Here is a 63,211-nt window from a genome sequence, read left to right on the forward strand (position 1 = left end):
GTTTTAATTTATTATATTAAATTCTTACTTCATAAATTTTTTAAACTGCATATTTGAATATTATTTTAATCAATTAATATATTTAATTTTTTAAAAAATTACTAAATAAGTATATTTACATAATTAAAAATTAAAAATGCAAGTAAAAAAAAGTAAAAAGTGTCTGCATTAATTTTTTTTTGAGTAATTTAATAATTTTTGGACAATACTTATATTTAAAGAGAGATATTTTGATTCAATATATATGATTTAATAATCAATTAACGGTTGGATGAATATAAATAAAATTTTAAAAATAAAAAATATTTATATTTTATAACTATTATAGATTTTAAAAATAAAAAGATGATATAAAAAAAAACAAAGAAGAAGCGCAGAGTGCTTTACTCTAAAATAATTCATCTGATGAAAGCAAATAACATCAACACCATTAATTATGCCATAATATATTTTGCGGTGATACGGCACATGCATTACGCGCGTTGGCAATAGCTTTGAATTTTATTAATTTGCTTATTTCAAACAAGTCAGTGAATACTAATTTTAATTTTAATTTGCTTTAAAATTTTAATACAGACAATTCTTAAAAATGTTTGTTGCATTCGAACTTAACCCAAAATCTCATATTTATTAAGCTATTATAATTGCTTTCGCTAGGACTAACATATAGGGGGTTTAGATTAATTTCAACGAGAAATAATAATACTTTCAGAATTTTAAGATACAGGCCGAGAGATAGAATAATAATTAAAAAAGGTTTAACATGCACATCGCCTCTATTAACATATTTATATTAATTTAAATTATATATTTCTTACATTCATGTCTTTCGATATTTTAAAATTAGGTCTATTTTTATATATTATATAAATTTTGATAATTAAACCACATTATCCATACATACCCCATAAAACAATTTTTGTAATATATTTAAGGCAATTAACTTCTTCAATATATTTATTTATGGCTAAACATTAGAATATTATTATATCATTGTTAAGTACTTGTTGACAGGGTTTTATTACCAAGGTGATTCTATCCAGCTTATAAGTTCATGAACAATGAATAATTGTATAAAAAAGGTATTATTACGTCACTATGGTCTTCATAAACAAAGACAAATCCAACTCATCATCACGTAATTAATTAATTTTGGCTAAACATTAGAATATTCTTGTTGTCAGGTTTGTAGTGATACATTAATGAATGAATTAATTAAATTACGTTCTTTTATTAAAAAAAATAGAAATTGATGCATCCGACGACGACGATTTTTCCTCCGGTGAAACATCTGATGACGACTTTAGAAATATAAAATTTTGCTGAGAAATATACAATTAATTAATTTTTAAGTCAGATCATATCATTTATTTATTCTTTCATTCTCATCATTATAAATTTATAAAATATTTAGTCGATCATTTGAAAAATAATAATCAAGTTAAAAATTATCAATTTAATCCGTAGAGACTTATCAAACATGCACTAAGAAAGTCCAAAAGTATGAAAGAAACATGTAAAGTGTGGTTGTAAGTATTCATTTTGTATGGAAGTTCATATATTCAAACTTCTTAATTACTTTTTTTTTGTTAAAAAATATAAGGTATTTTTAATTGAATTTCACCCTCCAATAAAGTTATTACCTACTTTTTAACTAATCCTATCTTTATATATTTATCCCAATTAAACACTCTATAATAAATGTAAAGTCATTTTTAATAGGGGTACTTTAAAAAAAAGTAATGATTATACCTTAAAAGACTAAAAATATTTTACATTTCTTAACATTAAATTCTTCAAAAAAAAATGCCTTATATTTTTGAACGAATAGAGTACTAATTAATATTATTTAAAAAAAAAAAAGTTCAACACGTTCTTCTGAGTTCTGATGCTAGCCAATATCCTATGGAGGCTGTTATAATTACGTTTACGCGTGTGCAAAGAAACTTCAGAAAACCTTTTTTGACTAATGGATTAATTAAAGTGATTAACATATAATTAACCAATAATTGTGTTTTCGCCTTGAATTTGTGTTTTACTCTGAAAGGCGTAACAGATGCACACATATGCATGAAGGCTAAGCATGACATAGATTTGTAAGTTGGGTTGGACCTAACTTTCCTAATTTAGATGTAGAATAAATTCAAAATTTTGATTGTTTGTGTGTGTGTTAGCACTTAGAAAAAAAGCTCAAAAAAAAAATGAAACATCAAAGTAACAAATTAAATTTCATTGCTTTTCGGGATTTAATTAATTCATAAATACCCTTCAGTTCTTTTAGGAACTCAGGCGTGTTGGCTTTTAGTACATGAAGATACTCAAGAGTAAGTTTAAAATAATCATTATAACTTACGCTTAATTAGGGTTTTTGAGATATGGAGACGAGGGACTCTTAATTAAAATAATTTTATATTTTATTATCCTTGTGATAATATTATTAAATTTCTAAATTGTCTTTGACCCTCCCCTCTCCAATCCCCATTGCTTGGTTGAGCCAAGCACAAGGAAGACTGAATATGGTGACATAGCTACTCCAAAATGATTGCCACTAATTATGGTGAAATTTGTCAATGTTAACTAATACATTGAAAATATTCAACATAGTAACGATTGTATGTTCAAGGCATCTCTACAATATTTCCTACTCATGCTTCATCGCACACACATTTATATATCAGCCTATCTTTCTAGTTAAAAAAGGATAAAGAAAATTGCAAAAAATAAGACAGATATTAAGGGCTTATTTAGTAACCTGTTCTAAAAACAGTTTTCTGTTCTTCAGAACAAAAAAATTTATTTAATAACATATTTTTAAAAAGTATTTTTCTAAAACAAAAAAAATATTATTTTAAAAAATGAAAAAATAAAAATAACTTTTAGATGTTCTAGAGAATAAGGGAGAATGAAAAATTTTATTATTTTTTTGTTTTCAAAACATATTTTATAAAACATCAGCTCTCAAAATAATAAAATAAAAATAATTTCAAATAAGGTCTGAATTTGCACCTTTAGTAGTTCGGATTTTGTGTGGTCATAAAAATAATTTCATATATCATCAGTGGTTGCTTGGTTAGTCAAGTCTTGAAGGCACTCAATTTATATAGTTCATTTTTTTAGTTTTATATGGTAAATGGATCTCATTATTTGGTTTTTTTATAATTATAACAAGTAAGTATATAGGTATAAAGGATGTAAAATGATTTTTTTTTCCTTTTTTGATAACAAGGATTTTTTTTTTTTATAACAAGGGGGCAGACAAAGCTACTTACATAAGAACCATATTAGCCAGAAACAACCAATCATGCTCTAAGATATCCTAAAGGTCATTCGAAGGTTGGAAGATAGCATGAAGCTCAGGAGTTACAGCCATTCCAGGCTTAGCAAGAAAATCTGCAGCCATATTGCACTCACAACACACATGATATGAAGATGAATAATCCCAAAGATCTTTATGCGGGCGATGTTGCCTGAATTGTAAACTTTGAGCTTTATATCCCAAAGAAAAAGTTGTACAATATATATATGTGTGTGTGTGTATCCTATGAATTGAAACTCACTCTTTGATTGATCAGTTTTTGCCTTTTTGGCACATGACTGTCACAAGGCACAAAACCTTTTACCAAGTTTCTCAAACTATTATTAAGACTCGAACTTTCATCATATTTTTTTGTAGTAAACTATCTGGTAGCTGAAATTAAAGATCTGACTAATTTAGATTAAGTTGGGTTGAGATTCTTTTGAGTGGAAGCTCTACTTCAAATCTTCCTATATTTTTAGAACTCAAATTTAAGATCATTAGTTGGACTGATACAACTCTTTTGGCAACTGAATCAAATGGGTAACTTTTGTCATATTTAAATAGGAAGAGTCTCTTTACCAAAAACCAAAAACATAAAGGTTCTCTCAAAGATTCATTTTGTGCATCAGGAATAAGGCCAGCCCATGTTAATTTTGTTTTGACCAGCCCAGCCCAAGTCATTAGTCTCCTATTCCATTAGTCTTTTGTCTTAGGGAAACCAACGACCTGATTCTTTTCCCAGAAAAAAAAAAACAAAAACAAAAACAAAAACCAGTGTAGCCACATTGAAAGTGGAAAACCATTAGAGCAAGCATTTAGGGTATCAGTGGTTGAGTTCAAAATTTGGGCCATATAATTAGGCCTGATTTAAATGAACTCTGAAAGCAATTGGGTTGTGTATTATAAATTAGTGGGTCCTATAGTGTCCATAAAGGAGAACAATCATCTTTTGAAATAAAATCAAGCACGAGCAACTTAATTGCCATTTGCTTACTCAGCATTTTTCAAAAATAACTTGTTTAGTGCTTTTTTTGTGAAATTAGAACCATTGATTTATTTTATATACTATTATCAACTTATATTTCTCTTTTAGAGTAAATTACGCAAGTTTTCTATTCGTTTGACTAATGACATCTATTTTTAAATTTTAAAATATACATTTCAAGGGAAGGTCATATTTTTTACTGTACATTCAAGAAGGATGTCTTATAAAAAATTAAAATCAAATTAAAATATGGGACAACCTTTTGGATCAGAAAAAGCAAACGCCCACTTATCCACACTGATGCGGCACTAGAACTAAAAATAGCACTTATTTTTTTGGAAGGACTGTAGAAAATAAGAAATAGAATTAATTTGAGTTAAATAGATATATTTAGTTTAATAATTTAAGTGTCATTTATTTTGTAAGTTCTGTCGTTATAACAGAACTATAAATACTCTGCAGTTGCCTTTGATGAAGTTAGTTGAAGATTACTCATGTCATTGGATTTACAGCTAAATCTTTTCTCAATGATAGATTCCATATGAATCATATTCAGCAACTTAACAAGGACAAAACTGGGTCCATATATATTTTTAATGGAGGTCTAATTTCCAATCAAATCTTGCCATATGTGATTCTATTATGAATATTGTATTGCAGAATTCAGAAATCTTATCTGCGTGAATTTTATCATTAAAAAAAAAATCCTTGTGCTTAGTTTGATTGGAAAATTGGACCTCATGGATAGACATAAATTGTCCTTTTTTTGAAAATGCAAGAATACAATTTAAAAAAGGGAGAATATCACTGAATGAGCCCAAAAGTACTTTTTTTTCATAAACAGATCAATGCAATCTGAAATATCATGAAAAGACCGAAGGGCTGAATTACAAATTCACAATTTAAATTTATGGCCAATCACCATAATGCCCTTCACTTATTCGAACAACAAATGTAATTAAAGAAGATATAAACTTCGCGACAGGTCGTCGTCTCGTCTTTCTGGTAATTTGAGAGCAGAAGATGACGACGACGAGTTAGCACATCGGGAGATCAGCCGGAGGAGGAGGCACGCTGGTTTCCGGCGTGGGTCCGTTCTCCACCTCAAATGCTGTCGCTAGCCCCCACGGCAAGTGAGCATCTATGTGGCAGTGCATAAACCATATACCTGCAAAGGCATCGATCACCACCATTGCCATCATTTTATCAATCATTCACAATCTAACTAGCCTTCATTTTCGTTTAAATTGAGTCTCAAGAAATGAAAATCACCTGGATTGTTCGCTTTGAATCTGATCACAGCCCAACCTCCCGTCGGCACGGCGATCGTGTTACGCCTTTGAGGATTCACGACATTGAACTTTCCGCTATCTCTCATCGCATTGAACACCCCAAAACCTTGAGCCAGTACGTAGAAATCGAACCCATGAATGTGCATTGGGTGGTTCTCTATCCCCAGAAATGCTGTGTTTTGAAGCACAATCTCCACCGTCGAATCGAACTTTAACGTCTTCACCTTTGTTGATTTCGGCGCGAATATCTTCGACAGGTCAAAGCTTATGTTTGGGCTGACGAAGTCAAAAAATACTGGAGGAAAGTCAGGGAAATCTCTTGTGTACACTTCTTCTGGCTTGTTTCTGAAGAATGCTTCCAACATGGACAATCCCTTGTTGCTCGGAGTCACGAACGACTCGTTGTTCATGCTCGAAGAGAATCTAAACCCTAGTGGGCCCGCACACGTGGCGTTGTTTGAGCAAAAGTCTAAGTTCAGCCCCAAAGTTATGAACATGTGTTCGTCCACTTGGAGTGGACAATCGACCCATTGAGGCCCACCGGCGAGCCCAGTGAGATTTGTGTAGAACCTGTGGGCTGTGGTGGTGTCGTTGAAGGCGGGTAATGCCGGCATCAGAGGAGGGCTTGCACGGGAGGCCCCCTTGTAAACGACAAGCCCTCTGGTTGTCGTATTGTCGAACGCTATCACTACAGTGGTCACGTACGCGGAAGATGCCATGTAGTAAGAACCAACCGGCTGGTCAGCTGTCAGGAGGACGTCGGTGGTTTGGCCGGGGGCGATGACGACGACATCAGTGACATAGGGAGTCGTGTATCCGGCATCCACCGCGACAACTGTGAACTTGTGATTGGCTAACTTGAAGAACATTTGATTGATGAGATTAGCATTGATTATGCGTAACAAGTATGTCTTCCCTTGCTTCACCTTCAACTTGAAAGTAGCTGTATTACATGAGCATGCATGTGTATTCACGTAAGAAACTATATATAGTGAGACAGCAGACTGAAAACTTGGAAATTAATGAATCTGTTAGAAATGAGAAATGACTGCCCAGTGTTTTCCAAAGCTTAAGTTTATTATTTTGTGTTAGGTATTAACCCAATTTTATTTAATATAGGACTTCTTATATCAGTTCAAGTTTACTTACACTTAAACATTTTACTAGAATCAAAAGATAAAAAGATGTTGGTAATTAAGGAAGATGACGTACGATCTTGAGGGCAATTATAGAGATCACCAGGCATGCCGTTGATGGTGAAAGCATCGGAAATAGGAACAAGGTCACCGGTAACTTGAATTTCGTCAAAAATTCTGTTAATGTCAGATTTCCACCACTCGCCTGAAATTACCAAAGGTATTTTTTATTTCTTTTGTAAAAAATGCCTGCACTTGTATTAAAAAAGAAAATAAATCAAAGAGATAATACAGTAAAAAAATACCTAACAGAATGGGGACTTCCTTGTAAGGTTTAGGAAAAGGATAAAGGCAACCAATTCGAGGTCGAATGATAAGAGCACCATAAGCATAAGTACGAAGAAAAGCAGCATGAGCATGCCACCACAGAGTACCTTCTTGTCCTATGATTGTGAACTTATAAGTATACCATTGACCTGGTCGAATAGGACACTGTGTTATATATTCGGGACCATCTGCCCATTGGCTGCTTATTTGAAAAACCCCATGCCTGCATTTACATTTACATATAATCCAGTTATACTTCATTAGTAAACAAATACTGACCATTTGTATTTTGAAAAAAATGGTTGTCACTTGTCATATTCAATCAATTTAATTAATCTTTATTTTTTATATAATTATATTCCAGCTTGGAGGATTCACGCGTTTTAGAAGAGAAAATTTATGGAAATACTATTTGTCAATGTAAACACAAGCTCTTGTTTGCTTTCGAATCTGGCAAAAAATAGTTGTGAATTGTTCAACAAATCTTTATTGGTCTCTTGACGACACAAATGGACATTGCATGATATGCGTGGCCAACGACCAATTATATATATGATTTATAATTATTCGATGAGCTCAACAATTTTGTCGGTTTTTGTTAGATAAATAACTAAATTGCTAGTACGTATTATATAATATATTGTTAAAAAACTATTTAATTTAAAGTATTGAAATGAAATCACTTGATGAATAAAAAATTACCAATGAAGAGTGATGTTGTGAGGAGAACCGTTGAATACGTGAACGACCAGAGTGTCATTCTCTCGTACGCCAATTGTGGGTCCAGGAACCATTCCATTAACTGCAGTTATAATTTGTGTATTGCACAGACGAGTCACGTTGAAATCCCTCACCTGCAATCATATCAAACCTAAGTATACAATAATTATATAGAACAATATAACTTTAGATCCTAATCTTTCTATAAATTATCGATTTATTAGTCCCTGATTTTTGGCACAGTTATTGCGGTATAATTGATTTAAAGAATCATAGTGACTGAGTTGTATGGAACAAGAATCTACATTGACTAAGTTGTTCCAAGTTAAGAAATCAGGAACTGCATTTATAATTGAGAAAAAGTTCAAGATAAAAAATTGTGTTTTCCCCAATTATATGGATAATAAGATTCAAAATTTCACTCCCAAATGCTTTTCAGATATCTTACAGCACAAAAGATGATAACAACAGTATAACTTACAATGAAGGAATGTTCCACTATAGCAGCAGTTGCGAAGGAGGAAGCTAGCAGGGCAAAAAGTGAAAACACCAGAAAAGCTTTCATCTTTGAGGATGATCGAGAAGATATTAAAGACAAGAAAAACCTTGCATGAATCTGAGACTATATGTGTGTCTGTGTGTGAGAAAAAAAGCTAAGAGTGCATATATTCGAAAGAACAAATATCTGAATCTGTGTTTGTGTTCTCTCCAGAGGCAAGGACGCAGGATTTATGGATTGATACATCCAGTTATATATAGTCAGAGAGTTTGGTAGCTTTAATCTCCATATGATTGCGTGTATTTAGAATATATTATTAATAGTTGAATAAATATTTGATCCAATGGGCTTTCCAGAAGCATTCTGAAAGATAAAGATTAACGTTTGTCCGTCTGCAAAACAAAATAACGAGTCAAAAATATTATTTTAATCCCAGCGATTTGAACCCATATAATATATATATGGGATTAATTAGTTAATTACTTAATGTGTTTGTCCTAGCTAGTATCGCTTTCGAACTCGGAATTTTCTGCTGCTTACCCCTTCAAGATTAGTTAAATTAAACGTACATTTGGATAGCTTGTAGTTGTTGATGACTCTCATAATAATTAAGTGTTAATTGAATCAATTTAGAAACACAGCAGAGATCAAGACTCATTCTAGGGTTTATAAGTTTATTTTACCAGGCTATCTGTATATTTCATGACATGAAGATCAGAATTGAAGCTCCATCAATTATCATACCCTTTAACATACAACATTTAAAAAGTTAAACAAGTTAATTTAATGCTTTATATTATGGTCAACCATATTTCAATTTTTACCTCAATCAATTGCTTAATGCTTTATATTATGGTCAATCATATTTCAATTTTTACCTCAATCAATCACCAAATTACTGCTACTGTTGCTACTGCTGCAACGACGACAACGACCACCACCACCACTCAACAATTTTTATTATTTTTTAAAATACAAATACAAGTTATTTTTTTATCTTTATAATTACATTTTAATTCCATTTTTTACTCCCTCCATTCAAATATAAGACATTTTTTGAGAGGTTGTATGCTAAAAAATATAAGGCACTATTTATAGTAGTTTAAAGTGTAATTAATTTGTGTTTTCTCCAAAAGTGCTCATAATAAATAAATTATTTTATATATATTTTTAAAGTAAAATACCTTATTAAATATAAGTAAATATGAAAAGATGATACTAATTTGAAGATGATTAATTGCTTTATTGGGAGATAAAATTTAATTAAAAATTATGGCATACATTTTTAAATTGAGGGAGCATTTGATTAGATGTCATTTTATGTGCTAAATTGCTAAAAAAACTATGAATCTAGGAACACATTCTGCAGGTGCAGTACGTTTAAATTTTACAGTTAATTAAAAATGCTGTCAAGAAAAAAAAAATTAGAATAACCTACCATTAGGTGATATAGAAATTCGAAAAGGCAAAGTTAATTTGAACAAAATATTTGTGTGTCTACATAGAAAATTAGAAATATACTCCATTTAGCATATCCTTCAATCTCTCTCTTCAGCATAATTATATGGTACAGAAAATTTCATAAGTGTATATAGATTGCTTGTTTGTCATGCTAATCTCTGATTTGGAAGGAAACTCGAGGGTGAAGGAGAAGCAAAAATTAAATATTATTTTTTTGTTTATTAAAATATAACACGCATTAAAGTTTTAATGTAACGTGCACATCTTTGTCAGAATAATTATTCAGCTTATTCTGATATGATCGAGCTAGCAAATTCAGCGAAATCTCTTCAAGGAATAAAAGGAATATTAAATAAACTAAAATCCGAAAACGCCGTGTTTGTTAATTTGTACACCTAACAAGTTCATCATGATTTACACTAAGCTGTTAGCTTTGCGGGAATTGCTCACAGCGCGCGCGCGCGCCCACACACACATATATATATATATATGACACATGGGATTACTTGGTCCTTTTAAATATTTACTTATTTCACTTAGTGTGTGTGTATTTTTACACTGGTTAAAATTGACATTCCATGCTAGTTTGAGAACGGGCATATAACCTATTGAAAAATACTTAAATAGATCAAATGCGTCACATCTTTTATAATTTGTCCAATTAAAATAATTTAAATAAAATCTTGTGTGATATTTTTTTTAATTAATTTTATTCCTATAATAAAATACATATTTAATTTTTTACATTTTCTCTTTCTACTATTATTAATATTATAATTAAATTTTATTTAATATTTATTATATTTTTATTAAATAAATTATAAATGAGAGGGTGCTCGTGGATTACTTAAAAATTTCTCTAAAGGGCGACATTTATAGCGTGATTTTTTTATCTTCAATATTTATATTAAAATTTTAAAACATATTGAATCTTTTTTCTTGTTTTTTTCCATTTTATATCACAAACAAATATGTTGTGTCAATATTTGTTTTGGTCATCATCCATTTTTTAGCCGCTGACTTTTTTTTTCTTTTTTAGTTTATCTGATATCGCTTTGAATTTTTCATCACTGACAGAAGGTTATGACTTGCCTTTGCTAAAGCAAAAAGGCCACTGCTTTGGTCGGGGACTAAAATAATTCGTCTGCATGAAATTTTGACAACTTTTTTCAGGAAAAAATGACAATTGTAGATTTTTAATAAATATTAATCCTAACTTCAGGCCTCGAATAATTGAGATCCCATTAAGGGACCTTGGTCATTATTTGTAATTAAAAATGTACGAGGTAACAAAAGTACTCTTATGAACAAATGGGAAAAAAAAAGGCTAATTAAACATTTAAGTCATCTGTGAAATTTTGAAAAGTCACTAGAAATTCATTGGAGAATCAGTTGTGTAAATATATGACGCTCAGTTATGAATCTTAAATTAATCATTTGTAAATATTGACAACAAAAAATTACAAGTAATTTGTTTGAAATTCACTACTTACTGTCATATATTCATAGCTATCTCTCCATCGATTCCAAATGGCTTTGTAAAATTTTACAAATGAGTATATATATGTACTGACTCGTCAATCCTAAAATTTACTAAACAAAATTTACAACAAACTTTAATAAATTTTTAACTTATTTTTCTAAGAATCACACGTTGCTTCCCTTAATTTATCAGATGATTTATTTGTATATTGATAAGTGTAAAAATTTACAATTAATTGACTTATAATTTATAACTGATTCTCCAACAAATCTCAAGTGACTTTGCAAAATTTCACAACTGAATTCGATGTTCAATCAGCTATTTTATGCATTTGCTTGTGAGAGCAATTTTGTAAATTAATATACATTTTAATTGCAATTAAGGACCATTGTCACTTAATTGAATTCTAATTATTGAGGGTCTACAATTGTCATTAATGTTTTTGTGGGTTCTCTAATTATCATTTCCTCATTTTTATGTCTGTGAGATGATATCTACATTTAATTTACGTCACAACAAACAAATCCACAACTAATTAATTAAAAAAAATTTAAGCTGCTGATTCTATCTCTTGATAACATTTTTACATTTTTCACCTGAATGTCGCTGCAACTTAGCCTCTTTGAAAGAGCAAAGGATCGGATCAGTTGGTTAATGGGATTTCATCTTCTTTGCTTTTTTGGGTTTGATGTTTAATTTAGTTGTGCTATCATTAATAATTGAGTGTTTTATTTTTGGGATAAAGTATATATAGTTGGCTATTAATTGGATAAAGTCATGTCAAATTTTATTATCAACAATTTAAAACTACCGTGGTCTAATTCAATTTATTATCAAATCCAAAAGCACGCATCAAAGGAAAGTCAGCTCCTCTATAAAATTAAAATCAAATGCAAATCTTTTACTATAAATTTTTGACAAAATCAATTTTCAAAGTTTTTCATTCTAAAATCCCTAGTTTTGATTATTTTCACTGGGATTATAATCACTAGTGAATGATAAGTTTGTGCGACTGCGAACAAAGACAAAAGACTAATAAATTATATTTGAGCTTTAATCAGATGATTTAATATGCTTACATGAGACACTCAAAATTAAGCTTGGAGTCCAAGGTTGTTTTAGTCCAGATCTTACTAATTCAAACGTTGACGGCTTCTTCCCACGTTGAAAATTAATTAAAGAAAATTTTCATGTAAATTGACATCTTTTTTATGGTTACTTGATCTCTCCCACAAGTATATAAAATTGTAGTAATATATTATTTAGAATATTTTAAATGTCAAACCCACAAGAAGGCTTAGCTTTACTAATCTAATTAAATTTAGTCCAAACACAATATGAAAATTGAATGAAAATAACAATTTTATAAAAAAAACTAATAATAAAATAAACAAATGTTGATCCAATCAAAAAAGAGTGCTGGGAATTGAATTTCACCTACTTGAATTATTAAATTTCAATTTTTGAGTTGAGTCTTTGCAATTATAGTGACAATTATTATTAAAGCATCCTAATTATCTCTCAACTAATTAGTCCTAATTTAATTAAGGTTGAATTCACCCTCGTGCAACCCAAAATATAAATTAGAGTAAAATACATCAAGCACCCTTATATTATGATTTAATTACACAAACATCCCCTCTATCTTGAAAACCAATATAAATCTCCCTTAAAATTAAAATATGTTACATAATTTGAGATTTCATTTCCATTTATCTAACTATTAGTTTACCATAAAGTTTGACTTTTAAACTTTTAATTTGACTAAAATGCCTCTCTTTAACATAATAATTTTCTAAAAATCTATATTTTTCAAAAAAATAAATAATATAATAAACACAATTCAAATTTTTATTATAAAATTTATTAATTTTTATCATATTATAAAATTTTATTATTTTAAGTTTTATCAAATTTATAGAAAATTATTTATTTATTTTTTTAAAAATTGCTAAAAAATATATTTTTGTTCATCACATAATATAAAATGATATGAGTTTAAGAGATTATATAAATAATTTAAATTTAAAATTTAAAATTTTTAAACATGTTTTTATATCAAAATAATATAATTTAGGATTTATTAGGGTGATGGGTAGATTAGTAGACAAAATTTGTTTTGATATAAATTTTAATTTTAAAATAAGTTCTTAGAATCTTTTTATAATATTGTTAACAAATTTAATGGATTGAACTAAATTATATTTTTTTAAAAAGATGAGAGATCTGTGTAATTAAGGTAAAATAAAATGATAGTCAAAAGGTACTAAAAAAGATCCATAAATTCAATCCCATATGAGCTACATCATACTTAGTTGGGACTTTAGCAACACATAAGAATAAAAATTGAAATAGAACTGAAATCCGAAATCATAGAAAGATAGAATGAATCTTGCTCGACTACTTCAGATTGCCTTTAAAAGATTCTAAAATCTCCCGAAGTTGAGTATTAGCCTACTGGCCAGCCAAGGGGCCTTGACCCCAGCTGTGGTAAATATCGGCTTTTGAAAAATATTAAAAACTCTTATTTATAATATCTTGTACACTATATTTCTTAATCCTTTCAAAGTGTCAAAATATTATTTTTCTAGAGATTTGATTTGATTTAAAATCCAATCTTTTATTCCTTCCCCAAACTATATTATGCTCTCTCTTCTGTTATTTATTTTTTTCTTGAAATTGTTGTGTTTCCGCGCCACTTATTTTCTTTCCTCCTTTAATTTCATATAAAAAAAACAAAAAGATATGAATAGATTATGTTTCAAAATCTCTTCTTATCTTTATAATTAAATAATAATTCTTATGATATGACTACTAATAGAGGGAATGATCTACGTAACATGTGGACTATACTCTGAAGGCATATGTTTCGTGTGTATATGCTTTTAATAATTTGATTTATTTTGATGAGACACCAAGAGCAACTTTTGGAGGAGGCAAAAACTAATTTTCTTTGGGCACCAAATTAAAAGCAAAAGACAGGTCTTTATCAATTAGTTTTGTTCGATGCATGCAAGTATATGAACTTCTAACCACCGAAGTTTGGTTAAAAATTCAAGAAATGGATTTGGAGCAAAGAAACCACTCTTAATATAATGTCCTTTGTTTGTTTGTTTGTTTTTTTTTTTTTTTTTTTGCCTGAAGTGTCGGTGTTTTGGGCATGTGACACGGATCAAATTCTAGGAAGATCCCTTTCAGGTGGAAGCTTATACATTGATGCATGTTACTGCATTTTCAAGATTCAAATTTCATATCTTTGATTAGGCTGATATAATATTACTTGTTGAATCAAGTATCCTGTGGTTTTCCTCTTAATGTCTTTGGAAGACCGTTGAAAAGTTCACTTTCATATCGGAAAAACCTTTTTTTTTTTAAATGGGTACAGGACTTTCCCATCTAGATAGATAGTAACTAAGTAAATTATTGTCACTTCCTTTTAAAAGCCATGATATATTTACTTTTTGCCCCAAATGTTTATGTTCAAATATATTCTTATTTTTTCACTCACACGGAACATAAAAATCGATTCCGCAGAAAACTCATTACCGTTGTTCCAAACTTAACCTTATTATTAAGTGATTTGGCAAAAAAAAACTTATTTTAAGTGATTTGGCCAAAAAAAAACCTTATTATTAAGTGATGATGACAAGTCATTCTATTCACGCAAGCCTGAGCTGGTCGTATATATTTTATAATTTATTAAATATTAGTTAATATTTTTGGGCTGATCGCTTAATTAAAGACCGCGGAGGAAAAATTGTCAACTATATATTATTGATTGCCATGCTGTCTCGTATATTTAAATAGCCAAAACATTCTCCATGTTGCCGACACAAGCTTTGCGATGTGAAATGATGGATAACATATATAAACCCTAGGATAACGAATTTATTTGAGATAGTACAAATCTACAAACTTCGTTGAAGGAATCATGATAGCTCATTGGTTTGCTAATTAAAAGTGTACACTTGAAAAATGACTTCACACCAATTAATTCTGACTCTTATATGGGTAGGGGGAAGTTGTGAGTTCATTAATTGTCTAATACTATTTTGATAATGTGCTATATGTGTTGTGAATTCTAATTAGAAACATGCATGTATGTGCGTACGTATGCAGCAGTATTTTTACCTTAATTTCCCATAATAAATATATTAGTCACAGGATATGCTTCCATAGTAATTAAATTATATTATTAAGAACTAATACGACGAGCTCAAAATTGGTTGAGACAGAAGTTTCAAGTTGAAAGGACCAATACATGGAAGCTTCTCTTTGGCCAAATATATATATATATATATATATAGAAGCTTCATGTTCTTTTCGTAAAATATGTGTCAAAAAAGGGCACAAGAATTGAAGTTTCTAATAACTTCATTTTCTTTTCAAAAAAGTCAACGATATATATTATATAACCTGTGAGATTTTTTTTCTTAAAAAAAATAAGCGTGTTTTCTTGAAGGAGATGTTTTGTTTTGATACGATAGAATATACCATATAACAAAACATAAAAGAAGAATGGGAAAACAGAAGGTCATGACTTTTTGCCTTTGCTAAAGCCAAAAAAAAGTCATTGCTTTGGGCGGGGACTAAAATAATTCGTCCGCGTGAAATTTTGACAATTTTTTTTTTTCAGAAAAAAATGACAATTGTAGATTTTTTAAAAATATTCATCACAATTTCAGACCTCGAATAATTGAGATCCCATTAAGGGATCATGGTCATTATCTATAATTAAAAATATATGAGTTTATAAAATTAACCTTATGAACAAATGAAAAAAATAAAAAGCTAATCAAACATTTAAGTCATTTGTGAATTTTTGAAAAGTCGCTAGAAATTTATTGGAGAATCAGTTGTGTGAATATGTGAGTCTCAGTTATGAATCTTAAATTAATCATTTGTGAATATTAACAACGAAAATTTACAAGTAATTTGTTTGAAATTCACTACTTACTGTCATGTATTCATAACTATCTCTCCATCAAATTCCAAATGGCTTTGTAAACTTTCACGAATGAGTATACATATTTAGTGACTACCCAATCCTAAAATTCAGAACTAATTTTAATAAATTTTTAACTTATTTTTCTAAGATTCACATCTTGCTTGTCTTAATTTTTCAAGTGATTTGTCTGTATATTGATAAATGTAAAAATTTACAAGTAATTGACTTAAAATTTACAATTGATTCTCTAACAAATCTCAAGTGACTTTTCAAAATTTCACAACAGACTTTGATGTTCGATCAGCTATTTTATGCATTTGTTTGTGAGAGCAATTTTGTAAATTAATTTACATTTTAATTGCAATTAAGGATATGGCCCCTTAATTGAATTCCAATTATTGAGGATCTAAAATTGTCATTAATGTTTTTATGGGTTTCTCTAATTATCATTTCCTCATTTTTTATATCTGAGATGATATCTACATTTAATTTACGTCACAACAAACAAATCCATAACTAATTAATTAAAAAAAATTAAGCGGCTGATTCTCTGATTGGCTGTGTGCGTACGTAATTTGCTGGAACTTCCTTCTCTTGATAACATTTTTACATTCTTCATCTGAAAATTGTCGCTGCAACGTAACTTAGCCTCTTTGAAAGAGCAAAGGATCGGATCAGTTGTTTAATGGGATTTCATCTTCTTTGCTTTTTTGGGTTTGATGTTTAATTTAGTTGTGCTATCATTAATAATTGACAGTTTTATTTTTGTGAGAAAGTATATATATATATATATATATATAGTTGACAATTAATTAGATAAATTCATGCCAAATTTTATTATCAACAATTTAAAACTACCGTGGTCTATTCAATTTATTATCAAATCCAAAAGCACGCTTCAAAGGAAAGTCAGCTCCTCTATAAAATTAAAATCAAATGCAAATCTTTTACCATAAATTTTTGACGAAATCAATTTTCAAAGCTTTTCATTCTAAAAGCCCTAGTTTTGATTATTTTCATTGGGATTATAATCATTAGTGATTGATAAGTTTCTGCGACTGCGAATAAAGACAAAAGAATAATAAATTATATTTGAGCTTTAATCAGATGATTTAATATGCTTACGCTAGACACTCAAAATTAAGCTTGGAGTCCAAGGTTGCTTTAGTCCAGATCTTACTAATTCAAACGTTGACGGCTTCTTCCCACGTTGAAAATTAATTAAAGAAAATTTTCATTTAAATTGACATTTTTTTTATGGTTACTTGATCGCTACCACAAGTATATTGTTATCTATAATATTCTTCAAATATTTTCTATTATTATTGTGTATATATCTCAATCATTATTAGGAGAGATTATTTAATATTATCATATAATTATTTGTCATTATTGTATTATTTATTTTCCGTATATATATAATGTATCATTCATCTCAATAATAGATATAACATTTTTCAATCATTCTCTAATTTATCTCTGTTCTCTTTGATAGCTTTCATGATACCAGAGCCATATAATATTTTTTCCCACAATAAGTCAGTTTTTGAAGAGCATTAGTTTTCCTTCGCAACAATGTTGTTGTCCTTCGTCAGAGTTCATATCCATCTTAAATCTATTTTCGCATATCCACAGGGTAGTTTTAGTAAATTGACCTTTACGGATTCGTTAATCGTTGGATCGTGCTGAAATTTGGTCAAAAGGTAAAGAACATCCAATGCATCATTTTCAACTATCAAATTATTGATTAGTTTCTTGATGTGAGCGCTATGCCATTTACACTACAGTCTCTAGTTTGGGTTTTTTAATCCATCATTCTCTTTTATAAGCCTTTATTTTCCTTTGAAAGAAACGAAAAACTTAGATGTTACTCAATCTCTATTAGTCACATTGAATGGTTGCAATTACCATCTTTGGTTGGAAAAATGTGATATTGCTCATCCTACTTTCGGATCCTCTCTGATTGAACTTGAAACTTTGTTGCACACATTCATTTTCAGTTCCTCTAGTCCATCTCCTACCTTATCTACTCTCACTGATAAATCCATTTGGTATTTTGACTCTGCTTATTGCAATCATATGACAGGTTAGGAAAATTTCTCCTCCTTTATAACATCTAACTCTATTGTCTATCCTATACACACTATTGATAATTTTCAAATGCTTGTTAGTCATATTGTTACTATCTCTTTACCTTCTGTATCCATTCATGATACATATTTTGTTCCTGCCATTAACTTTAACCTTCTTTCTATTGGACAACTTGTTAATATGGGTTATGACATGTTATTTAATAAACATGGTTGTGGTGTGATGGATTCTTAAACAAGATAGGCTGTCAAAATTGGGCCCAAAATTGGTCACATGTTTGAGTTCACCTCAATGCACCTACATGAGATCACTGTTCCCATATTGTGTGCTGCCTCCACATCCTCTTCTCCTAATTCTTCCCTCAACTTATGATGTCATCATCTTGCTCACCCTTCTTTGAGTAAATTACATCCTTTAATTTCTAATAGTCTTTTAGGTCATGTTCGTAGTCATTTTTTGCAATGCGTTTTTTTGTTAGAATGCTAAACAACCTACTTTGTCTTTTCATAAAAATAATTCTATTGCTGCTTCTCCATTTGATTTGATTCATTCTAATGTTTGGGGTCCTACGTGTACCCCCTCTATGGGAGGATCCCGATATTTTATGATTTTGTTTGATGATTTTTCTCGTTTTACCTAGATTTATATGAGGAAACATCGATATGAGTTATTTAAACTTTATATCAAATTTGCTACCATGATTCACACTCAATATTCTAAAGTTATTAAAAGTTTTCATCGTGATAATGCTTTAGAATATTGTGATTCTAGATTACTCACCTTTCTTAATTCTCAGGGTACTATTTCTTAATATTCTTGTCCTTACATGTCTTAACAGAATGGTCACGCTAAGCATAAACACTGTCATATTATTGATTCTGTTATAGCATTTCTCATTTCCTCTTCTTGTCCTGAATGATTTTAGGGTGAAGCAGCCTTAATCTTTATCTTTTGCTTTAATCGACTCATATCTCTTGTCACCGATAACATTTCTCTTTTTAAGCGTCTCTATGGTTATCCTCCCAATTATAGTCTTTTGAAAGTCTTTGCTTATGCCTGTTTTGTTCTTCTTCCATCTCATGAGACAAATAAACTTCAAACTCTTTCTCGTATTTGTTGTTTTCTTGGTTATGATTCTGAGCATAAGGGTTATTGTTGTTGGGATCCTCTTTCTCACCATATTTGTATTTCTTGGCATGTTGTCTTTTAAAAAAATATCAAGTTTTCATCTCTAACTGATCTCTCATCATTTTCATCTTCTTCGACTCCTATTTTTATAGATATTTCTACTGATCTTGTTCTCAGTGATTTAATTGCAAATTCTTCTATTGAGCTCATTCCACAATCAATGCTGTGGCTGCTCTGAATGTGCTTACTGTCACACCTATTGCTCCTTCAACATAAGTCATGCCTATTGAGCCCATATTGTCCATAAACTCTTGGCCCAATTGTGTAAGAAATTCTCCCTCTTACCTCAATGATTACTATTATTTTCTACCATTCTATAGTTTTAGGAACCCAAATAATTTAAGAAAGCCTCTCATGATCCCCTTTGAAAGTAAGCTATGGATAATGAATTGTAGGCCCTGAATAAAATGCATACTTGGGATCTTGTTGGTCTTCTTCCTGGTAAAACTCTAGTTGGGTGTCGATGGGTCTACAAGAATAACACTCATTCTAATAGCTCTTTGAAACAATGTAAGGCTCACTTGGTGGCCCAAGGATTCTCTTAAGAGTATGGTGTTGATTATGAGGAACTTTTGCACCTGTTGCTTATATGACTTCTATTCATAACCTTCTAGCCTTTTCTACTGTTAAGCACTAGCCTCTTCACGAGATGGATATTAGATTGCCTTTCTAAATATAGATCTAGAAGAAGAAGTATATGTAAAGCCTCTACCCAAGTATTAACATCCATAGGCCAGGTTTGTCATCTTCGTCAAGCTTTATATGGGCTCAAGTAGACTCTACGTGCATGGTTTGCTAAGTTTAGTAACACTATAAGTCAATTAGATTTTTCTTGTAGTTCGCACGACTCAACTCTTTTTGTTTGCTCCACTGCTTATGGTATTGTTCTATTGCTATTGTATATTGATAAGATGATTATCACAGGCAGTAATGATATGAGAGTTCAAGAGCTCAAGACATACTTAGGCTAGTAATTTGAAATGAAGCATCTTGACTTATTGAACTATTTTCTTAGGCTTGAGGTCTACCATGAGAGTGATGGTATATCTCTCTCAAGTTAAATATGCCATTAATTTGATATCTCGAGCTCACCTTTCTAATGAAAAGGTTTAAATCACTCCTATTGAATTGAATGTTCACTATACTTTCACTGATGGCAACTTGTTAGATAATCACACCTATTACCACCAGCTGGTTGGGGGCCTCATCTATCTTGTTGTCACCCATCCTAGCATTACTTATGCAGTTCATGTTATCAGTCAGTTTATTTTTAAGCCTTACACAACTCATTATATAGCAGTTATTCATATCATTCAATATATCAAGGTACTCTGTATCATGAGCTTTACTTCTCTACTAGCTCTACTCTTGTACTATGAGCTTACTCTGATGCTGATTGTAACATCTTGGATTTTAACTATGATAATTTACAATGTTTATAAGGGTATTTTAGTCAAATTAAGTGAATTTTTAGTTAATAATGTTTTAGGGAAAGTAATGTAGCTAATGGATCCTTGGACAACCATAGAAGAGGGCTAGATTGGAGTATAAGCAAGTTATGGCATGGAGACAAGTTCAAAACAAGTGTGGAGTTCTCTATGACATACCACGATGCATGTACAAATTTTTGCATTTATCAAATCACAAAATTAGACGTAAAATGAGGAGTAGGAAAGAGATATCATCAGGAGACGATGGTAAACAACTGGTAGGTGCTAGGGCTCAACCTTTAGACCACATTGGAAGTATTTGGAGCAAGATTTAACTTTGGGTAAGCTTCCTACACTTCTCCTTCTCCCTAGATTCAAACTTTCTAATGATTTAGGGATTTTGGGGCCTTGATTTCATGTTTTCTTAGGTAATGGCTAAACCTATTGCTTTAGTTAAGGTCTTAGAGAGTTAAATTAAGCCTTTAAACCTTTTATAGATTTCATGAAGATTTGGAGTTGTTGGTTAGAGTTTAGATGAAACTTAGGTAGAAATTGGATGATTGAGAGCAATGTAGGTAATGTAATGGTATTGTTTATCTATTGGGATGTTGGAAAAGGTTTATGTAATGTGTTGGAAGGATTGTTGGGGTTAAATTGAGGTTTTGATCATAATGGGTACCCCTAGTTCTACTATTAAATGGGTGATTAGTAAGAGAATTTGATAATTAAGGATTTAATTATGTAGATTAACCTTTGATCTAGCATTTTGGTGCTAGTGATGTGTATGGAGCTATTAGTTGACCATGGTAACCCTTTTAGTGACAAAAGAGTTGAGGTAACCAGATTGTCTAATCTCCCTTTTTATGTGTTTGGAAAGTAGTATGTAGATTTAAAAGTAATGTTTTAGTTTGATACTAGCCTAATAATAATATGAAATTATGATTTTGAAGTTATGAGAAGTGGAATGAAAAGTTGTTTTAAAGTTTTAGTATTTGAAAAGCTAAATGCTATTTTATATATAATTACTTGTGAAATTATATGGTTTAAGTGAAAATGAAAAATTGTGACAAATGATATGTTATAGATATGTATTAGATGTATTAAGCATGTTTGATATGATCATTGTCAGACAGTAGGAGTTCACTCTAGTGTGTTGTCAGGATATTGTTTGAAAATCCATATGGTACACTAGAACTGTGGAGGCCCCGATGTTCAGTATTATATTATTTGAAAGTTTCAGTACTATAAGTGGTAGATTAAGCATCGACACCCTTAGTAATTGTGGACAGGGAGAATCTGTGGTCCATAGCGTGCGAAAGCGCTCTTGGCCGAGGCTACCTCCTACTAATGGTAAGTTTGGGCCTATCAAGTCACATAGACTTGGTCCTATCGAATTGTCAGATCACAGATTCAGTTAAAAGACATAAAGAGGGTATAAAGTGGTGTGTTGATCATGCATATCATGATATAACTTTATGTGTGGATTTATGAGACATGTTATATGATTTACTATGTCACTTCACATACACACAAATTATTCTCACACACGAGTAGTTGATTAAATTATTTAGTTATTGAGTCTTCGACTCACCCAATGGTTATATTTTATAGGTGAAAGCTCTGATTGGAACAAGGGAAAGGAAGGTGCAATTGAGCATCAAGGGGATTAACTCTCAATTGTATAGTCCTTTCATTTATTTTTGGTTTGTAATGAATATTGAATGCATATGCCAACTTAGATATATATATATATATATATATATATGTTTGCTACCATGACAGTGGTCGCCCGTTGTGGCACATTGTCTATCACACCATAGTGCAAGGCATAAAGACAAGCATTTTTCTTTATGCAGTCTACCACAACAGATGATGCATTGCACCGCGGCGTACTGTGCCTATATGACTAAATATTTTGTTGCTTTCATTAGCTTATTTAATTGGTTTTAAACTACAGTTTAAGTTCAAACAATCTTTTGAAAAGGGTTTTCTCGAGATTTCATTTTTTTCAAATACTTAACCCTTGAGTTATGATAACTATTTATGGGATTAAGGTAATCTCAATTATTATAATGTTGTTCCGTATTTGGTGTTCTATGTGTTTGGTAATGTCAAGGATGACGTTACATCAATTGGGATGGTGATCATGATGATTGATAGTCTATGATAGGTTTTTGTATTTTTCTCAGTCATTCCCTTATCTCTTGGAGAAGAAAGAAGTAGATATTAGCCTCTCACTTCAGTATTGAATTGGAATATTATGCACTAGCAGACACTACTGCTGTAATACTTTGGCTTTGTTGGTTATTTGATGAGTTAAAAGCATCTCATAACTCCTCCACAAATATTTATTATGATAATCAAGTTGCAATCTAGATTGCTCACAATGATATGTTTCATAAGTAGACCAAACACATTGAGATTGACTATCATTTTGTTTAGGGCACCATCCGACTTGTTCTAATTTGAACCAGGAATCAACCAGCTGATTTGTTTACAAAGTATTTTCTTCCATGCCACTTTTAATTTCTAGTAGACAAACTCAAGTTTCTCTTTGTTAAGCCATCTTGAGTTTAAAGGGGATATTATCTAGAATATTCTCTAAATATCTTTTATCATTATTGTATATATATCTCAAATATTATTAGGAGATATTACTTAAGATTGTTATATAATTATTAGTTATTATTGTATTATCTATTTTCTTATGTATATAATGTACCATTCATCTCAATAATAGATACGACATTTTTCAATCATTTTTTAATTTATCTCTTTCGTCTTTGATAGCTTTTATTTACAAAATTGTAATGATATATTACTTGGAGTATTTCAAATATCGAACATACAAGAAAGCTTAGCTTTACTACTAATCCAATTAAATTTAGTCCAAACACAATATGATAATTGAATGAAAATAATAATTTTATAAAAAATTAATAATAAAATAAACAAATGGTGATCCAATCAAAAGAGTGCTTGGAATTGAATTCACCTACTTGAGTCTTTGCAATTATAGTGACAAGTATTATTACTAAAGTGTCTTAATTATCTCTCAGCTAATTAGTCCTGAGCTAATTAAGGTTGAATTCACTCTCGTGCAACTCACAATCCTAATCAAATTCTGAAACTACAATTTAAATCACCACAAATTTTTAAATCCATATCTAGTTTAGTTATTTATGTTTATCTTTTTAGATATATATAAGCTCACCCTTCATCTTTCATTCCTTCAAGTTTACCCATAAATTAGGTATTATGTTGATTAGGCATAAAATCCACAAGAATAGCAAGAGAGAGATAAATATAATTTAAAAGAAATACAAATTAGAGTAAAATACATCAACTACTCTTATAACATGATTTAATTATACAGACATCCCCTCTATTTTAAAAACCCATATGAATCTCCCTTAAAATAAAAAATATGTTACATAAACCTCCCTTGTATATTTGAGATTCCATTTCCATCTACTTAATTGTTAGTTGATCGTAAAATTTGACTTTTAAACTTTTAATTTGACTAAAATGTCCCTCTTTGACATAAAAATTTTCTGAAAATCTATATTTTCCAAAAAAATAAAAAATATAGTAAATACATTTTCAAATTTTTATTATAAAATTTATTAATTTTTATCATATTATAAAATTTTATTATTTTAATTTTTATCAATAAAATAACATAAAATGATATGAGTTTAAGAGATTCTATAAATAATTTAAATCTAAATTTTAAAATTTTTAAACATGTTTTTATAATGAAATTATGTAACAGTCAAAGTAATATAATTTAAAATTTATTAGGGTGATGGGTAGATTAGTAAATAAAATTCGTTTTAATGTAAATTTTAATTTTAAAATAAGTTTTTAGAATCTTTTTAAAATATTCTTAACAAGTTGAATGGATTGAACTAAATTGTATTTTTTTTTTAAATAGACGAAATGTCTGTGTAATTAAGGTAAAACAGAATGGTAGTCAAAGCATTTTACTCTATAAATTATATATTCATGAAGCTCAAATTTAAAACAATAGGTACTCAAAAAGATTCATAAATTCAATCCCAGATGGGCTACATCATACTCCTAGACTCTTAGTCGGGAGTTTAGCAACACATAAGAATAAAAATTAAAATAGAACTGAAATCCCAAATCATAAAAAGATAGAATGAATCTTGCTCATGTACTTCAGATTGCTTTTAAAAGATTCTAAAAGCTCCCAAAATTGAGCATTAGCCTATTGGCAGCCAAGGGGCCTTGACCTAGGTGTGGTAAAGATCAGATACTTTTGAATAATATTAAAAACTCTTATTTATAATATCTTGCACTCAATATTTCTTAATCCTTTCAAAATGTCAAAATATTATTTTTCTTGAGATTTGATTTGATTTAAAATCCAATCTTTTATTCCTTCCCCAAACTATATCATTCTTTTTCTTCTTTTTTTGTTATTTATTTTTTTTCTTGAAATTGTTGTGTCTCCACGCCACTTATTTTCTTTCCTCCTTTAATTCTTTTGTTATTTTTCCTTTAATTTAAAAAAATATATGAATAGATTATGTTTCAAAATCTCTTCTTATCTTTATAATTAAATAATAAGAGAAAAATATATAAAAATTAGTTAAATAGATATAAAATGTTAATAAATATAATCAAATATAATTCAAAATATATACGTATTTATCTGTAAAATAGTCTCTTATCACTATTAGTAGAGGGAATGATCTACGTAACATACGGACTATGCTCTGAAGGCATATGTTTCGTGTGTGTATACTTTTAATAATTTGATTTATTTTAATGAGACACCAAGAGCATCTTTTGGAGGAGGCAAAACCTAATTTTCTTTGGGCACCAAATTAAAAGGAAAAGACAGGTCTTTATCAATTAGTTTTGTTCGATGCATGTAAGTATATGAACTTCTAACCACCGATGTTTGGTTAAAAATTCAAGAAATGGATTTGGAGCAAAGAAACCACTCTTAATATAATGTCCTTTGTTTGTTTTTTTTTTTTTTTTTTTTTTGCCTGAAGTGTCGGTGTTTTGGGCATGTAACACGGATCAAATTCGAGGAGGATCCCTTTCAGGTGGAAGGTTTTACATTGATGCATGTTATGCATTTTCAAGATTCAAATTTCATATCTTTGATTAAGCTGATATCATATTACTTGTTGAATCGAGTATCCTGTGGTTTTTCTCTTAACGTCTTTGGAAGACCGTTGAAAAGTTCACTTTCATATCGGAAAAACCTTTTTTTTTTTTAAATGGGTACAGGACTTTCCCATCTAGAAAGATAGCAACTAAGTAAATTATTGTCTCTTCCTTTTGAAAGCCATGATATATTTCAAATGTATTCTTATTTTTTCACTCACACGGAACATAAAAATCGATTCCGCAGATAACTCATTACCGTTGTTCCAAACTTAACCTTATTATTAAGTGATTTGGCCAAAAAAAAAAACCTTATTATTAAGTGATGATGACAAGTCATTCTATTCACACAAGCCTGAGCTGGTCGTACATAATTTATAATTTATTAAATATTAGTTAATATTTTTGGGCTGATCGCTTAATTAAAGACCGCGGAGGAAAAATTGTCAACTATATATTATTGATTGCCATGCTGTCTCGTATATTTAAACAGCCAAAACATTCTCCATGTTGCCGACACAAGCTTTGCGATGTGAAATGATGGATAATATATATAAACCCCTAGGATAACGAATTTATTTGACATAGTACAAATCTACAAACTTCGTTGAAGGAATAATGATAGCTCAATGGTTTGCTAATTAAAATTGTACACTTGAAAAACGACTTCACACCAATTAATTCTGACTCTTATATGGTAGGGGGAAGTTGTGAGTTCATTGTCTAATACTAGTTTGATAATGTGCTATATATGATTTAAAAATAATGTGTGAATTCTAATTAGAAATATGTATGCACGTACGCACGTATATAGCAGTATTTTTACCTTAATTTCCTATATTAAATATATTAGTCACAGGATATGCTTCTATATTAATTAAATTATATTATTAAGAACTAATACGCGCACAAATTGGTTGGGATAGAAGTTTCAAGTTGAAAGGACTAATACATGGAAGCTTCTCTTCGGCCAAAAAAACAAAATAGAAGCTTCATTTTCTTTTCAAAAAAGTCACCGATATATATTAAATAACCTATGAGATTTTTTTAAATAAAAAATTAAGCGTGTTTTCTTGAAGGAGATGTTTGGGTTTGATACAATAGAATATACCATATTAACAAAACATAAAAGTATCATATACAAGTCCCACTTAACATAATTAATTACTCCCAAATTCATTAATAATTGAGTTTAGGAGAATAATAATACACTGTGTTATCATTCTTTTAAGCTCTGTTATTAATGAACTTGAGCTAATTAATTGTGTTGAGTAAAACTTTAAAATAATTTTTTCAAAAACAATCTTCGTTGTCGGAAATACTGCAGAATATGATAATATTAGTTTGATATTCCCTCAAACTTCGTCGTGTTATTTTGATTTGCAAATTTTGGGCTCAGTAGTTTGGGCTTAATATTTGGGCCATGTAATTAGGCCTGATACACAAAATCCTCGAAGCAGTTGGGTGGTGTATTATGAGCCGAAGAGTCCATTAGGAGAATACAATTAAAGTTTAAGAGGGCAGGCATTTCATAGTCAATTGAAGAAACAACAAAAGAAGAAATTCAATGCTAACATGCATACATGTAAATATAAAATTGGTCTCATTGTGGAAAATAATTGCAAGGATGTACCGGTCAAGAGATAAGCCGGAGTTATTACACTTGGGAAGAATCAAAATCAATCCCCCAGTCAAATAAATTTAAATTATGTAAGTAAATCAAGAAATCTGCTAGTAAGTAACAAGAATAAAGTAGAAAATGAATATAATGCAGCAACAACAACAACAACAGTATATATATATATATATATATAATCTAAATCTTGCAAAGGCAAGAACTAGCACTTGGGGAGATCATCAGGTGGTGCAGGCACTGTGGTTTCAGGAGTGGGCCCGTTCTCTATCTCAAACGCCATAGCTAGTCCCCATGGCAAATGTGCATCTATGTGGCAGTGCACCAACCATATACCTGTTATTTCCCCCCAAAAAAAAAAAAAAACATTAACATCTTCACCGTACAAAGGAAAAACTAATCATTCAGTATAACTTTAACTTAATTAAAACTCAATTTTTAAATTTTAACTTAGTTAAAATTCAATTCTTAAACTTTGTTTAATTTTAAAATTTTAACTTTTGCAACTCAATCTTTATAATTTTAATTATTTAAAATATTGATCTTTATATTTTAAAAAATAAAATTATAAAAAAAAATTATTCTCAAAATTGAGTAAAATGTATTGAATTAAAGTCTATAGACTAAGTTTCAATAGTTGAATTAGAAAAAGTAATTTATACTGAGTTAAAATTAAACTATACCTGGATTCTTTGCTTTGAATCTGATGACAGCCCATCCTCCGGTCGGCACCGCAACAGTGTTACGCATCTGAGGATTCACCAGATTGAACTTTCTCCGATCCCTGTTTTGATTGAACGCTCCAAATCCTTGAGCCAATACATAGAAATTCATCCCATGAATATGCATTGGGTGGTTCTCTATCCCCACAAAAGCCGTGTTCTGAAACACAATCTCCACCGTCGAATTGAACTTCAACGTCTTCACCTTCGTTGACTTCGGCGCGAATATCCTTGACAAGTCAAAGCTTATGTTCGGGTTCGTGTAGTCCAACAACACTGGAGGCTTGTCTGGGAAATCTCTTGTGTACACCCCACTCGCATCATTAAAGAATGCTTCCAACATCGACGAGCCTTTGTCACTTGGGATCACAAACGACTCATTGTTCATGCTCGCAGAGTATCGAAACCCCATTGGGCCAAGGCACGTGCCATTCTGTGCACAAAAGTCCAAATTCAGCCCAACAGTAATGAACATACGCTCATCCACTATGCGCGGACAATTGATCCAGTGAGGCCCACCGGCAAGCCCTGTGATATTTGTATAAAATTTGTGGGCCGTTGGGGTGTCGTTGTAAGCTGGCAACACCGGCATCGAAGGAAGGATTGCCTTGGAGGCTCCTTCGTAAACGACAATCCCTCTCGTTGTCGTATTGTCGAATCCTATGACTTGTGTGGTCACGTATGCAGAAGCAGCCATGTAGTAAGAGCCCACTGGCTGGTCGGCTTTCAGGAGGACGTCGGTGGTTTGCCCTGGGGCGATGACAACAACATCGGTGACATACGGAGTCGTGTACCCGGCATCCACCGCGACAACTGTGAACTTGTGATTGGCCACCTTGAAGAACATTTGTGAGATGATATTAGTGTTGACTATGCGTAACAAGTATGTCTTTCCTTGCTTCACCTTGAACTTGAAAGTATCTGCATTATATATATACAGGTTTGAATTAAAAGACTACATATATATATATATATATATATAAAATATTATATAACAATCATATACATGAAACTTCAGGAATGGCACATACGATCTCGAGAGCAATTATACAGATCGCCAGGAAAGCCATTGATTGTGAAAGCATCGGACGGAGGAACTAGGTCGCCGGTAACTTGAATTCGGTTGAATATTTGAATAATATCAGATTTCCACCACTCACCTGCAATTATCAATGGTAATTTATGTTAGGAATGAGGAATGACTATGATATACTAGTCATATTTTTGCCAAATAAAAGGGAAATATGTAAAGAAATACCTAAGAGAATGGGAACTTCCTTGTGAGGTTTAGGGAAAGGATAAGGGCGACCATGTGGGGGACGAATGATAAGAGCGCCGTAGACATAAGTACGAAGAAAAGAAGAGTGAGCATGCCACCAAAGAGTTCCTTCTTGCCCTTTGATTGTGAATTTGTAAGTATACTTTTGACCCGGTCGAATAGGACATTGTGTTATATATTCTGGACCATCTGCCCATTGACTCCCTTTTTGAAATATTCCATGCCTGCATTTACATATTGAATTTCAATTATATCTTGATAGTAAACAACTAATCACCAACTTGTTTATATACACTACTCTATGCATAGTTGTGTATTGTCCTATCAAGTCAATTCTAGTATTTATTTATAGGTTCTTAGTTCCAGCCTGTAAGATTGAGGCTACACTCAAGATCTTGTTTGCTTAAAAGTCTTACCAAAAATTAGAAAAATTGTTCATCCAATCTTAAGTGTGCGAGCGACATAAATGGCCAACACGCATAGCCGCATATGGATGTCCCCTGGTGAACCAACTACGATGTAGTTGTTTGATGAGGTTGGTTTTCGTTATACGGATATAATAAAATATTGTTTAGAAAATTCAACTTTTGAAATCAAATCGCCATATTATAAAGTGACAACATCTGATATATGGCATCAGCATGCATATATATATATATAGCAAGGTGGCTGAAAAAGTCGTTACCAGTGAATAGTAACGTTATGGGGAGAAGCATTGAGCACATGAACAACCAAAGTGTCATTCTCTCGTACCACAATTCTGGGTCCAGGAACCCTGCCATTAACTGCAGTTATCGTTTGTGTATTGCACAGACGAGTCACATTGAGATCCTTCACCTGCAAAATTAATCGCATATATAAAAAGTTTCAAATTTCAGTAATCCGATCCTATGCATGAACAGAAGTGCTTCTTAGATATCTTTATAGCAGAAGCAGCATAAAAACGGAGGGAACAACATTGATTACTTACAGTAAATGAATGCTCCACTATATGAGCAGATGAGAAGGAGGTAGCTAGAAGAGCAAAAAGTGAAAGCACCAGAAAAGCTTCCATTTTGAGAGGAGAAGAAATCTTAGACAATAAGGAGAAAAACTGGGAGCCTGAGGCTATATATGAGAAAGACTAATTAAGAATAGGATTGAACGAACAAATATCTGAGCCTGTGTCTGTGTTCTCTGCAGGCAAGGTCGCAAGATTTGTGGGTCGATCCATACGGATATATATAGTGATCAGAGTGGGATATAGTCAGAGAGATTTTGAAGCTAGCTTCCATAGGATTGCGTGTTTGCTTAATTTAATGTTATTTGAATAAAATAATGATCCAATGGGCCTTCGAGATGGATTCTGAAGGCTCAAGGTTTTATCTCGGCTAACATATAACAAGTCAAAACTCGGAATTTTCTTCTGTTTTTTTAACCTTTTCAAGATTAGTTAAGCTTAGGTTTGTAGTTGTTGATGACCTCTCATAATTAAGTGACTCCTGAAACTAATAAGAACGCGGCCCTCCAAGACTTGCTCAAGGTTTGTGAGTTGACACAACTTTTCAAACCTTTTAACGTACCGCGTTTAATTAATTATTAAAAAGGAGAACAAATAAAAAAACAAGTAAAGTCTTTTATTTTGATGTTACTTCCATTCTGGGTTAATTTAGTTCTTTGGATTGAATCTCTTTTAAACCCATTCAGTAAAATTTGTATAGGGATCGAATAAAAAGAATGAGAGAGAAACGAGTCAAGTTTTTTTTCCCAAAAAAAAAGTCACTTATGGATTTCTATAATTTTCTCGTTATTTGTTCTTCAAATTAATATTCAATATTTTTTAGGCTTTTTTCAAATTTAAGAAAAAGACGAAGACGAAAGTTATTTTTAATCTTTATAATAATTGTTTATTTGATTTATTTCATTCTTTCTCCCAAACAAGTTAAAAAACTATGGATCTTACAAAAAGAGCACATTCTCCATGATATATTTGAGTTTTACAACACATTTAACTATAGATAGAATATATATATATATATATATATAACACTCTAAATATGTAAAAAATTCAAGATGTACTTTAACTTGTAAATAATGTTCCTTTTTATATTTTTTATATGTTATATTAATTAGCATTCATGATACCTTGAAATAATTAGAATTTCCTAGTTTAATATCGAAAAACGGATCAAATTTTTTATAGTTTTAAAATGCACATACTGTCATGCAAATTAAGGGCTTATTTAAAATTATTTTTGTTTTATTATCTTGAGAATTGATATTTTGTAAAATATATTTTAAGAATAAAAAATAATAAAAATAGATATTTTTTTAATTCTGTCTTGTTTTTCAGAACAATAATTCTAGAATACTTAAAAGATGTTTTTGTTTTTTCTATTTTCTATAACAATATTTTTCTTTTTTGTTTTTCAAAACACTTTTTAAAAATACCTTACCAAATAAATTTTTTTTTTGGTTGTGGAGAACTGAAAATTGTTCCCATATTTTTAGAGAGAATTACATTTAGGTCTCACATAAAAAAAATTAATTAATATAAAATCTATTAACAACTGAATTAAAAAAATTAACAACACAATCAATTGTTAATTTTCTTAGTTCAGTTGTCACTGAATCTTGTAGTAATTAATTTATTTATGTGATATTTTAATGTAATTCTCTCTATTTTTTAATTCTCTAACTGGGAAGGAAACTCAAGTGTGGAGGAGAAGCAAAAGTACAAACTTTAACGATTTTTTTTAATTTAAGATTATATATCTGCATTTAATTTACGTTGCAACAAACAAAATCCAGGACTAATTAATTAAACAAGGAGGCATGTCATTATTTAATTTACGTGTTTATTATAAAGTTTTCAATATTATTCTCAGCAAAAAAATATTTAACAACACCACACAAACTCCTTATGAGATAATGCAAAATGTTGAAACTTACGCCCAAATTTGATTGACATTTAAACCAAATTTAAATACTCTAATAGATTTTAATTTTTCTAACAAAAATTATACTCTAATTAGTAGATCTTGATTTCTCATAATTCACCATGAGAAATTTATATACTATATTTTAGGATAAAAGAGAGCAAATTGATCCTTAAATTATAGTTGAACGTCTAAGACTCTTAACTTATTAAATATGTAATATTTTTTTAACTTTTAAAAATAGTACAATTCGACTCCTAATATTAACAATAGTTAGTTTTAACTATTATTTAACTGAAAAATGGCCGTAAAAAATATTTAAAAGGATCACAAAATTACAACAAATGACTTCAAAATTACAGATAATAACTCAAAAAATTACAAAAAAAAACTAAAAAATTATATTGGACAATTATCAGTTAAAATTAACTTTTATTAATATAATAAATGATTAAATTGTATTATTTTTAAAAGTTAAATAAGAAAAATATTGCAGCTCTTGCATGTGTTAATGGGTTTCATCCCATTCTTTTCTCTCAGGATGATTTAGTTTGTGTTATGCAGCAAGACTTGCGTACTGCAACTTAGTTTTCTTTTGTTTTTTCCTTGTTTATCCCACAAAAACCAAAAAAAAAAAACACACAAAAAGAAGAAGACGAAGGGGAACGTTGCACATTTAATAAATTTAAGATCCTAAATATGTCTGGACCTATAATTTAGGTTCTTAAGAATCAATTTTCTCTTTCACACTATATTTCACATACATTCTTATGTCTAACTTTCCCAGCGCTTCAGAGATTTTCATATTTATATAATTTGTACCGCCAAAATAATCCTCATATAAAGTATATGTTTCTTCAGTGACCGTCTCTGAATAATGATTGGCGACTACTATTATTTTTCTGGAGAAATTATAATCAACCATCAATCAATGATAGGCCAAGCCAAATTTTATTATAAAGAGATTAAAGCTACCATATTCTCCTAATCTATCTATTGTGTCAAATCTAGAAGTACGCTTACAGGAAATCAACTCAATATACTCCAATATTCAAATGCAAAAATATTTTAAAATACATTCAAACAAAAAACTTTTACCATACATACACATACATTATATATTTACATTGTACACACACTTGAGAATGTCAAAATATTTCCTTATTTTTTATTATTTATAAATATTTTTTTATTAAAAATAATCATATTTGAGGTACGGTCAGACACTTCTAATATTCCAAATTCATTTTATTGTGAGGACTAGCTTCTTTTATTAGACTATCCAACTCTTAATATTTTATTATTGAAAACATCATTTGTGGCCTTTTAACTCTAATTACCTATTTTTGATTTTTTTTTCTTGGGAATTCAACCATAAATTTGAGCTATAGGTGATAAACATGCTTCAAAGCTTGGAGTCAATTCAAAGGTTGTTTTTCATGTCTTACTAATTCATACATGGACGTTTCTTCTTATTGAAAACAATGAAAGAGATTTTCATCATTTTAAATTGTTGTTTCTCTTTCTGGTGAAGGAATAATATAGAAATTATTCAATTCCCTTCTAGACGCGACACTACATGCTTCGGATCGAAGTCTTAGCAACATAAGTAATACAACTCTTTAAAATAAATTATTCAGATAAATAAATAACTTCTTATTGATCTATCTGGTTAAATTATATTATACGCTTTGCATCCTTTTTATTTCAAAAGTCTCACGCTTTGTATCCTTTTTATTTCAAAAGTCTCACATTTGACCTGTACTGTACAGACATTTTCTTTTATATAATTTCTATCAAAAACAATTTTTTTATTACCGCCTGAGTTAAGCTGCAACCATTGAAAGCAGTTGTTATATCTTATTCTTAATCAATGTGATAATAAAGCTCATGAAATATTTTTATTTTACAAATAAAACGATGTTCATTGATAAATAAAGATAATTAGTCGAGATTTATTTTTAAAACCAAAAAGAAGTCAAGTATATGTTTAAGTTAACCAAAATTTAGTATGACTTGTTTTATAAATAAAAGGGGAAATTTAATTTGCACTCATCCATCTCAATATTTTGAATTGCAGTCCTTGATTGCAAATATTTTTTTTTTAAATACTATGCTTGGCCTGCAAGGGAAAATAGAAAGAGAAAATGAAAAGAAGAAAAAAGTGAAGGGATACAATTTTTTTTCATTGTGCTTGGCAAAGTAAGAGACAACAAAGAAGAGGAAAAAAATTGTTAATTTTATATGAACAATAACAATCTTATTATTTATAAAAATATTTATATATAATGAAATTTAATATTTTAATATATTATATATATAATAATTTCTATCATGTATTATTGATTGAATAAAATTATAATTACAAATTATTTTATTCAATTTATAATTTTATTTATTAAATTATTAAATATGTATTAATTTTGAAATTTTGAAACTACAACCAAATATAATGAACTTAGCTGAAAATTTAAAATTAGCATTTATCTAATTAATCTAAAAATTAAATATATAGCTTATTTAACAAAAGTCTATAATCAAAATATAATCACACTACAAATATAAAATTTAAAAATAAAATTTTTTCTCCAAAATCTTTCCATATTTATAGATATAAAAGTTGAAGTTAAAAACATATAGATCCTATATGTTATTTTTCTCTTACTTTTATTTATCCTCGTGGCCAAATAAGGAATAGTGCTATTTTCCCCCACTTTTCTCTCACTTTTCTCCTTCCTTCACTTTTTTCTTCTGTCAAGCATGACATTAGTGAAGATACCAGTCATTTTACTGAACAATGATGTTATATACGGTAATGAATATTGAGCATAAAGAGACAATAATAACAAAGAATTGGGGTAGCACACTATATATATTTTATATTGGTATTGATAATATTAAAAAATGGAAATTACAAGATCTTGTTCAGTAAGCATCACCTAAAAGATACGAAATGATGGAGGATATGTAAAAAGGAATAAAAATAAAATCCTGCGATAACGAATTTAGTTGAACAACATTTGGTAAAAGAACTTTAAATAGTTGCTCAATCAAAAGTATACATTTTAAGAATCATTACACGCCAATTTTGACGTTTAATACAGAGTGGGTGGGGGGAATAGGTTGTGGCGTTCATAACCATCACTTTAATTAGTTTATTAAGATTATTTTTATTTTTTCTTTGATGCAATAATTAAGATTATCTTTATATACAAATAATATTTGATAACTTGCTGAACATGTTATGATTAAAAATCATAACATGTTTGGAGAGCTTGTCAAGTAGTTCAAGTAGCTAGGGTTTAAGATCTAGCCCAATCAGTTCATAAATTGTGTTGGAGTAGAGGACCCAATTAGCTTTTGTAATGTTGGAAAAATGTTCAACAAGCTAAGATAATCCCCAGAAGAATGAGTGCATCCCATTGTGAAGATATAAAAACGATAGATGGCAAATCTGAATTAAGGCTCAGGTTCTGGTAATGGAGGAAGCAAAAGTTTTTACTCTCTCCTCCATCGGAAGTTTTCTATTAACTGTAATATTTAATAGTGGCCATCTAAGATCTTCCTTCAATTCAATTATTTTATAGTCCAAGGACTCTGATCTAAGGTATTTCTATAGCAGATGACTTGATGGAGGATGATGATTTGTGTTTATGGATTATATATTTATTCTACGTACGGATCTAGCAAATGGCATGCATATTTAGAATTTGAGTATCATGAACAAATATGATCATACAAGTAAAGAAAATGGAGGTAAGTGCTCACAAATACACACATGCAAATACCTACATTGACCGATTGATATAGAACAATAATAGAACGGTATATATCACACAGAGTACATCTTCAAATTCCTCTGACAACAGAAATCCTGTAATATTATTATTTTCTTAACATCTTCACATCATCACAAGTTCACAGCAGAGAATTTGTTTTGTGTTTTAACAGTAGCCTAATTGAAGAAGAGATATTGAACCAATGAGTTCTGGGCCTCATGTATGAAACACAGCTCCTTAACTTTCTTGTCTTGCCACAACCCACTATCTGCAATCCAGCTGCAACTATATATACACATACATACATATACATACATACATACATATCAGCCTCCTGGAAAGAAAAATAGCAGCTGCATTACTGTATAGTTGCAGGTCATATTATTCTAGCTTGTTTACGTACTTCTGCATTTCATTTGTATAATCTTATATATTACTCACTGATCGATACCTTAATTTAATTAATATTGGTTAGAGTTGAACGACTACAGTAGTTCTTCATCAGTATGATACTATAATGAGTTTAGAAATATGGATTTTTCTGTTGATCTAATACACTTGAGCAAGAAAATTATTTTTCATATATAGGAAGTATTTGGCAGACTTGCCACTGTAAATGAGAAACAAGAAGAAAAGAGAGATTTGAGTTTGTAAGAATCAAGTGTAGTAGCTCCTCTGATCTGACTGATGCGGAAATTACGGTTTAGTTGCTCTCATGAGTGTCACTTTTAGTTGATCTCAAGTGAGTTTGTTCCACCTCTTTCGTTTTGATTTGAAAGAGATTCCCAACCATTTCTTAAAAACTACTTCACGTTTAAAGTGGTTTGTTCCTTTTTTTTTTTTTTTAATTGCCTCAATCCATCAGTAAGTGGGGTTTGGAATTCCAAAAAGAGAGAAGCTGTATGATCCGTAGCTTTTCATTTATAAACAACAAAAGAAAGAAAGAAGAAAAAAATATTTCTATATATAAAAAACTATGAGATGCACCTTATCTCGTTTTTTTAAATATATTGTCATATTAATTAAAAAAATATTTTTCTATGTATCCAAGAAAAAAATATTTCTATATATATATATATATATATATAAAATGCACCTTATCTCATTTTTTAAAATAAATTGTCTCATTAATTTAAAAAATATTTTTCTATATATCAAACATTTTATTAATATAGATGAATTCCAAAGGTTTCATTCGCTTCCATCAACGTTTTTTTTTTTTTGGAGGACAATTGAGGATAAAGGATGTGTTTACTTGGAATTAATATGTAATTTGAATTCTAACAATAGGTCTAGAGGCAATTTAAATCCTATACTTGTATTTGTTACATTTTAAATCCTTAACAATTAAATTTAAAATAATTTCTCCTTCACTGTTAATATTAGATGAACTTATGTTATTTTTTAAATAATAGGGCCTCATCACTTGATCATTGTCTCTCTCCTTCTATCTTTCTCTACTCACTCGCTCGCTCTCTCCCTCTACCCCCCGCCTCTCATCTTTACTACAGAGATGATGCCACTAAAAACAGAGCACTATCTGTAAGGTTGCTCTTACCAATCCAACACTTAACCACAATTTCATAATAATTAATCACAAGACTAATCCAAATGAATTATCCAACCATGGTTGACATATTTGAAAACAACATTAAAGATTTTCAAAATCATATAAAATTTTTCAAGATTTATGAACCCAAGTTTTACAACTTTAATATACTTTAATTTAGTTCCAATAAGTTCAAACCATAGAAACAAGTATAAAAGCATGAGATATAATTTTGTAGTCAAAACCCTTGAAAACTAGTTGAAAAACATCAAGTTAGCAAAAACAGAGGGATGTGCCACAACTGCTTCTCTTTGTGCTATACACTACGACGTATTGCATAAAATGCCAAATTTATTGTTGTCAATTTGATAGTAATAGGGGCGAACTTTTGATGTGCTTCATTTCTTTGTCTGACATCCAATTGAAGTACTCTATGTATTTATAAAAAACTCTCTTGGAGCTTTAGCTAATGGTACTAGTTTCACTCACAAATCATTTCTCTATTAAAAATTAGATATCTATTTGCAAATGTTACTACAATTAAGGAGTTCAAAATTACAACCAAGTGCTATAAGCTCACAATTATCACTAGATCACACTTAAGAGACAAAAAGATACTTGTACAATACCACAACATCTCAGTATTACATATATTACCTTTTTAATACTCAACCCACTAATATCAAACATAGAAGGGGGAGTCATTTTCCTCATTAAACCTTATATAAATCATTTCAATCATACATACATTCATTTCCTTACTTGCAGTAGTACTTTGACCCTATCTAAATTCCTTAAATGATTGCATACAACCTAGAGCTCAAAATATAACACTTAACTCAAATCAAACATACAGTATAAGTAATCACAAAGTTTAAGGTTCCTACTTAGCAATATCACATTTAAATACACATCATAAAAGCAAAATAAGGGAGGCATACAATGAGGAACTAATATTCCTAAATCTTTAGAGCTTTCACTCTATTTTAACTCGAGCTAGCTCCTATAAATATTGAAAAGAGATGGATGAGTACAACTACTCAATAATCAAGATTAATCTAGCATATATACAAGCATGTCAATCAATTATATAAATGCAAGTGGTATAAGTAACCAATTCACATATTCACATTATTATAGAAGTCAATTCTCCATCATAATACTATTATCCATGTGATTCATATAACATCTTGAAAATCTAAACCTAATTAATTAAGCTTAATCAAGGTAATTAATTAATTAATGAGATGTGTGGTTAAAAGGATCTAATAAGTGTATTTGATTTTGATTTTAGCCCTAAACGTAGTTTTAAAGTATGGTCAAGTGGCCCAAGCATCAAGCATGGAGAAAAAGTGAAGAAAGTCCTTTGTGCCACATGCTGTAACACGAGCAACGTCTACCACAGTGCATAAAGGAAATCAGCGTGAACTGGAACTCTCTGTACCATGCGCCATGAAAGGAGACTATGTGCTTCACGCCACATGATCAAAAATTTGGTTAAATCAATTCATGTCTACGTGAAAAACTAGAAGAGTAAAGTGGGAGAAAATGAAAGGCATGATTTTAGCTCTACTAGGGCACACTATTAGAGCCATTAAAGATATTTTAAAGCCTTATAATACCCAAGGTAAATGTAATGTACTTCCCTCTTCTCTCTCTACTTTTATCTTGTGAGCAGTTAAGTTAGGGTTTAAGTATTAATGATGATTTTTAGTTTATATGAGCTATGAGTCTAAACTCATTAGTTAAAATATATATAATGAGAGTTGTTTATAGTATTTAAATCCTATAATAATGATTTTGTGAGTGGTTAATAGTTGGGAGCCATAAATATCCAAAATTTAGCATTTATGAGGTGGTTGGGAGTGTGTGTAGATCATTAATGGTGGTTTAATGACTCATTAATGATAATATGGGTTAAGGGACCCTAGTAAACCTATTGGGTATGATTGGGTGTGAGTTCATAATTTTGATAAAAGAGGGATATGTGGAATTTAATGTTAGTAATTGCCCAAAATGGGATAATAATATTGTCCTTCCAAAATGATTGTAGTGTAACTTATTTGGTATTATTCGAGCTTAGAAAGAAGTTTTAGAAGTTGGTATTGTGAAAGATAAATCTTTGACCTCTTAAAAGTTTGAGGTAATCGAAAGAAACCTAATTTGTATTGTTAAATGTTAATTAGATAGTTGTTAAAATTAATGATTTGAAACTTATTTGATGTTAGAAAACTATTGATGGAATTCTGGCAATATGGTGGATTATGTGTGAAATTATTTTGAAATATGGTGAACCTAACTAGTCTTTGACAATGAAATTTTACTGTCATAAATCATACAATGGGTTGCAGCGCATGATGCCTCACACCGTAGTGTATTGATAGTTAGTCGTGGCACATATGCTATTTCTGCACTATTTTCACTTGTTTCAATTTTTATGTAAATGCTTTAATTTTTCTTAATTCTCTAGCTTCTACATTGTTTTAAAACTCTAATTTGAGTTTACTAAGAGTGAGTGAATGTATTTTAAATGTTGAAAATCTTAAGATCCTATTGCAATTGTTTAAAATTGTTTCTTCTACTTGTAATTGTGAAAACTTGGTAATCCTTATTAGGTTCAAACCTTTGATTACATCAAAAATTGATAATTAAGTAAGAAGATCTTACAACTCAAACATCATAATATAATGAGGTTACAATATTAATAACCATATGCTCTTAATAATAGTATGCAAGATCAACTCCACTCTTATACCCTTATTATGGCTCCAACATGAAATCATGAGCTATTTACTTAATAGGGTTCATCCATGTGATGAGACTACCCAAGCCTCAAAGCTGCTTGACCAATGCTACTGTACTCACTTATGATTCTTAGTTTTCCTTAAATCACACATTATGAGGTGTCATGTCCCTAAACTAGCTTCCTCATAGAACAAGTGAAAACTACTTAGATTTGAGTCCTTTGTTAAACAAGTAAAATAGTACCTCATAGAACATTTGGGATGATATATATATATATATATATATAAAGGCAAGTACCATATGGATTTAAAATATCTACTCCCTCCTAAGGCAAATTCTCACCTTATATGATCATACAATACACATATACTTAACATATAGCATGCATATTCTTAATTATCATGATTGGCATGCAATTTCTCAACAACATTTTCTTCACATCATAATTTTCATCTCATATCACTTATTTTACACTTTTAACACGAACTTGCTTTATAGTTCTTTTTAATCTCATTATGGTCTTGCTCACACTATCATCAATCATAAATATCAATATGGGCACATTCCATTTGCCAAAATCATTTAAAAACACATGTTTCATGCCGTACTTGTATTTTTGTACAAATTCAAAAGCATAATCATATTTTTAAAACAAATTTACAAACAACTATAATTAATTAACAAGAAAGACATGAGCCAAATTTTTCCTAATTACTTTAAACTTTTGAGAGGTCAAATGTTATCCCTCAATACAAGTACTTCCAAAGCTTTCTTAAGCTTGAATGATGCCAATAGGTGGTTAATCTACAATTAATCATACCTAACAATCATTAATACCTCTATTAATAAAATTTCAACCCTTTACTTAACACTTTCACTACTCAAAATCCTAATATCTGGTATTTAAGCACACCTATTGGGATTATTAACTTCCTTTAGCTCACATAAACTTTAATAAACTCTTAAAGTATTATTAATGGCTTCTAATATTTCTAACTGCTACATTCATCACAAATTTTTAGCTATTAAACTACCAAGAACACACCATCCACTAACCTTAAATAGCTTGAAGAACTTTTATTAACCCTATTTAAGTTAATAGATTTTGACCCATAACCTTTAAAGTCCAAAAATCACTTCTCCAAACAAGCCCTAACTCAAAAAATCTCAAAAAGGGGAAGGGGAAAGAAAAAGAAAGCTTGGGAAACTTACTGTAGGTGTTAGCAAGCTCCAAAATGTTCCTTAATCTTTAAGGATTGAAGCCTTAGCAAAGCTTCATGTATGCCCTTCATTTTCTCTTTTATTCTCTTACTTAAATCTCTTTTCTCTCTTTATTTCTCAAGCTGAATCACGTTCTTATTTCTATTAGATTTCAACTATGTGCCTATAAAGAGCATCCCTTCATGTTTATTAGATTCATGCACCATGGCAAACATTACATGTGCCGCGAAACATGGTATAAAGACATACCCTCCAAGTTTTCTTTCTCTTTCAGGGCTTAAGTGGTCCAACTCCGTTTTAAACCCAATCCTTAAGCTATAATCACAACCCAATAAGCCCAGTAGTTCTCTCTAACCATTCATATGCCCAATACATACTTAAATTTGCTTAATTACCTTTGATTAGTTTAATTAACTAGGGAGTTAATTTTCAGGATGTTACATCATCACCACCATCTCTCTTCCACTCTCTCACTTTCTCTCCTACATGATTAAGAATATGAAGTCTCTCTTGTTCTCTCTTTTGCTTTCTCTCGCTCTCAGTAAGCTCTAGCATGCAAGTCATAGTTAAGAAGATGGAGGCTGATCTTACTACTGTGGACCAAGCTCTCAATCTTTCAAATTAAAAGTTCTAGTTGTTGTATCTGTATGAGTTTATTAGAATAAATAAACTAGATCTCTCATTAGCTTGAGTTTAAGTTATTTCAAATGTTGTTGATGCATATGTCAATTGTCTGATGATTAGAGATCTCAAAGTTCATAGTTACAAAGCTCAAAGTTCTTAGACCCTTTATGCTCACATCAATTTTGGTCTTTTCATGAATGGGCCATCTTCTCGTGGCTTTCACTATCTTAAATAGACTATACATAGCATTGGGAATAAGGAGGAAGGAAGTGATTATGGAGTACTGAGACAACGTTGCCTTCACCCTTGGCATAGAAGGTGGGGATGATAAGGGAGGTGTTGCATCCATCAATGAAGCAATTGTGGAAGAAGAGGTAGAGGATGACAGTGATAACAACAGTCTACTTAAGAGAGAGAGATCTCTCATCACTGGGAGTAAGAGAAAGAGAGTGGAGGAGAGAGCAGGAGAGGGAGTGAGAGAGCAGAAGAGAGCAGAGAGACAATTATGATGGGCTCTATAATTTTAAAAGTAACAAATGTTACTCTCATAGTAATGGTAAGTGAAAATTGTTTTAAGTTTAATTGTTCAAAATTTAAAATGTACTCCCTCCATTAAAAAATATAAAGCATTTTTTAAGGAGTTGTATGTTAAAAAATGTAAAATATTTTTAGTCATTCGAGATGTAATCGTTACCTTTTTTTTTCTAAAAGTGTCTCTATTAATAATGACTTTATATTAATTATGGGGTGTTTAATAATGGTAAATATAAAAAGATAATGTTAGGTTAAAAATAAGTAACTACTTTATTGAGAGGTGAGATTCGATTAAAAATACCTTATATTTTTTAACGGAGGAAGTATCAAATACCAGTTTATAGTTTAAATCACTCATGAGCCTATAGTTCAAGGTTCAAATTATATATTAATCTGTTTACTTTTATTCATGATAATTTTTCTTTGTTGAAAATGTGATTAAGGATGCAGCAAAAATTAAATGACCAAATCTCACATTTATGAAATTCAGTTCTATTAATTTATAATTCTTATGAAATTCAGTGCTAAAAGTGTATAAAAAAATAACAAGATATCAATTATATTATCCATCTGTTCTATGCTTCAATTTCTGCCATCTCATTTATGAATTTTGATACTTTAAATTTCCCTCTGTTTTTTCATTTTTTAATAAATTCAAGTCGCAGTTTTATTTAGCGAATTATCAGGAGACTTTTTTTGTCTCTACAACAACTAATACTCAATTGCAATTAAAAGTAAACTATAATTACTAACAGGAAATTAATCTAGCTAGTGAGAGGAGCTCGCCCAATCATATTTTGAATGGAATTAACTTCAATAGAAAGACATATATGTGCATAATGAAAAAAAAAAAGGAAGCAAACTAAAATCAACAATTGACAAAAAAGAAAAAATAAAAATAAAATTCAAACTTGTATCAGTCTGTCATGTATTTCTGGAGGGGGGAAAAGGCAGTTAATTATTAACTCAAACTTGAAGCGTGTGTTGTAAGTTGGAAAATGACATAGCCTGTGCATTGGACAAAAGAAACAGAACAAAATCAAAGAGTGTGAGGCATGTAAAAGAAAAGCAGACCAAGGTGTGAAAAAGTGTGAGTCCCATGGTAGTTAATTTCATAAGCTTTGCTTAAGATGTTGAATCTTCTTTTTTAATGTCATATCTTCTTTTGACTAAATCCCTTCAACACATGCTTCACGTTCAAGCTATCTTCTTTTCATTGCTAATTAAAATCATATTTACTTGCTTGACCTCCGACAAGACTTCACCGAGAATGACTTATATATATATATATATATATTTCCTCAACGTATTATGAGACTTTTATAGATTTTCAAGCTCTAATTCGTGGAAGTTACTTTCCAATTTCAATCTCGTTCGCTCAGAAATCACATGAAGTCACCTAGCTAGAATTTTATTACGAGAGTTCACTTGGAAAATCTCGTGAAATTTACAGTGACTTTTCATATAACTTTTAAATTATAAAGGGGAAGTGGAGAGCATATCATATGCCCCTTCCTCCATTAAATAAAAAAAAGAGAAAGAGAGAGAGAGTATCATATATCATATCATATATATTAATAAATTGCCGTCTGACAGAAGTTACGAAGGAACTACACTGAAAGGCAACCCAACCATTTTTAAACTTTGATTAAAAAAATACTAATTTTATTTTTTAAAAAAAATAAATTGTAATAATTCTTCCCTTAAATTAATAAAATCTACTCCCATATAATCTTGGTTAACATATATTAGTATCACACATAAAAAAGTATTATTCATCCCATCATTTTTTTAAAAGAGAATTACATTAAATTCCCTTTTAAAAAAATTTATCATAAATAAAAAATAATAATAAATTTTATTTAAAAAAATAAGTCATATTTTTATTTCAAAAACAATCCATTCACCTTAATTCTCATTTGTGATTAATTTTTTTTGAAAGGGATTAGTTGTGATTTTATTTTTAAGGGTCAATTACTCATCTCTCAATTTGAACTCATTATTGATTTCTTTTTTTTTTTTTTTGGTCCCAGATAAATTGAAAATATATACACACAGACACATATATTTCCAATTTCGAATGCTTCTGCAATCTCAACCGTAGATTCTGCATCAACGTCTCAAACTAAGCTGAAGCTCCAACATCGACACGCATCGACGGACAGAATCAATATAGCCCAGCGATTATTCTGCTCTATTATTATTCTTCGAATTATTTGTAAGCTTCTTCCAGGTCTGTGTCCCACTCCTTTATCAGCGAAGAAATCTCAGAGACCGTATGTGCATCACTGGACATTTCTTTCCTCCTACGCAGACCGCAGGGTCAATGTCGATGTCTTCTACAAGAGCACGAGTCTGTGTCTCGTAGACCATTCTTTGCCTCCTTAATACTCCTCTCCCCACCACTTCTCTGTTTAAAGTGAGCATTCTCGATCTTCGAGCCTCAAATCATTCCCAACTCCTTAATTTTTTCCGAGCAAGCATTATTGGAGTGGAAGGATCACCTAATCCAATTCCGATTTCTTTAATCCTTTTCTCTCTTTCCCTCGCCTTTCTTCTTCTATAAGACGTCGAGAATGAAGTGAAGGAGCATTTCTTTCATACTCTGTCCTGTTGGGTCTCTGAAAATGTCGAGCATACAGATGCCCCATGTAGATTTAGAGCAAGGAGGTCACCATCGTTCGGTTGTCGCGAGTGACGTCAGCGCTGACGGGAGTGTATGCTTCTCTGACGCCGATGATGGGTCCTGCTATTCTCATTTCTACTCGACCTACGGTGGTTCATACGACGATTGTAGTTTCGCGTGCGTTTCTGATTCTGAGGTTAGATGTGTTGCTGATTCTAGGAGAACTTCTTCTGTGACTGATTGTTCGGTGGAAGTGGAAATTGAAAGTGAGGTTCCTGAAATTAAGGTGCATTTGGCCAAAGTAGAGAGAGATTGTAGGATTTGTCACTTGGGTTTGGAGAGTGATAGCAATGATGAGTCTGGGATTCCCATTGAATTGGGATGCTCTTGTAAGGATGATTTAGCTGCTGCTCACAAACACTGTGCTGAGGCCTGGTTCAAGATCAAAGGGAATAGGTGAGTAAACCTAATTTGTTTTTATTTCTGTTGTAATGCCGAAACTTGTAGCACCAGGGCTTGTAACAACCCTCTTCATTTTGGGTTGTTGGAAAATGAATGTTGTTTGGTAATCAAGTTACTGTATCATTAATAGGAGTGCGTGTTTAAAAGGTTAAGTTTTTAACGTTATCCTCCATGTAAAATTGGAGAAAAGAAAGTGGAGAGGGTAAAAGAGTAAAAAAACTATTAACAACAACTTATCCCATTGCAAATCTCTTAATTTGAAAGGGTTTGAAATTATGGAGGATCATAGTTCCCAAAACATCTGATCCTTTCATTGTTAATACATCCAAACAATGGTTTGGATGCTTAACTCACCTCACCGACCCCTGACACCCAAACAATCCCTTAACATTGAGATGAGCTTATTGACAAGTTGTGTCTGCAATGTATTTATTAACCTATGTCTTGCCCTATTGAAAAAAAATCCACAAGCACTCAAGTTTTTTGTGTTTTGAAGGCTCTGATGTTGATGATTGAAAGGTAGCACAAAGCCATAATATTCAACTAAAGTATATAGTTTGGAATCTGATGCTGTGGCGGGTTGTTAATTAATTAAACTAAATAAAGTTAAAGAAGATGATGGAAGGAAGAAAAATGCTTGGGTGACACATATTTTAGAAGGTGTAAAGAAGGTAATGGGTCAAGGCAGGCTCTCTTATTTCTTCAAGGATAGGAAAAGTTAAAGAAGATTACGTTATTTTAAAGCAGATGATGATGGAAAAAGAAAGGCGTAAAGCCATCAGCCAGTCCTGCTGAGTCATTGAAATGTCGGAGTACAGTGGGATTCCCTGTTGCTGCTTCTTTTTTGAAGTTTAGTAATCTCACACTGCTTTTTGCTTCTCTCTATCTCTATTAAAGATGAGATTATATTGTCCCCTTCATCCTTCTATTTACATTATTCATTCATTGTATGCCACCTGTCCTGTCTGATTAGACACATTCACAGGTCTTCACTTGACATTTAAACTTTTGAGGATAATGATTATTGACACCCTAAATTTTTTATCCATTAATTCCAGGTCCCAGGTGTGTGAATCCTATGTTGCTTCTTTTTCCTTGTCTCTATCTCTATTAAAGGAGATATTAGATTGCTGCCCTCATCGTTCTATTTGCACTATTCTTCTATGATATACCACCTGGTAGGCATGGCAATAAGAGTCTCTACCCAAAAGTTTGAACTTTTGAGTTGCAGTGGTTCTTGACAACCTAAAATCTTCAATCCATTAATTGCATAACCCAGATTGTTCATCTAAGGTTTAACATCGCAGATTATTTTATTTTTCATCAAAGTTTCCAGTGTCATAAAGATTCTGCATTTTCAGTATTATGTTCAGTTCCTTGCAGCATTTCTTGAAGTTTAGTTATTTCCATATTTATTGCACTTTTTCAATAGTAATGCTATACTGAATGCCTCTGTCCTCTTTGTGGATTTGAATTGCCAACTTTAGCGGTCCCATACATTTAGCGTTTCACTCTCTGGAATTGACTATATCAACGTCTGAAAGAAATTGAAAGGATCCAAATTAGTGTTGTAGTGTTCTGAAATTTTGATGACCTTAGGGATAAGATACTTTGTGGTGGACAGCAGGCCCTTCTTGCTCCACTGTCAATAAAAAGCTATTTGTTGGGCCATTTGCCAAGAAAAAGGTTTATTGTTACATTCCTTTTTTTATTTTTTTGGCCAAAGGTTTATTGTAGCTTCTAATAGAGATGCAAATCCATCCCAGTGCATGGCTTGATAGCTAAATTAAATATTTAAGAAAAAAATCTATGGGACAGAATGTGAATATGTACCATTTGGAATTTTCTCTAAGTTTATGAGGTGATGCTTTACTTGGACGGCAAATAATCCCTGATATTTTTCTTTTTCTTTGTCTGCGGGCTTTGATTTTATTATTTGATCCTTTGTCAAACAATCATGCAACAGCAAAAGGGAAGGAATATTATATACAAGATGTGAGCTGGATAGACAAGTGCTGAAAAACTTTAAAGCACATAACCATGAACTATTTCTGTTTAGTTAACCCTCTGCTAAGATATCTTAGTATAAATTGTGATGATATCTAATTTGTTGAAGTCATCTTAGTGTATAATTTATAGTAGTGGTAGATTTTGGAGCCAACTGGTTTTTAATATTGAGTCTCTTCTGTTCTGTTTCTGTTTCCTCAAAATTATCATAGGACTTGTGAAATTTGTCACTCGGTCGCCCGGAATGTTTATGGAGGGAACAAGGAGGTAACGGAGCATTCAAGTGAAAGCAATAATGCTCCTAGTGCAGCTGCAACAGCAGTCTCCACACCAGCACCTTCTGCGGAAACTGGAAGATTCTGGCATGGCCATAGGTTCCTGAACTTTCTGCTTGCTTGTATGGTTTTTGCTTTTGTCATATCATGGCTTTTTCACTTTAATGTACCTTCATCCTAATTAACAGAGAGGCAAAGTTAAAAAAAAAAAAAAAAAGGAAAGAAAAGTTGTTTTGGGGGGGGGGGAGCCAAAAAAAGGGGGAAAGAACAGGAAGAGAGAAAGCCTACTCAAGCAAGCACAGTAAATTGTTGCTTTGAGGATGAACAGTTTCAGTTTGAGGATCGGTCCTCAATTATTGAGGACTATATAACTTGTGTTTAGAACTGTAGAATGTTGTATTGAAATGTAAAGGTTCACGAGCGAACCCAGGAAGAATTCTTTATGGTGGTCAACTTTTGAGTCAAATTTTGATTCATAATGGATTCTCCTGAGTTAAATTATGCATGCATGTGAAAACAATGAAAGTTAGCTAATAATATCTCAAGGGATTAGCTCAATTAATGAGAGATTTACTTCTTAAATGATTTCGCTTATTTTTCTTCTCACATGCTAGTCATGTGAGCATGTCTCGTATGAAATGGTCATCTTAAAGAAATTTAGTTGATCACTTCATTCAAGAAAGAAAGAAATTTAGTTGATGTATTTGAGTCTGTTCATAACGTAATTCTTTTTTTTTTTTAATTATTATATCAAGTTTACCTACTATTGTTGTGGCGAAGTTCGCTGATAATAGGAGGCTGCAAACAAATAATTTCTTCCCAATGACCACAATATTGATAAATTAACATAAAGCGCAATCCGTTTTTGAACCATATAAATTTTAATTATAATTGATTATGTTATAACGCAATCCGTTTGGATACTGTTTTTTTAAAATTAATTTTGACAAAATTGAAAATATTTAGATAATTTAATCAAAATTACTTTTAACTATATAAATTACTATATAATTTAAATCTTAAATATCAAATATTAATTTTTTGAGGATATAAAATTTAAATTTTATTAAGAAAAAAAAGAGAGAAGAGAAGAGAGTTTTATTTTATTTTTATTAAATTATGTGCTTTATTTATAATTTTTTTTTGGGCCTTTCTTTATACCTTTCTCCAACATTTTTTGATAAATTTTTAGTAAACAGCTGATGGAGGGAGCTTACAGGAAAACGTGTGCGTCTTGTCTCAGAATTGATTTTTGAGCTTTTTTGAGTGTTTGAGTAAATTAATTGAAAAAATTGATTTTGGGATAAAAAATTAATTTTTTTCCCTATCCAAACACACATTTAAATTAGTCTATGTCTTATTAAATTTTTTAGGTATAGTGAGACATGCTCATATACCTAGTAGTTCAGTTAAAAAAATGCATTTTCACCTGCACCATAGAGAATTTAATTTCTCTAGAGAGTGACTTTGACATTTACATGCATTGAAACACGTACAAATGCCAAAACAAATAAATTCTATATAATTGGAGAAACCAATAAAGGGAGTAAAAATGATATAAGTAACGTTTTTTAAAAAAATTAAAAAACTGTTGTGGATAAGTATTTTAAATTTAATTATTTTCAAAACTATTCTCATTTTTTGCTTTTACCAAAAAAAAAATCTTAAAGTCATTTTTTATTTTTGTTTTTTTTTGTTTTCAAAATACATATATTTGAATATGGAAAACTATAGCCACATTGAACAATTACTATTATAAGCCACCACCATTAACTGCTAACAACCATAATTATCAATTAATTTTTAATTATAAAATTCTTTTTAAATTAATACAACCAAACAGATTTTTTTTGTTTTAATTTTTTTTAAAACTATATTGCAAAATAATTTTAAAAAAAATGAAAACAGAAACCACACATCTCCTTGTACATCAATATGAGGTTATAAGATTGAAATGTTAGTGTGGGTTCCATCTTTATTCATTCTCTTCTGTCCCGTACTCTTCGGGGATTGGGTTTAGGGAATACTCTTACCAAAAACAATTATTAGAAGCCTAACAATATGTGCCTGGACGAAATTATCAAACCGCAACGTTCACAGGTCGATCTACGCAGCAAGAATATGGCTTAGGCCTACATGTTCACAGGCCTTTTAGAATTGGATTGGGTAAGCTATCTCAATCCAGCCCATTAAGGCCTGCAAAATGGGCTTCAGGGCTTAACTGCTAGCCACAAAAATGTCAGTTCATATCACAAATGTGAGTTGATCTTACATTTTCATTTTAAAAAATTGAGTTACCAATGACGGTTGGATGATTGGGCGGGTCTAACAAAAGCGATGAGTACATCATGACAAATTAAAGCTTAAATTTTTATTAAAAGAGATATTTATATTTAATATTTAACCAGATCTCTTATAGAATTGCCTTCAATAATAAAATATTTGTGGACAATAAAAAAAGAATTGATATTTTACACGTGCCATTCCCACACACATACCCACACATTTCTTTCAACTTGTAAAGTACAATGTTTAACATCTAAAATCTTGTGAAATAAGAGTCTCAAAACTAGCAAGTTATTTCCCTTAAATGAATGATTTCAAAGAAGAAGAAAAAGACTCGAAATTGTAATTTAACTAAAACTGAAGATTGATGGCAATTTCATCACCAAACCTTACGCCAATAACAAGTGAAGAATGGTGATCTCAGCCAAAAAAACAAAAAAGAAAGAGAGAGCGAAAAGGTTTAACTTTCTTATGATTGAATGTGAAGCATGATATCATGGTCGAAAAAAGAAAAATTCAGAAGCATAATATTCTGTCCCCACTAAGGCATACTGTAATCATAATTATTATTTCTCAATATATCTTTTGTGTGGGGTGGGGGGGGGGGTTGAGGATCTGTTTTAGTCTCATCCTCATATTCACACGATATTATTCACTATAAAATAAAAATCCATGTAGGATAGAGCTGATTGGGAATTGTGAATAGGAACACTACATCCCAAAGATTGGATTCGAATTTCATGAGATCCTTTTCAAGTGAATAGACAACCAACACAAGTTTAATACAAAACCACACAAATCACTATAAAACTCTTGGTCGATGGATGAGCCACGCTGTGATGATGCAGAAAACGATATTTGAGATGAGAATTATTATAAAACACGTCTTGTAATTAGAGTTCGGCGGACCAAAAACAGAAAAGAAAATATGTGAGATTGATTCATTTATTAACCACTAAAATGATAGATACAGACGAAATTTCTCATTTTCTAAGATGGACCCTTCGCAGTAATGCTACGGTGCTATGAGATGAGAGAATGATACAAAGAAATAGAAATGTATAGGGTGATTTCAGTTATTTAGGCCATATTCCTTTGAGCTTCTGAAGTGAAACTTGATGCATTTGTTAGAATATGATGAAAAGGCGAGAAATGTGGAAGCAATCAGTGATGAAAGAAATTAAAAGAAGAGAAAATGAAAGCAAAAAACACAGTGGCCCTCATTTATGCCCTTTTTGCATCACCTCCCTCTTCTCTCTGTCTCCTCTTGTTTATGTATACATATCGTCATTGTCCATTCTATGTGTATGTGCATGTATATATGATTCCATATCTTTACGTGATCTCTGCAATCAATTTCATTTCTGCTTTTTGGTCCAATCATCAATCCAACCTTATCTTACTTTGCCCGGTCCTCTCTGTCTCTTTTATCTCTTCATCTGCATGATAGCAATAACATATCAAATACCAACCTACATATCTATACGTCTCATAAAAATTCTATTAATCATACTACATCATGATGCTTAGAGTTATCATACTTTGTGTGACAGACAAAATCTATGCTAATCATGAACTCTCTCAAAGTTTTAAATACATATATAAATGATTAAAAAACCGGACCGAACCGAAAAAAAAAATCATATGGAAAGTTGGTCTAGATTATGCTACTTTGGACTAGCAATCAGACTAAGAATCAGATCCGATTTTCAAAAGCTAGACTATTAAAAAAAATGCCCTTTTTCTTTTTTCATTTTTTATCAAATTTTTTTATTTTTTATCAAAAATCAATTTTTTAAATTATTTAATATTATGTTGTATTATGTGGCTTATTAAGTTATGATAAAATTAAAATATTTAATTTTATTTTTAAGTTAAGTGGCAATTTTATATTTATTTCTTATATTTAGATTATTATATACATATATAATTTTTAAATTTAATTATTAAGTCATCGATTCGACCATTGATCCACCTGGGTTAGACCATACAAACCGCAAACCATTAATTTTTTTTTTGTTGATTCAATATCTGATTTGATTTTAAAAACATTGCTATATATTTGATCCTAAATAAAAAGGCAAAGATGTCATGGTTATTTTTTTTTAAATGAATTAATGTTGACCTTCCTCAATTGCACAAAATCATTATTCCTAAACACGTATGTTATTGTGGTCACTAATTTTAGTGAATGACAAAATTAAAAAGTCATATATTTTTCTTACATGTTTAAGGATATTTATTTATTTACTATCTTTTCTTAAGAACCATAAAATTAGTTAACTTATTAATAGGGGTTGAGTTTAGTGACAGAAACTAATCCCTTATACTATAGTGTTAGAAGAAGTGCTCACATTTAATGTTTGATAATATTTTGAATAATATTACTTCCAATAAAAAAATACTTATTCACAATCAAAATAAAATTCTTAACTTTATCTTATAATTAGGATTGAAGGGAATATATAAAAAATGTTAGAAGCCTCTTATTAGGTAATATATGTAGTTATTTTAATTAATATATGTGATGTTCTTGCAATTAACTAATACTATAAAATATAAAAAGGCATAGCAAATCATGTGATCTATAAATCATACAAATAATGTGATTTATTTTAAAATGTTGTGTATAACTTGAAAAGCGACTTGTCTTTAATTATTTGTATATCTCTCGTCAGCATATGTGCTTGCCTCCAGAATTTATAGTTACATGTCTCAATCTGTAACACAACAATAAAATGTCACAAAATTCATGCACCAACTATCCATCGCCAAGTTCCATGCTACAAACTGGCCAAAGAAAAAAAAATTCCATGCTACATTACATACTAACATACAAGTATTGTTTGATACTAATTTTTTTAATAAGATTTTTCTTATATTATATATATATATATATATATATATTTAGTGGATCTATACTAGCTCTTCATTCTCGTCATATCCGCATCCTTACAACAAAGTGACTTGAAATTAATTACTTTCGAGAGTTAGATTAATAAAACAATAGAAATAAGCACATGATCTCATAATTGGCGTCAGCAATCCATGGAATATAATATATTATCTTTTATTTACTAAAATAATTGTGATTCCAAGCGTCAGCGGCGTCAGCACTTAGGCAAGCATTTTATTTAGGGGAAAAAGAATTAAGAACCCTACTTTGACAAGGTTAAGTTACAGTTTGAACGAGTTAGAAGTGAAACTTTTTTAATTAATCATAGACTTTTTAAAAGTTCCAAAAAATAGTACAGGTAAATATTTAAATTTTAGGGCTAAATGGTAAATTCTCCCTACATTATAAATCTATGAACATTTGAGACATTAAATTTATTTTTGGTACAATATTCCCTTTTATCTTTTGAAAACAGTGCAATATTACCCCTATTATTAACAAATATTAACTTTAATTATTAGTTAATTAAAAAATTATAAAAAATGATCAAGAAAATTTTTTGACTCCTTATTTATAACTTTAACAATTAAAGTTAATTTTTATTAAAAGTAAGGGCCATATTGCATCATTTTTAAAATTAAAAAGGCAAACACTAATGATCTCAAGATTGAACCTACAATCTCTTACTTATAAAAAAATTTATATGCCACTAGATTACAAGGTCATTGATATCGTTTTAAAAAAAAAATTGAAGGGGGACATTGCTCCCAAACATTCTTGGTTTAAAAATGAAATTTCCTTTTAACCCTTAAATTTATTAAGCTTATACTACATATGTATATATTTTCATTTACTCAGAAAAATTAAAATCCGTGTGTAAGGAATGATTTAAATTATTATGATGGTTTGGTGTAAGTTTTGCATAGTTAAGATGATTAGGTGGAATTGCCCTTTGTTGTTGGGTCATCTCATGAGTTTGCAGACATGTTTTGTTCTGACCTTTGGTTAATTCATTGACTCAACTCACCTATTTTTTTTTTAAAAAAAAAGAGTAGCCTCTATTGTCTCAAATTGATAGAATAAATTATTTAAAAAATCACTAAAAGATCGAATGATCAATTTTGAACACATTTTTAAAAAAGTAAATAAATGCACGGATGCCTGTTCATTAAGCATTATGTGACAACTTAGATATTATGATTATTAATTATGCGCCTAACAGGGTGCAAAAGTTTCGCGAGTCCTAACCTGACTCGATTTTGCCCTCTTTACACCATTTTTTAGTCGACCGGTACTCTACAAAAATTGATAGAATAATGGGAGAGGGTGATAAGGCGAAAATGAAGATGACGTGATGAGAAATGAGAATAATGCAATTGAATCGAGTTGGCCACATGACGTGATTGCTCACTCTAACACGAAACAGCACCGTGTGGTTGGGGACTGATATATTAAAATAAGCGAATGAAGCAATAATAAATAATATTCAAAAAATAATAAATAATATTGTACAATACTGTGGAGAAGGATGATACCTCATTTGAAAAGACAAACTGTGCAGTGCAGCACTCAGAGAGAGAGAGAGAGAGAGAGAGAAGGTGAAGTGAAGGAGGACATGTGAAGAACAGAGCAGACGCACGTGATGTCCCCTCTGCAACGGGACCCCATTTCCTTTTTCTTTACCTAAATTTGGATTCGGGACAATGCCGTTGGATTTCAATATTTCCAGAAAATTAATTCAGAACCTAACCTTTCATTTTAACCCACCTTCATGTCTCGTTGATATCAGATATACATTCCACACCAATGACACAAACTGAAACCCTTCAAGCCATTTGTCATGTCAAGTTCAAAATCAAATCCTTAATCAGTTGCGGGTAAGCACTTTATCCCATGAAAATAACAAACCTTGTAAACTACTTCACAAAAAAGATATGTTTAATATATCTACTTGCAATTAATTAATTTGGTCAACTCATTGAAGGGAGCCTGCTCAGAGCCCCTAATTTTCGTTTAAGCACATGCAGGGTCAAAAGGACAATCCTGTGCATGTGCTTCCTCATGAAACTTGTCTCTCATTGGACGCACCGATTCACGTTCCATTGCCTGGTTATTCTATCCAATCCCGTCATTTGCGACAACATTTATTATACTAAAGATAATGCAACTACGACAGAGAACAGTTGAAGATATTTACATGAACTCAAATGACACAATAATCCAGTCACAATTCCCTTGAATACAAATTAGGTTGTTACTTATAAATTATGTGGTTGATCAGGTAACTGAATCTTCTAATTGAAGGTTGAGTCCTTCATCTCATTTGTGTAGCAGAAGCTCCTATATTTGTGAGCCATTCGTTGCAAAGTCAGCTTGAAATGTATTGCCATCTTCCAGAATCTTGCCATTTACCTGAGTTCTCTGCCTCTGAGCAATTTACAGATACCATGTTATGTCCAGATCATAGACACAGACGTTTTACTGAAAAGACGAGACGAAAGGACCAAAAAATAAATTCTGAGGGAGACCTAGTCTGCAAATTTTATCCTAAATGAATCGAGTGGAGTGGAGATACACATAGGCATGTGAAAGGTGGGCCCAACTGAAGAATATGTCTAACATGCTTATGTGTATCTTCATAATTGACACGGTCTGCTTATCTATTATAAAACGGTCCTATGTAAGAATATCTTAAAGGACAAATAGATTAATTCACAGTACCCTATCTGTAGGGTCTCCAGAATTCCCATTTAAGAGCTTGTGAGACTCTTCTTTGATTCTGCCGTCCTTGTCTTTAGTGCTCAACGGTAGCAGCATGGTGGCTGATGCAATGGAACGGTCGGGCATTTCTGCAGGACAAAACAAGTGAGCACAACAGCACATTGCTCCTAAACCAACATGACAATAGCATAAAGCTGCACTCGGTGGATCTCATCAAAAATTTGCCTGACATGCTCAATTAACATGACAATAGCATGAATGAATCCTTTGGTAATCATACATTAACATGGAAGCGTGTCAAAAAGTGAGCTTGATTGGCCCAATTTTTTAGATCTGTATATCTCATGGACCCAATCTACAAGATAATTTTTCCCCTAGCATGATATAGAATACTGAATAAATGCCCTAACCTGGTAATTTTTTGTCAATAAAAAAGACCACCATGTTAACAGTATACCTGCAAAGGATCACAACATTAAATTGAAAGGCACAAACAAAATCTTTCATTTGAAAATCAGAATATGCTCCTCACCAGGCAACAACTATATCAACTGTGTAATGTTTGCGAGATGCTATTATCAAAAGGCTCTGAATAACAGCAAGAAGCCATGCTAATTGCTTGATGACCCTGAAGTGGATCATCAAAAGTCAGAACCTACGCTAAAAAACCATGTATGAATGAAAGTTTTTGCCCATTTTTATAAGCATCTAACTCAACAGCAGCAAAATATCTACTTATTTAATAAAAGAAAAATAAGAAACACAACTTTACCTTCGTGTGCCATATTTCTGATATGTAAGTACGAAGACTAAACTAAAGATCATGTGTGATGAAAATATCAAATCACCACATCCATACAGCACACCATGAGGAACTGCACATTGAAAACCAAAAGAGCAAAAAAAATCAAACACTAAGGCATTGAAGCTGAATGGCACCAATACAGCAATGCCTACTAACAATTAATCAAGAGGACTTCAAGAACACTATCCGGACGAGGCAGTGTAGCATGTTTTGAGCCCTGCATGATGCATAAAGCATATCAGAATTATGATCACAACAACAACAAGAAGCCATATCAGAATTATGATCACTTCCAATATACATATATATATATATATATATATAGTTTTTCCACATACACAATTTAAACACAGTATGGACACAATGTTTTAGAAAGCAACTAAACACAAGCAATTATACCTGGCGGCAATGGTAGTTTGGACCAGGAAGCTGTGTAGAATAAAATGTGATGATACGAAGGCATTGGCAAGCCTATAGCAAACAAATACATATGGTTAAACATCATAAAAATAAAAACTACCATATCTCACCCATTTACAATAGCCTAGTGATGTGGAACAAGAGATTGGAAAAGAAAACGAGAGAAGAGTAAGAGGGTGAGGAGGAGCATGAGAGTCTGAAAAGGGGAACAAAGAAACTGAACTCTGAAAATATTCCTTCTTAAATCCAAAAGTTATTCCAAAACAATATCATAGACCTGTATATAGGAACTCAGGATATAAAAAAGGAAGGAAATAAATAAAATTAAATACTTCTAAGGTTTCTAAACAATCTAGGACTTCCAGTACTTATCTTTGGTCCTTACCAATAAGCCACTCTTTGTCAATTGATGGAAGATGGATAGAGATTAAGAAAGATATTATGCTTTGATAAGTTGGGTCAAAAAAACTATACATTTAAGAAAACGTCTAACAATAAGCCACTCTTTGTCAATTGATGGAAGATGGATAGAGATTAAGAAAGATATTATTTTTTGATAAGTTGGGTCAAAAAAACTATAAATTTAACAAAACGTCCAGCAACACGGTTGCATAAAGTCCTTGCTCATAAGAGACGACAGTTAAATATGATCTTTGCAATTACATAAATGCATAGAAGCACAACTAGACATGATTACTTAATAATAACATCATATATGCTGACATTAAACATTGCATTTATATCAGGAAGTAAGCTATCTATTGCTTCAGTATGCTATCACTTCAAATACTAGCGTTAGGAATAAAATTCCCAAAATATAAGGTCAGCTTAATAACCATGATTTAATCACCACTTACAATTAAGAATGCTAGAACCCTGCACCATATTAGAACTGTGGAGATCTTTTTGCTCTTCAAAATCAAAGGATGAAAGGTCCACTGCAAAACCCCATAACAAAGAGCATATCATAAATGACCATGGAAAAGTTGATACATGGGAAGCAGAACTTACTAAAAAAAAGGCACTTAAATGAATAAATGACAAATTAGGGAGGAGGACATAGGTGCATGACTATCTGAAAGTTAGTCTCAAGCTGAAGCTTCAGCATCAATTAGCATAATAGCAGGACACCAAGCAAAAATTGAAAGGAAAACAGCCATTCAATCAAAGCAAGATAATCTTTCCACATAATTGGTGCTTGATTTCAAAAGCATAAAACCTCAAACAAAAAAAAAATGAGAAATAATTTTCTGCTCTCTGTTCATATTTTCAACAAATCATCCTCAACACAAGAACACAGTTGTCAACTCCAAATTACCCTAAACGTGTTAGAAAGATTATGTCTGACTTTCTAATAAACCTTAAAGAGCTCCAATGGTTTAATTTCAATGAAACATGCACATCTTTGGCCATCACCAAGCAACCTGACACTAAATGCGTTAACTTCATGTATTTTCATAGGAAAGAAAGAGAAAGAAAGGAAGTAGAAGTTACTATGAGAACTGTTATGCCACCATGACCTCGATGTTATAGCTAGATAAAATGTAGCCTATAACAGGGACCGCCATCTTCAAATATCAATAAAATTTGCTTCTTAATATGACTAAATGAGTGCAGATAACACGTAGCCAAGTGGGAGAGGGAGAGAAAGGGAGTGGCTACACTTACCAGAAAAAAAGATAAGAAGATAAAGGTAAACAGGGTTTCGCTCATGTAAGCTTTTTCTTGTCCAAGCTCCTACAACAAACACAAAGATTAGAAATTGAAAACGCATGGCCAAGGCTATGAAAAATAACTTAGAGGAAAAGATAAAAGGAATTGAGATTACAGACCGGAAGAAGATAGAACCCAACATCCTGAAGAATGGGGCCAGGCCTATGAAAATAATGAACACCTCGAGCAGCCAGCCCATGTACATACTGCACGGAAAGAGTAAAAAATTTAGATAACGACCTTCAGAAGAACCTGATATCGTGCGCCCTTTTGAACATAAAAAAGTCTATGATAAAATATTTCTGCTCTGTATTTGTCTTCATCAACTGGCAGCAGGCTCTTAAAGGCTTCAAATGAGGAAAATAAAAAAACATTGATCATCTTGGGACACAGATAGACCAAGAAATCCTCAAAGACTTGAATGAATTTGCAACTTAGATGAAATAAGTAATCGGAGAGTCCACCATTGATTTCAAATTTCATTTGGTATGCAATTATTGATCAGGTATGGAATGTCAAACCACGAGAGTTGAAGAACATGACAAATGATGTTACAACCATTTACTCGTATCTCGACCCTTTTTTTTTTTTAATAAAACTGTAAGACTGTACGCTTGATTTTAATTACTGAGAAAATATGGTTCAGTCGCTATACCGCAGATGATAGAAAACTTTTTCCTAACATTGAGGCGAGCAATCTGTAAAAGTACCAACATGACAAAAAGCTTTTGCAGCGATCAAGTAAATTTCGCACAACTAGATGTGAAGTTTATTTTCATCAATTCCCACTCTTCAAAAGAAAGCAGAAAAAATAAACTTTATAATCCTTTTCACAAAAGGAAACCGGAGCTCTCGAACAATATTTTCAATTAAGTAATAACATTGATCAAAATAGAGAGACCTGAAAGACAAGACCAGCAAGAAGGTATTTCCAATTCTCCGCAAGAAGGTTGATCTCCGTGGTTGCCTCGGAGCAAAATCTCTTCCATAGCTACAAGTCCAGAACCCCCAAAGAAAAAAAAAAATCAGACAAAGGCAAAATAAATTAGAATCCCGGATGAACAAGTAGCAAAAGCGATATGGGGGGGGGGGGGGCTGAGAAACCAACCTTTGACGCCTCCCGACCAATGTAAAGCGACATGTTGTTGTTTTTCTCCTCCCTTATTTACTTGTTTTAAGCGGGTAATGATCAATTCCATATTACTTCATAACCACACCCCTAAGGTCAACATGATTTCCCACAACAATCTCGTTAAAACCCAAATTCAATTAACCCCTTCTTCTCTTTCTTATTCTGTTAAATCCACCCTTCCCTTCTATTAAACACTCCCGGGAAGCAGAATCAAGGAGGAACGGGTAGAGTATTCGAACAAATAGGAGGGAGATCTAAGAAGTGAATGAGGAAACTATAGTGATGAAGATCAAGAGTACCCAGATGATCAGAAAAGAAGAAGAAGAAAAATTGAATTGGAAGAATCAACAGAGAAATGTTTTCGAAACTGAAATGAAGGCTCAAGCATCAAAGGGGCTTCTTGCTTTGTCTAACTTCTATGCAAGCGAGTTGAATCCGGAGTGACAGTTGGGAAGCGAAGAAAAATAATACTACAGAGACAGACGTTCTTCGCATACATTTATATATTGAGATGAGATTTTGTGATAGAAATAAAGAAAAACAGAACAAAGTGAAAGTGAGAAACATCGCCGCTTCTCCCTTTCCTAAACGCCAATCCTGTACCCCCCTTCTCTCTTGTCAAGGTGGTGAGAGAATCCTCGGTAGAATCTTCCAGCATTTGAATTTGCAATTTTTATAATTTAATATTTTAATTGCCATTTCAACCAAAAATACAGGTAATTCGTAATTGCCGTTTTACTTTGTTATGGCCATATATATTTCCTTTCTCAAAAATGTCGAGCAATCGGCAAATCCCAAATTCTGGGCCGGGACTAAATAACTTTGTCGATGCATATGCGTAGTAGCTCAATTTTAATTTTTACCAACATGTTGGTCCTACTAAAAGAAAGTATGGTCATTTAAGCACTAGATTTTCAATTTGAATGTGAGAATGCAAAAAATGCCCATAGGAGAGATTCTTTAATAAATTTGATAATACTTGAATCTGATTTAAGCCCATGGATAACAGCATCAAAAAGAGATGTAGCTCAATTTTTAATGTTGTATTTGCTTCTTATTTCGGTAGTTAGAGAGACAATTTTAACCCATTATATCAAATCAAACTGCAATATACCAAGGTCTGAATAAAAAAAATCCATGAAATCTCAAAATTTACTTTAAAATCTTGTATTTTCAGTCGAAGTTGCTTATTTGTTATATTGAATTTATTAATTACCGTTCAATAATTGTTAATGAAATACTTCAATTGACAACTAAGCAGCAATAATTAACAATTATTCAGCCGCGATTAACAACTTTGATAGAAGACTTTGAAATACTTTTGTGATTTTATGGGGCTTTCTGAATTTAAATTTTTCTCATGTGAGTTTAGAGTGATTTTTCCATATATTAATGTTACGTGAGAAGGGTCGAGGACTTCCAGAAGCCATAAGAAACATTTGATATTCATAGTCACAGAGATGGTGTCCCAAAACTAACAAGTTTGGTGAGCAGAGAAACTTCGGCATGCCATGACGTGTGCAACGTGAAAGGGGAAAGGCATGCAACATTGAGTAATTATTGGTTTTAAATTTTATCTTGTCAAATTGGATGATGGGAATGCCAGAAATCCAGAATAGATACGGCTTGCGAATGGCATCTAAATCCACATCTGCTCCTCTACAGTCAACATTTTATGCTCTCAGCAGGCCCCAAATATTCTTTTCCCAAAGCTGTGGGACACGATCTTTATGTTCTCAAAACACATTTGGTATGTCAAACTATCATAGTAACGCTATCCAGGTCAACTTGGCCAGCATGAATTGATAAACCATACAATCAGTACGTTGATCGATTTAATAAAAATATTTTGTTTATAACCCATTTGACCATAATATGGCTATAATTTTAATTATTAACTCTTAAGCTAATAATGTCTTGATTGATTCAATTACTGAATTAATTTTCAAAACCTTACAAAATATAATTATGTGAGTGGTGGAGTAACTTTTGTATAAATTTTATTTAGTATACATATTTATCATGTCAAAACACTTCTTTCAATTCTCAAATAGAATGAGACAATAAGATAAATTAATTATTTAAAAAATAAAAAGTGTTTCGTCAAAGCCTCCAATACATGAACACATGAGTGAGGGTAGATTTGAAGACCAAAAAATTTGGTGAGAAAACCTGAGGGCATTAACTCTAAAGTCAATGACATCTTCTTCTTCCTTGTCATCATCAGTTGCGGCCGTTGATGGCGAAGAAAGTGTCTCCATCATCCTTGTTATCATCAAAGAAACGAGGGTTAGTCTCTCACTTAGGCTTGCCATTGTTGTTGTTGACGTACCTAGTTCATGAAAAATAGCTTCAATTTCACTCCTAGAAAAGGCACACGCACGCGTTTAGTTTCCACCTACATTCCATGCAAACCCTCTCGCGCCTTCCTTTCCCTCCTACATCTCATTTTGGATAAAGCTATGTAAAGGACTGTCTCAACAAAACGTTGGCCTAACTTGAAGTTTGATCTTTTTTTAGAAAAGAATTAATGTAGGCAACAAGTGATCTAATCTGATTTGATCTTGATATAACTCGAAACCAAATAAAACCAAATTGGTCTAGTAGAACTGGAAGAGTTGATCAGTTTTTATTCAGACGGGGTTGTCTCGAATTGGACAAGACTAGCGAACTTTTTGCACAACCATACTTTTGGACATTTTGGTGAAACGAAGACTGAAAAAAAAATGTTGTGATGATTCTATTGTACCAAACAAACTATAAGAATTAGAACACTGAGTAAATGATAATTAAAGACTTTTTAAAAATATTAATAGCAATTGAAAATTTGAAATGCCAAAAAAATATCATGGTCTCTA

The 63,211-nt window shown here is 31.2% G+C and overlaps 4 protein-coding genes across 4 annotated transcripts; 1 reads left to right on the plus strand and 3 right to left on the minus strand.

Moving 5' to 3' along the window:
- Nucleotides 1–5,095: 5,095 nt before the first annotated feature.
- LOC129288731 (laccase-7-like) lies at nt 5,096–8,482 on the minus strand. The gene is made up of 6 exons (XM_054925462.1): nt 8,240–8,482; nt 7,741–7,892; nt 7,017–7,261; nt 6,788–6,916; nt 5,556–6,518; nt 5,096–5,451 (listed from the first exon to the last, which is right to left on the minus strand). The coding sequence occupies exons 1-6, from the start codon at nt 8,321–8,323 to the stop codon at nt 5,321–5,323; spliced, it is 1,704 nt and encodes a 567-aa protein (XP_054781437.1). The 5' UTR covers nt 8,324–8,482; the 3' UTR covers nt 5,096–5,320.
- Nucleotides 8,483–27,545: 19,063 nt separating this feature from the next.
- On the minus strand, nt 27,546–30,812 carry LOC129288861 (laccase-7-like). The gene is made up of 6 exons (XM_054925661.1): nt 30,611–30,812; nt 30,326–30,477; nt 29,620–29,864; nt 29,393–29,521; nt 28,323–29,282; nt 27,546–27,975 (listed from the first exon to the last, which is right to left on the minus strand). Exons 1-6 carry the CDS (start codon nt 30,692–30,694, stop codon nt 27,845–27,847), a joined length of 1,701 nt encoding a protein of 566 aa, XP_054781636.1. The 5' UTR covers nt 30,695–30,812; the 3' UTR covers nt 27,546–27,844.
- Nucleotides 30,813–45,154: 14,342 nt separating this feature from the next.
- On the plus strand, nt 45,155–48,859 carry LOC129287973 (uncharacterized). Its single transcript, XM_054924273.1, has 2 exons — nt 45,155–46,092; nt 48,318–48,859. Exons 1-2 carry the CDS (start codon nt 45,638–45,640, stop codon nt 48,559–48,561), a joined length of 699 nt encoding a protein of 232 aa, XP_054780248.1. The 5' UTR covers nt 45,155–45,637; the 3' UTR covers nt 48,562–48,859.
- Nucleotides 48,860–55,653: 6,794 nt separating this feature from the next.
- LOC129288996 (phosphatidylinositol:ceramide inositolphosphotransferase 1-like) lies at nt 55,654–60,966 on the minus strand. The gene is made up of 12 exons (XM_054925827.1): nt 60,330–60,966; nt 60,123–60,212; nt 59,341–59,427; nt 59,177–59,245; nt 58,366–58,446; nt 57,488–57,559; nt 57,245–57,305; nt 57,056–57,158; nt 56,816–56,911; nt 56,694–56,740; nt 56,284–56,411; nt 55,654–55,989 (listed from the first exon to the last, which is right to left on the minus strand). The coding sequence occupies exons 1-12, from the start codon at nt 60,360–60,362 to the stop codon at nt 55,903–55,905; spliced, it is 954 nt and encodes a 317-aa protein (XP_054781802.1). The 5' UTR covers nt 60,363–60,966; the 3' UTR covers nt 55,654–55,902.
- Nucleotides 60,967–63,211: the final 2,245 nt, after the last annotated feature.

This window comes from Prosopis cineraria, unplaced genomic scaffold, assembly GCF_029017545.1.
Source record: "Prosopis cineraria cultivar Desert tree isolate PC_DT_omini unplaced genomic scaffold, ASM2901754v1 PC12, whole genome shotgun sequence".
NCBI classification, from domain to species: domain Eukaryota; kingdom Viridiplantae; phylum Streptophyta; class Magnoliopsida; order Fabales; family Fabaceae; genus Prosopis; species Prosopis cineraria.

What these genes read in the sequence shown, in the direction of transcription:
- LOC129288996 (XM_054925827.1), bottom strand. Translation starts at nt 60,362, where the DNA reads ATGTCGCTTTACATTGGTCGGGAGGCGTCAAAG. An exon ending in GGGTTCTAGCATTCTTAATT is followed by an intron (nt 57,560 to 58,365) that starts GTAAGTGGTGAT and finishes TGTTTGCTATAG; the next exon opens with GCTTGCCAATGCCTTCGTAT. An exon ending in TGAAGTCCTCTTGATTAATT is followed by an intron (nt 57,159 to 57,244) that starts GTTAGTAGGCAT and finishes TTCAATGTGCAG; the next exon opens with TTCCTCATGGTGTGCTGTAT.
- LOC129288731 (XM_054925462.1), bottom strand. Translation starts at nt 8,323, where the DNA reads ATGAAAGCTTTTCTGGTGTTTTCACTTTTTGCCCTGCTAGCTTCCTCC. An exon ending in CACAACATCACTCTTCATTG is followed by an intron (nt 7,262 to 7,740) that starts GTAATTTTTTAT and finishes ATGTAAATGCAG; the next exon opens with GCATGGGGTTTTTCAAATAA. An exon ending in GGAAGTCCCCATTCTGTTAG is followed by an intron (nt 6,917 to 7,016) that starts GTATTTTTTTAC and finishes TGGTAATTTCAG; the next exon opens with GCGAGTGGTGGAAATCTGAC.
- LOC129288861 (XM_054925661.1), bottom strand. Translation starts at nt 30,694, where the DNA reads ATGGAAGCTTTTCTGGTGCTTTCACTTTTTGCTCTTCTAGCTACCTCC. An exon ending in TAGTGGAGCATTCATTTACT is followed by an intron (nt 30,478 to 30,610) that starts GTAAGTAATCAA and finishes TTAATTTTGCAG; the next exon opens with GTGAAGGATCTCAATGTGAC. An exon ending in ATTCAAAGCAAAGAATCCAG is followed by an intron (nt 27,976 to 28,322) that starts GTATAGTTTAAT and finishes GGGAAATAACAG; the next exon opens with GTATATGGTTGGTGCACTGC.
- LOC129287973 (XM_054924273.1), top strand. Translation starts at nt 45,638, where the DNA reads ATGTCGAGCATACAGATGCCCCATGTAGATTTAGAGCAAGGAGGTCAC. An exon ending in TTCAAGATCAAAGGGAATAG is followed by an intron (nt 46,093 to 48,317) that starts GTGAGTAAACCT and finishes AAATTATCATAG; the next exon opens with GACTTGTGAAATTTGTCACT.